Here is a 70,177-nt window from a genome sequence, read left to right on the forward strand (position 1 = left end):
ATCTCAGTGTGTGGGACAGCTTTGGGTTCTGCCCTAGCGCCCCCCGCTGCCCTTTGTTGTGCTTGGCCCTCTTCCACCATTGGGTGTCTCGCTGGGGAATGGTGAGAGCGCTGGATCAAGAGCTTGGAAAGCGACCGTCTGTGTAACTTTAGATACTTGAACCCTGGCTGATCCGAGTAGCTGGCACATACCCAGTAGCTGTCGTCATGATGAGCTTTGGTCAGCACAATGTGCCCGCTTAACCTCAGGGTCTCTGTTCATGTGATGGAAGGATCATGACCACGGTTAAACCAGAGTAACAGCTTTTGGAGGCTGAAGCAATGTAAAGCCGTGATGTAGTCCTCTCTGTTCTCATCCCTGTGCCTCCACGGAAGAAACTCTGCAGCCAAAAGATGGTGGAGCCACCATAAATGCTCCCAAACAAGACCGAGATAAGAGCATTGCTGAGAGAACTTGTCTGCAGCCATCCACGGAGTGCAGCGATGTACTGAAACACGTTTTGTCAGGGATGTGTAGCAGTACTCTTGGCTTCCCCACATATGGAAAGATGGACCAGATCTATGACTCCCTCACCTGGAGCCTCCCTGGTTCCCCAGACAGACAGGGGTGTTTCTGTCCCTTTACACCTCTGTGCTTTGTACACACAGTGTCGGGGCGGCCATCGGATTTCACATCTTTCCCAGTTGGTATAACTCTCTTCCCACAACCCTTTCATCTCCTTAGAGTCAGGCTTGTGGTAAGTTCAGCTCTCCCCAGCTCCTAATCTTTTGCTTGGTTGTCCATAAATGAGTATAGTATTAATAAATGAATGAATAAAATAGAAATGAAAACAAATGCGTGTATGTGTTTGAAACCATGTTCACTGGATAATGCTGTATCATTTATGCAATAGGTATAAAACACAAATATGAAGCATGCTTCCAATTATGGCCACCTCTCCCTCAAGGAAAAGCTGCTCCAAACTGTGATCTCCTCTTTCCCAAGTGAACTGAGTTTCTAAAAGGACCCGAGCTTATCCTTTGGCAAAAACTGTTGAGACAATTAAATTGCCATGTCTCTCTTTTCTTGAATTCAGTATTTATGAGCCACTTTTTAAAATACCATCTCAATTAAAAATGGACCTGCAACCTGAGAGGGAAGTCAGTTTATGTTCGTGGTAGGGGAACAACTCATAAAACGGGGGCTGGGGTGAGAGCGCTTGCACAATTTGAAGGCCATAATCACTGCCACCGAGTTGTACAGAGAGAAACTGTTGAATTGGTGTACGTTTGTTGTGCATCTCAATAAATAAATGAGAATAAATGTACATAATAATCTCTCTACACAAGAGTTACAAGCTGGAAAATATTGACAATAGCTCTCCCAGTTTTGTCTCCTATCTTATAAATTTAGCCATTTGTGCTTCAAAGGGGTGGTGATACATAAACTACTTTGGAAGTTTCACTTTGGAAGTTCCAGTCATATTTCTATAAAACCAAACTCACTGCCATGGTGTGAATTCTGACTCAGAGTAAACCTACAGAACAGAGTGGAATTGCTCTTGTGTGTATCCAAGACTTTAACTCTTTACTGGAGTAGAAAGCATCCTCATTCTCCCAGGGAGTGGTTGGTGGGTTCCACCTTTGGACTTTTCAGTTAGCAGCCCGATGCTTAACCCACTATGCCACTAGAGCTCAGCATTTCCCCCTGGCTCTGCTCCCCTTGGCACTGAAATACCACCGTATGTGGTTCTCTAAAGGTTCAATATATGCTGGGTTTGTCTCCTGTAAGCTCCTTGGGGTTGGTTTACATTTTTGTGTGTTAATAGAATCTTATCTTTTTCAAGCACTTAGTCCATATTTCACAAAGTTATTTAATAGAAATTTGTTTAATTAATGACTAATACCGCAGGTTTGTTTCCCGTCCCAGTCCCACCCCCACTCCCAACATTTACATTTATCTCACAGTCCAGATTGTCTAGGTCTTTCAGATTTCAAATCTTGTCCAACTGTCCCCATAAGTACAGCTGCCCATGCCATACCATAAACCAGACATAAGGCTCTCTGGAGCAATACCATGAAGCTATATCTATTGCTATAAATCTCAGACATCTATTCTTTTTTGTTCACCAATGATTTGATCATGATTTCAAATACAGTTCTCTTTCTTTCATTTAGCTGTATCCTCAATTTTTAATATTATAAAAACATACCTGTAGAAAGTTTGAAAATTCAAAACCACATCGGAAAAATTCCTTCACTAGATGTGATCAATTTCCCCCTGTTGTTTCCACCTTGAAGACAGCTCAGGGCTTCTAGGACAGGTGTGCCTAAAGAACAGCTAGCCCTCCCAGGAAGGAGCGGTGCGGTCCAAGTGGCACTGAGCCTCGAACGGAGACCTGTGCACTTGCCGCAGACCTGCCACTCAGTACCGGTGACCTCGGGCAAGCCACTCAGACTTCCGAGTCTGAGGGTCTCCCACACAACGCTATTCATTTCACTGGTTGGGTCAAGTGAGGCGTGTCAGGAGAGAAAGACCCTTGGACTGACAGGGCGGCTGCAACAACAGGCTCCAACTGCGGAAGGTGCAGGCTCGGGCAGGGTGCGGTTCTGCAGTACATAGGGCACTTTGAGCTGGATCCCACAGCACCGAAGAACAAGAAAGGGCTAGGCAGAGGTCCTGAGAGGCGGGAACAGCGAAGTGCTCCCCTTATCCACGTGGCGCAGCTCGAGCCCATTCAGAGACCTGGCAACCTGCTCCCCGAAGGTCACAGCCCTTAACTGCCCAGCAAACGACTTCACAAACAAGGGTGGTCATGAGTGAGAATCCACTGGGACGCGACTAACGACCAGGCGCTCGGTAGACTTAGAGGCCGGCTGTGGGGTCCTGCTCGATGACTGGCTTTTCTGTACACCGCCCCGGCTTTAAAGACGTCCCCACCTCTAGCCACACGAGAACCGCAAATTTAGTTACTCCTGCAGGTCAGTGGCTGCCTCTCGAGCCGGCCGCCCCGCTTCCCCCGGGGATGGAGCAACAAGCCTGAGGGGAGCCCCTGAGCGCCTGGCCCGGGCTCCGAGATGGCTACGCCGCCAGAGACACTGCCTCCTGGAGAAAGGACCCGACTCCCATCGGCTTGAACGTGTGCTCTGGCCAGGGCCGCCCTGGGTCTTAAATGTATGCAGCCGACCTTGGCCTCAGTCACGCATGGATTTGCAAACTAACGCTCCTCTCTCGCAGGCCGCTCCGCCAGCCAGTTATTTTGCAGCCACGCCCCACCCGGCAAAAGCTAGGTCCTCGCCACGCCCCCTGCCGCATTTTGATTGCGACGCGCGCGAAGCCCGAGGGCCGCTTTGATTGGTTGTCGGTAAGGGACGCTGCCCAGCTGATTGGCTGATAGCGGCTAAGGCGGGGACTAAGGCCACGAGAGGTGAATTGTGGGGGCAAAGGCTTGCTGATTGGTTCCCGAGGGAGGACGGCGTAAAAGGCGGAAGTCGAGGGCGGGACTTCGTGGAAAAGCGAGTGATGGAAGTAGTGAAGTGTCCCGAGCACGGTAAAGGGTCGCCCCCCTGGGTTCCCCTGGGCCTGCCGACCCAGCGGCAGTGTAATCGGTGTTGACCCTCTCTCCTCAGGCACCTTGTGCTTTCTGAAGACTGGCGTCCGCGACGGACCAAATAAAGGGAAGAGTTTCTACGTGTGCACGGCGAAGGCGTGCGGCTTCGTGCAGGCCACCAGGTGGGTCTGGAGCTGGGCACGCTGTCCTCACGCCACTGAGGGCTCCCCGGAGGAGCTCCGGCACCTCTGTGCCCAGCCCGCAGGCACTACGAGTGGCGGGGCTCCAGGTGCGTGGAGCCAGGGTCTTCACGGGGCTGTGCGCGTGGTCATGACAGCTGGACTGCGCGGGCGTTCGACTGCTGGTCACGTCACTTCTTGGGCCATCAATGGAAGCTCTTGGGACACCTGGGTCCCTCCATTTCTTCTCAGCACACCTGTCAGCTTTTTCACTGATTTTCATTTTTAGAAGGCTGAGGTGTTTGAGGTTAAAACACCAGTGGTGTTTGATGATCAGCCGCTTCCCGCTTCTTTTTAAAATTACTGTGAATCTAAATGATGAGATTGATGATTCAAAGAAGCATGTTACTTTTAGGGATTAGAACGGAAAGACACATCGGGGAGTTATATTTACCAATTGAAAGTCACGTTCAGAAAGCTTACATGTCTCCAAAGTAATAAAGCTAATACTAGTATTACTAAGTGGTTCCCCCACCACTACCACCTCCACCTTGCCCCAGAACAGTGATAGGTATTACACTATACGGCCCATGTGAATTTAAAAATCACGACATTAAACACTTTTCCTGCTGGCTGTTCACCTAAGCTTCATTCAGAAAAGGTGTTTTTCTTCTTCATATGTAAGGCAGAATATGGATAGCTATACTAGAAAATAAAGTGCTTTCAATATGTACATGTATCGATTACTTAAGTTTCTTCTAGACTTAGATGATGTGTGCCCTTTTTATGCTTCGAAACTAAAAGACTTGGTATCCTTTTTCAGATTTAAGCTATCGATTTTAGAGAAAATATTTTGTTAGCTCTCCAATGTGTTGTTTTTCTTATTTGAAAAATAAAAAAACTCTGGGGATCCATAATCATGAAACACAAAATGATTTTAGGTAAAAATCTTTTGCAGGAACCAAGCACAAACCTCTAGCTCTGGGTCAACATGTCATATCAAGTCTTACTATTTATTTCCGACTTCTAAATACACTGAGCTTCATGTACACAGAACCCAGCTCAAGTTTCCTAAGACACAAAAGTTTGTGGCATAAGACTCAGTTGTACATTAAAATAAACATTCCTTTATGGAGTGCTAATTACAGAAATGTATTTCTATTCAAACAGAATAGCAATACTTGTCTCAAGTATTATTTGATAAATATGACCTATTTGGAATATAGGTGGTAACAAAATTATAATTATAAGCAAAATAAAAACCCCAGCTCATATGAGAGTACCTGTGTTAGATTGGGTAGACTAGAGAAACAAACTTAGGGGGACTCGTGTATAAGAGAGAGTTTTATATCAAAGAGCAATTGTACATTAAGAAAACAGCCCAGTCCAGATCAAGTCCATAAGTCTGATACCATATGTCTAATACCAGTCTATAATTTTCTCTTTAGACTCACACACACATTCTTTAATGCCAAATGCAGGAAGATTGCAGACCAGTGGGTGAAAAGTCTTATGGGCCCAGGGGCAGTGGAAGCATCTCAGTACTGGCGTGGGTCTCCATCAGTGGGTAGCTCCATGTGGCTTGTCAATAGGAATGTCAGGGAGACAAGCAGAGAGAGAGTGTGTCTGACCTCCATTGAGCTATTTTTCCTTAGGGCCTCCAAATGAGGTCATCAAGCTGCAACCTGATTGACAGGCCAAACTCCACCCCTTCACTCTTAATAGTCTCTAGTTGGCACCAGATTATGTAACTACCACAGTACTTAAGACTTCACCCAAACGTATTTATTCTCAAATATATTTACTATAGATATTCTCCAATATCTTTAAATTTAATAATAAGATGGAAATGAGATGTTTAGAAACTTCTTTATGTGAGGCCTGGAGCACATTATTACAGTGTATTGTTAGGGGCCTTTGAACATCAGTAAGTGATAGTTAATAGGCTATTATTATAGGAAAAAGGATGATGGGAGAGATGGGGGATTTATACTGGTCTTCACAGTGGGTCTTCGATGTTTCTAATCATCTTGGCAGCATCACAGTGTAGTGGTCCTGCAGCACCGTATGGTTTTAAGCCTTTGAGTTTAAGGAAAAGATATATTTGTTTTCATGCTCTGTTTAGTGGTGGGGGATTTTTTCTGTCAAGGGCTATTTGGATATGTATAATGTCACTCACAGGCCGAGCAGGGCAGACATTTAATGAACTCACCCCTCATGTGATGGCTGGAACTGCTTCTCTTGGGTGAGGTGTGTGATGTCAGCTGGCATTGAACATTCCACGGGCCTTCTATGCCCTGAAGGCCGGAAGTTCCCCATCCTGCTCTATTGAAAGAAGTGGAGGAGGAAGTTTCTCCGAGGAAAGTACACAGACAATAAAAATGTGTGGCGTTTACAAACCCCACGGCCACAGACTGAATTTTAAAGCCCATAGTTTGCTTTTTGATTCTAGATTGTTGCTCTCTATTCCTTGCCTCCTCATATGAAGACCTTTTTCTGCCTCTTCCACTAGCATTCCTGTTTCTTATTGCTTGTTGCATGAAGACTTTGTGGTGGAACTGCAGGGTTTGCTTCTCCCACCGGGCAAGAAAGAATACAGGTGAGTGTCCCCTAAAAAGGATTTGATTTTAGTTTCTGAAGGAGTTTCAGCCAGATATGTTTTTGTAGAAATGACTGTGAAATTCTGGGGAGCAGGGGAGGGGTTAGGTTCTTCTGGGCTTTGACTCCCTGACTAGTTTCTGAGCAGCTGGTTAGCCTAATGGAAAGCTGACCTCTGGTTAGCTTCAGGCTTCATAGCACCATTGTTGCCCCTCTCCAACTCTCACCCAGCCAGTGCTGTCAAACCACTAACAGTTGCTAACTTGCCCTGTCAACTTTCTTATTCCAACAGTAGAGGGGAGGGAATGTGCAGAAATGTGTAACATACGTTAAATACTCAGTAAATGCTGGTTTCCTTTCCTTTTATGGCAACTCAGGAGGAACACGGATACAGGATGTCTAGATAGAGTGTCAAAAGAATAAGTAGGTGCTGCCCAGGTGTAAGAAAGGGGATCGCTCTCACTGGATTAGGGTACAGAGGTATGAAGGAGCATGGCATCTTCAAGGAGTTGCCACTGTTTCAATTGGTAATGAGGAGCCTTGCTGGTGCTGTGGGTTAGGTATTGGGCCGACCACAGGAACAGGAGGTCCAAACCATAAAAGGCTGTCTGCGGGGAGGGAGGGGAAAAATGAGGAGCTGATACCAGGGTCTTAGGTGGAGAACAAATGTTTTGAGATTGATGGGGGCAATGAATGTAAAGATGCGCTTTACACAATGGATGGATGTATGGATTGTGATAAGAGTTGTATGATTTAAAAAAAAAGTCACCCGGGCGTGGCCTCTGCCTCCCCTCCCGCGCGCCACTGTCGGCCCTGCCAGAGCGAGCTCCGAGAACCCATGCCACGTGCCCGCTTCTGTCCACGTGCTGGGGCTGGCACTCGGGTGAAGCTGGCAGGCGGACTGAGGGGTATCACCCCAGGCCGGCCAACCAGAGCAGCCTCCGAGCCCCTGGTCCTTGCAGACCCGGAGCCGTGGTCGCCCAGCGCTTCTTCAGAGCCATTGAGAGCAGCCGCGACCTGCTCCACCGGATCAAGGGTGAGGTGAGCGCACCGGGCGCAGGGGTTGGAGTTTCTGTGGATGGTCAGGCGTAGGGTGTGCTGATGCTGAGAACCGTGTACCGTGATGCCAGAGGCAGTTAGGAGAATTGCCAGCATCAGCAAAAGTCTGACCATGGCCGCTCTTGCCAAACTGTGGGACACCGGAAAACGGAATCTTGATATTCCCGTGCTGTATTATGTTCCTGAATTTCCAGAAGAGGAATTCGTCACTAGGAAAAAGGACGTGAAAAAGGTGAAAGAAGAGAAATACTTATAAAGCCTTGAAGATGACGAAAAACCAATGGGATCCGACCAAGAAAAGCAGCTGAAAGAAAGAGGTGGCAGCGCTCGCTTCGGCAGCACATGTACTAAAATTGGAACGATACAGAGAGGACTAGCATGGCCCCTGCACAAGGATGACACGCAGATTCGTGGATCGTTCCATATTAAAAAAAAAAAAGGACAAAAGTCTCAGGGACCTTGCTGGGGTGAAGACAGAGCAGGCTAATGAAGCCAAAGGCGAGAATTGGAAACCTGGCAAGAATGATTTTGAACAAGGAGAATTATAGTTGAAAGAGAAGTTTGAAAATTCCATTGAATCCTTGAGATGATTTCAAAATCCCTTGTTCTTTAAACCTGATAGTCAGTTTTTGTATTCAGCTTTTGGTTGTACCTTCCTGGCAGCCATAGTAGAAGGAGCTGCAGAAAGCAGCTATTTGTACTGTGTGCAGAAAAATACTCCATGACTCGGATGTGCTGCCCACTGTGCAGGAGGAAAATGAGCTGGTGATTTCCATTAGAGCCAGATTTTATGTTTACAATAAAAAGAGTTGTCAACACACCTTACATGGATAACTCCTAGATGTGAGCTGGTGGTGGATTTCTGTCTACGGTGGGCATCTTCCTGAAGTTTGGGAATGCAATGCTGAATGGTTACCAAGTCGGGCTGTTTAAGAACTCAGTGAAAATCTCCCCGCTGGTATCTCAAACCAGAAACACCAGTCCCTAACACAGAGCTGTCTTGGGATGGAGAGGGTGATGTGCAATGCACGGGTATTACTGAAAGAAGCAGACTTGCAGTTCTTGTAGGGAGCAGGGCCATTATGCTTCCCATACTGGAGGTACGGTGGGGACCAGTGGTGTCCTGCTGGTTCTTCCTGAATTGCTGGATGGAGAAATGACAAATAACAAGGTTCCCCCAAGAGGAATAATTGTTTCTATCACATGTAACATGCAGTCTGTCGGCCTCAATAGCACCACTTTAAAGATTGCTCTGGATTTTGATAGACTGATCTGATTGATAACTTAAGATCACAAGTACAAAATGAGCTGATCCGGGTTATTTTTTTAACATTGAAGTTTCTAAAAACATGAATATTTTAAGAATACATTTTTAATAGAGTATAACTGAATGATTTATGTACCTCTAATATTTAATTTTATACATGTCTTTTATTGTAGGATTAGTTCTTTATACTCAGGGAAGTAACTATATTGTTTTTACCTTTTGAAAAAGAGTTAACACTTAAAATAAACTATCTGATTTTTTTAAAAGATGAGTTACCCTGATGGGCGGTAAAGAATGGAAATTTAAACAGAACCAGATACGATTCATGGAGGGCAGCGTCCTTCCCAGATAGTGACGGCACTTAGCAACATCTCTGCTCCAGAGAATGACTCCTGTCCTGCCCATTGGCTTTCAGAAAGGACTAGGTTTAAAGCTTACCATAGCCATCCATGAGACAGGCACAGACACGCATGAAGGCCAAGCAAGGTGCCCGACTTTGGAGACTGTCCCGTTTTTGGGGATACTGTCCTGTGGAGTTGCCTCTGTGTGCGGTTCTGTGACTCTAACACCAGGTGGCACTAGGCACCAGCGTTTGGCTGGTGCTTCAGCCCTAAGTTGGGGAATAAAGAGCTAGGACAGTCACTGAATAGGGCCAGGGCAAAGAGATCTCCTCCTGTCATAAATTATTTGGCATGCCCCCAGTATATTCAGCTTCTGCATTTATATTCATTCCAAGTCTCTCAACTTTTCTTTCTTCTCTGAGTTTTTCTTGAGAATATAGGCTCAAAGTAGAAGCAAATACTGATGTTCAGAATATTTTATTTTTCATAATGCTCGAATTCTCGCACATCTAATAGATACCGTGTGTAGTGGGTGATTGGATAAATTGTTGTTCAAATCTGGCCCCAGTATAACAGGCAGGCTGTTAATAAAGAACATTTGAAGATAAGCCAAACTCAGGCAGGAGAACCTCGGGCCCACCACTCAATAAAGCCAGTACCAAATAGCTACTAGAGAGTGTCACACTGGAGACAGATGAGGCTGTCTTCTCCTGGAAAGACATACAAAATTCAAAACTCACTGCCATTGAGGCAATTGTGGCCAACGGTGACCCTATAGGACAAGGGTAGAACTGCCTCTCTGGGTTTCTGAGACTAACTATAGGAATAGAAAGCCCTGTCTTTCTCCAGTGGAGCAGATGGTGGTTTCAAACTGCTTACCTTGGGGTTAGTAGCCCAACGCATCACCACTGCACCCCCTAGAGAACCCTAGAGAGCAGCAGTTCTACTCTGTCCTGTAGAGTCACTGAGTCAGAATAGACTGGGTGGCTGTCGGTTTGGCTTCTCCCCCCTCAGATTATAGGATGTCATGGCACTGCACTGTACAATGGAGAGAATTCTTACATGTTATAGCGTTGTGTATATGCTTATCTATAAACCTCTGGGAATGTGTATGCCGATTCCTTTTTCCCACTTTGCCTTTTGAATTACAATTTTACTTATGGTATTTTTGCCATGTGGAATTTGAAAACGTTTATATGCTCAAAATTATTAAATCCTTTATTTCTCAGCTTCAAGATTTTATGGCTTGCTTAGAAAAGTCTATTTCAATTTAGAATTAGAGAAACATTCATATCTCATTTTTGTTTTCTTTTGTCCTTTTCCTCTTCCCTGGAACATTTGCAGTTTTGTTTTTTACATCATATCTTTGTCCCATCTGTAACGTAAGTTGTAAAAGAGCGTGGTCAGAATCCAGCTGCATGTTTTCCAGTGCTGGAGACCATAAGAAGGGAGCCCATACTCCTGAGGGCCGACACCACCACTGGGATAAGCATTCAATGTACTAATGTTGGGGAACCGTCCAGTCTGCCCGTGTCTGATGCGAGACTCAGTGTGCTCGAGTGCTCGTGGTTTGGTGGCTTATAAGGCCTTTCTCAGACGCAAACCCAAACTCACTGCCACGGAGTTGAGGCTGACTCAGAGCGACCCAGCGGACAATGTTGAACTGCCCCTGTGGCTTCTGAGACCAATTCTTTCTGGAGAGTAGAAAGCCTCCTTTTTCTCCCCCTTAGAGGCTGGTGGTTTCAAACTGTTGGCCTTGAATTTAGCAGCCTGGCGTGTAGCAGCCATGCCCCAGGGCTCCTAGGATGGCTTACAGTGAGTGATTAAACTGACCAGAGTTCCTGAGAAAAATGGAGAAATTGAGGCTTGAAGGGTTCAGTGCAGCAACAATGAAACTCAGAACCTTCCTCTAGTTCTTGAATGCTTCCTCCCCCCAATTATCATGATCCCAATTCTACCTTGCGGACCTGGTTAGACCAGAGGATGCACAGCGGTACAGTTGGGATCTGGAAACACAGGGAATCTAGGACAGATGAACCCCTCAACACCAGCAGTAGGAGTGGCAACACCGGGAGGGAAGCGGGTGTAGAAAGGGGGAACCGATCTTGGGGATCTACGTGTAACCTCCTCTCTGGGGGATGGGCAACGGGAAGGTGGGTGAGGGGAGACACCGGGCAGTGTAAGATAAGATAAAATAATAATTTATAAACTATTAAGGGTTCATGGGGCAGGGGGGAGCAGGGGGAGAGGGCGAGGTGGGGGGAAGGAAAACAAGCTGATTCCAGGAACCCAAGTGGAAGGTGAATTTTGAGAATGACGAGGGTAACGAATGTATAAGGGTGCTTTACTCAAGTGATGTATGTATGGATTATGATAAGAGTTGTATGAGCCCCAATAAAATGATTTATTTTTTAAAAAAAGGCAGGCAGGGCTCTGGGAAGAAAGATGTAAACATGAGTCTGCAATCGGGAGAAACCAAGTGATTGATGAGAGTGAGCCCATGGGGCTGATATTTTTGAGCACCGTACTGTGGGCCATCCAGCCCCGGTGGCGCAGGGGTTACCTGCTTGACTGCTAACCGTAAGGTCAGCAGTCAAATCACCAGCCACACTGCGGGAGAAAGGTGAAGCTTTCTATCCATGAAGCAGGGCAGTTTCCTGTGTCCCCCAGGGGGCGCCATGAGCTGGAATGAACCCCTTGGCAGTGAGTGAGCAGAGTTGCTGAGTGCTCTGTAGAGGTAAGGGGGATGGGCCGTCAGCTTGCTTGCTGCCTTTGAGCATTGGCCTCAAGAAAGATCAGTTGCTAGAAAGGATGTCAAGTTGGTAAAAGTCAGGGAAAATGAGAGAAACGGAGAGAACAGCCTAGACAATGGACGATAGCACTCATGAAGATGGCAGAGGACTCTTGTACATCAGGCTGCCTCATGGCAGCACCAACCCCACAGCACTGGAGCCACAGATGTCAGCATGTGCCAGTGTAATACAACTCAAACAGGCAACACAGGTACCGAGATGGTACCCGTGGTGAGTGATGAGGGGATGTGGAAGAACCCTGCATAGGAGATAAGACCTGAGCAGAACCAGGAAGGACAGAGCAGAAATTCATTCTATAGATTAGACTGCGGGCCAGGGTCAGATCAAGGTACTAACCATGTCAATTCCTTCTGAGACTGAGAGAGAGAATCTATTTCACACCTCTGTCTTCTCCTGGGGAAGATCCTTGTCTTTCCCAGCTTCTGGGAAGCCCTGGCTTCTTGGCATTCCTTGGCATGAATAGGCATCTTTACACAGATGGCTCCTGCTGTGTGTCTGGGTCTGGTCTCGAAGGGCAGCACTCACATTCCATGTGACCCACACTACTCTGGTATACCATTGTGCTAACCGATAACGTTTGCAGAGGCGCTATTTCCAAACCAGGCCATGCTCACAGATGCCAGGGGCTATGTTTGGGGAACACCGTTCAGTCCATACCAGACAAGTGGGATTTCAGTAGTTGGTGAGGATGGAGGCGATGGTAGACAACTAGGGGTAAAGAGGGCTGGAGAAGTAGCACATGTGAAGGCTGGCAGGCCCAGAGTGCCTGGCTTAGCTCAGGGAGTCATCTCAGGAAGGCCTGGCATGTGGGCTGTGCTTGTTTGCATGGGGACCGTCCTGCGCAGGCATGTACGCGGGGTTTCCGAAAGTTCACGCAAGGATGCAATTAAGAGATAATGACATTTTTCACGAACTCTGAAGGCCCCTTGTACATCTGTATTAAGTCTAGTCAGGTTTTTTTTTTAATGAACGATTTCAAATACATACAGAAGTAGACAGGAAAGGAGAATATACCCCTGAGCTTTAATAATTAACAACCCTTGGTCAATCTTGTTTCCGTATATACCCAACTCACTCTCCACTCCCAACTCCTGCCGTGTTATTTTGAAGCAAATTCTAGATAACGTATTTAATGTATAAGTGTTTCAGTATGTCATTCTGAAAGATGAGCATTTTCTGTTTCTAAGCATGCTCACATATCAATTCCACAATACACCTCAAAATTGCCAATTCCTTACTGTCTTCAGAAATACAGCTGTTATACAAACTCCCAGTGGACTCATGAATGTCATAGACATCGTAATTGATTTTATAGTTTTTATACGCTTAAGTCAGGATTCGAATATGGCTCACCAGCGGTGGTTGAGTGATAGGTCTTTTCTGCCTTGTTTCTTCTTGTTGGAAACCAGAGTGTCTGCCCTGCAGCATGCCCGTTGTCGAGACCTTGCTGATTGCACACCCATGCTCTAGTTCTACACATTCCTGATAGTTTTGTGTTTCCTCTAAGTTGGTAATGGGGTCTAGAGTTTTAGCCCCAATCAGGCTCATTTCTGTTATTTTTGACCGGTTTTCTTGGTTTAGTTTCATTGTTTTGCTCCATCGCTTTGTAGACGGTAGGGTGGCCTCCCCTCAGGCACCCACAATGTCTGGTTATCCCTCTTCGTAGTCATTGGAGACCATTGTCTCTATCTCCGTCCAGCTGTGCCCTGAGTAACCAGAAATAAACCTGCACATCCGCTCTGGTTACCGGGCCGGCTCCCCTCTTTCACGTACCAGCCAGCCCCTTGTGGTGGCCCCTTGTGTGTCAGAGGGGAACTGTGCTACGTGTGGTGTCCAGAGGCGGGCTTTTGATAAGTAGATCGCCAGGCCTTTCTTCTGAGGTTCTTCTGGACTTGAACAGCTGGCCTCCGGTGGACAGCGAGCATGCTAATTGCTCACCCACCCATGGTCTTCCCTTTCCTTCCTAGCCCTTTCTGAAGGTCTCGTGCAGCACAGAACTGCTTCAGGTACACATAGGACTGCTTGGTTGCAGGTGACCTTTCAGTGCCAGTGTCAAATGTTTGCTAGATGTTTTTTTAGACTAACTATATTTTGCCTCATGTTTCAGTGGATTTCCACAGCCTCACTACTTGTGTTTTGTGCTCCGTTAGGTTGTTCTTCAGATGCGTTGAAAGTAAGGTAGAGGGGAAGCACTGGTGTGGAAGTGTCCCGTGGCAGGTATGAATCATTCCTCTGTTTTCAAGCCTGCTCTGCTAAGCGTCTTTAATATCCAGCAGAACCCGAAATGAATGACCTTGGGGTCCCAGTATAAAATGGTGGGCGGGGCATCAAATGGCCTTTGAAAGACAGCTCTTTTCTTTAAGCGAGGTAGGCCCTCACTGAGACTTTTACTCTCAGATACTACTTGGTGACATTCAAGATGTAACACGTGCCCCTTCTCTCCCTTACATTCCCAAGTATTGTTCAAGGTCTTGAGTGTAGCCAGTACTCTATTGAGGAAAATTTTGACCAACCTCAGCATTTTTTTTATAGATGGACAGATACCTTACTTGATATCGACATGGTTTGAGTGTAAACCTTAAGCTTCTAGAACAGCGGTTCTCAACCTGTGGGTTGTGACCCCTTTGGGGGATTGAACAACCTTTCACAGGGTCGCCTGATTCATAACAGTAGCAAAATGACAGTGATGAGGTAGCAATGAAAATAAGTCTATGGTTGGGGGCGGCATAAGGAAGGTTGAGAAGCGCTGCTCTAGAATGTTGCAGCTAGAAGAGGCCCGCTAGGTGCGTCCAGCACAAGGATCTCATCTGGGAGGTTAGGACTTGCCTTAGGCTTACAGAGGCGGCCTGCCTTCTTGTGGCTGAGGTTCCAGATTCCCGCGGTGAGACCTTCCTAAAGCCAAAGTCAAAGCCAGCCTAGTAGGATGCTGTCCAAGTTCCTCGGGAAAGAATAATGTTCCTGAAAAGTGTGCTTTGTGACCGTCGTAGTTACAAAAGTAATGCTGCTCAAGCTAAGGGGCTGGGGCAGTTTGTAGATTGAAGGCCTTGGTCCTCAACTCATGTGATTTCACCCTCCAGAGGACATTTAGCAATGTCCAGAGCTGCAAGGTCAGCAGTTTGAAACCACCAGCCACTCTGCAGTAGAATGATGAGGCTTTCTAGTCACATAAAGATTTACAGTCTCAGAAACCTGCAGGGCCAGTTCTACCTGGTTCTATAGGGTGGCCATGACTGATTGCACTAGAAGGCAGTGTGTTTAAAAGATGTTTTGGGTTGTCACAAGCTGAAGAGGAGGCAAGGCCACAGGTATCCAGCTTGGAGAGCCAGGAGTGCTGCCAAACATCCTATTATGTGCAGGACAGCCCCCCAATAAAAAATGATGTGACCCAAAATTAGAGTGATGAGGGAGAGACCCCCTGGATTAGCTGGAGAAGTGGACGTATGGCCAACATTTTAATGATAACTCTATAACCTTTTCACTTGAATGATTCTTTTGGTCGCTTGTTCACTGCTTTTCTGAAAGCCCAAAGAAGCTATAATCATTGACAGAGAAGGGACCAAACAAAAGCACTGCTCAGAAAATATTAACTTGACATTTGCTACATGGTCCTTTCTAGAGGCAGATTGCTGCCCCTGGACTGTTTATAAACAAGGGGTGGTTTGCTGTGTTTCCACATCCTCTGGAAAAGGCTTTCGAGATGTAAGCATTGCATCAGTGTTTTATATTAAGATTCATCGTCTCCTTTACCCTCTAGGATCCTCGTTCCCAAGAACATTCTGTCACCAGCAAGGGTCAGGATGCCTCCGAACTATTTCATACTCTTCCCGACCAGCAGAGAAACCCATTCAGGGTTCTTGACAGGAATCAAGAACCGTCTCTCTGGAAGCAGCTCATCAAAGATGAAGATGAGGAGGAGGGGACTGGGGGTGGAAAGCAAAGAGAAAAGGAAGATCAGAAGCTGGCTCAAAAGCTGGAACAGAGGCCTGAATCTAAAGGCTCGATGGAGAGCGCTCTGTCAGCCGGCACGGGGCTGAAGAAAGACCCGTCTGCAGTTCCAGAGAAGCAGCACGAGGACAGCGCAAAGTTCCCGTGTGAAGCCAAGGAGTCCGAAGATCCACACCAAAGAGAACCTGCTGATGGTAGACCCCCCCGGTGCTTGGGGAATGGCCCACGCAAACCAGCGGCGTCTTCTCAGGAGCAATCAAGTGGGCCGAGTGGCGATGCCCCAACAGAACCAGCAGCCTGGAGAGAAAAGGAAGCCAGACTTTTGCCTGTAAATGGCCACAGTCAGAATCCAATCCACAAGCCCCAGAAAGGGGGGCACCTCATCAAGGAGCAGCCCACGCCTCGAGAGGCTACAGAGACAAAGGCAAAGGATGACTCAAAAACGCAGACGGTCCCCAGGAGGCCCCCCGACGGGAGGTCCTGGGCCCCGCGGGAACCCACTGCAGTGCCTGCTGCACCAGGACCAGCTGCCCGCTCTGTGCCCGCAGCAGCAGCAGCAGCAGGCCTCTCCCTGAGGGAGGGCTGGAAAGCCGACACAAGCAGCGATGACAGTCAGGGGGAAGATGTTATCTTTGTTTCCTCTAGGCCAGGGAAGCCCCTGCGTGACTTGACTTTGGATTCACAGAAGAAGGACAGTCTCAAGCTACCTCATCAAACTGAGCAAAGAAAAATCTCTCCCAACTCAGGTGTTTTAAACAAGGCGGAGTCATCAGACCCAGCGGCCCAGCGGGTGTATCTCACAACGCAGCTGAGACAAAAGCAGGTACGTGCCGTGCTGGCTGGCGTTCTGTGCTAAGGCCAGACCATGCCTGGTTGCTGCAGATAGGGGGACCCCCAGAAGGGGCCATATATTCATGTGGAAAGGGTCTTGTCCGCGGAGATGTTCATAAAACCTTTTCCTCCATTACTTGTGTTTCGTTTCAGATTTGGGAAATCAGCTAGGCTTTTTTAAAAAAGCTTTTTTTCACATATGTGGTGAAAAGACTAATTTTAGCGTTTTAGGATCCAGGTATCCATTGCTTAGTGTCCACAATATGCTTAGTGTGTGATTTGGACATTGTGTGAATACATTAAAACCCTGTTGGAGTCACTTCTAGCTGTCCGTGTTGTTGCTACAGCTGCTGGCAGAGGCCAGAGGAGGGGCTTCTGGGAGCTGGCAGCAGCCGCAGTGGCTCCTGAGAGTGATGGAGCAAGAGGTGGCTAGCTGGGAAGGAGCAGAGCGCACCCAGTCCTGCTTGAGACTGCCGGCCTGCTGGACAAAGCCTGAGAGCTCATGGCCAGAGCATGTCCTCGGCCTCACCCACCGTGTCCCACCCATGGGCCAGCGCTGCGGAGTCTGGGTGTAGGGTCTTTACAACTTCTCAAACCTCAAAGCCCAAATTGGTTGCCATAGAGCTAATTCTGACTATAGCAACCGTATGTGACAGAGTAGATGTGCCTCTTCGGGCTCCAAGACTTTAGAAACCCTTCAGGAGCAGATAGCTGCCCCCTCTCTCACAGAGTGGCTGGTGGTTTCGAACCACTGGCCTTGCGGGTAGCAGCTTAGTGTGTAGCCCACTGTACCATGAGGGCTCCCTTATATCACTATGGGAAAATAAAAGAAGGGAGTGGTGGTGGGTTAAAAAACAGTAAAAAGGAAACCCCCACAGATGTACGATACTTCAAAAAGTTTGTGGAAATAATAGACTTTTTCAATGAACTTTTGAAGCCCCTCCTTGTGTATGTAGACAGCTGTTATCCAAGTGGATATCAAAGACACACACCCGTATGTTAATCGGCAGTGATCCCTCTAATGGCCTTAGGGGAGAAAAGTCCGTTTCATGAGGTCTGTTTTCCAGAGCACGGTGGCTTCAGTGAACCTCCAGGCTCTTCCAGACAAGGGGCAGAAGCTGTTCGAGCAAATCCGGGCGTTGGAGGAGGCACTCGGCACGCTCTCCCTCTCCCCAGATCCAGGTAACGGGGTCCAAGCGAACTGTCAGAGAGGTCTCTGGGAGCCCTTTTGCTAGAAGAGAAGAGATTCCCTCACCTTCCCATTGTATTTTCCTTCGGACTTCTAAAAAAACAAAACCTTAAAGGAAACAAAGGGGCTTCCTCCTCCCCTGGGCCTCCGCTCCCTGTCCCACGGTGTAGTCCACTGTTAGCATCTCCTATCTCTAGGAGAGCTTCTCTGGCTTGTTGGAGCTTCGATGACCCTGCCATCCCAGTGGCCTCACCTCCACCCAGAATGGTCCCTTCACTGACTTTCCTCAACTCTGACTTCTTCTTTTGTTTTCGGGCAGGGACTAATGAGAAGAGTAACACTCAAGTCCCCCAACAAAGACAGAGTAGCTGCATCCAAACAACCACGGGCCCTGGCCACTTAGTGCCTCCCGAGCCCTTGAAGAGTCAGGCTCCCCGGCCTTCCGCATCTCTAGAGCTAAAGGCTGGAGGATCCAGTCAGTCCTGTGGAGGTAAGACTAGAGGTCCTGGGCCTGGTGTGAACAGTTACACCTACGAACCCCTCAAAACTCACGGCCATCGAGTCCGTTCTGACTGAGCACGACACAGTAGGACAGGGTGGAGCGGACCCTGCGAGGCTCTGAAACCGTGACCCATAACAATGGGAATAGAAAGCCTGCTTTCCTCTCAAGGAGCGGCGAGTGGTTTCCAACGACCGACCCTGTGGATAGCAGCCCGTTGCATACCACTGTGCCACCAGGGCCCCTGTGACACCGGCAGGCACCTGATCCATGGCTTTATGTCATTGTGGGAGAAGCTCATCTTGAGTGTCAGTGTCCGAGGAATGAAATGCTGGTGTCCTCTCGAGTTTCGAACTGTGTAGTTTGTCTCTCAGCGAGGCCAGAGACTGTGCACCTGTTCACCACTGTCCTGACCAGCTAGCCTAGTGCCTACAGTGTTCTAGTCAGTGTTTGAATGAACACTTACCTCACATTATTAGGCGAGCTTAAGAGAACAGGACATGATGTTATTCCTTCTTGAGTGTGTGCACGCACGCGTGCACTGAGAGCACAGGGTTGACGTGAGTGAAGACCAGTGGGCGGTAAGCCCAGAGAGAGCAGCAACACCTATTCAGCCAACGGTTTCCCTCCGGGCCCTTCCAGAAGAGCGTCGCATTCAGAAGTCACTGCAGGATGACATCCCCAGTGAAGTCTCAAGTTGAAAGATGATCGTTTGGTTTGCTGATCAGAAGACAGGTGCTCAAGTTGACAGGCAGGGACCATAAACGCTAAAGCCAGTTTTTCTCCCAACTGTTAAGTGCTAGAGCTATAGAAAGGGAACAAGGGAGAAGAAAGATAAAAGGAAAGTAAGAAAGAGTTGAACAGCTGCATGTAACAAGGAGTAAGAAGTGGACACAGTGCCAGTGGAAGCCAGGGCCACTCTGCCCGGGAAAGGAGAGAACAGACTTGCTAAAGCAGCATCGCAGCGTGGACTGCTCAGACGCCTTTGGAGAACACTGTGCTGTGACAGCATCGCTCAGTAACACAGTGATGGCCGAGCCACCGACCATTTCTGGTCAGTGCACGGTTCTTCACATGGCACATAATCACCTGCTTTGCACCTCTAACCAGGACTTGGCGGTTTAGTGATTTGTGCATTGGGCTGCTAACTGCAAGGTCAGCCTTCAAAGCCACCAGCCTCTCAGAGGGAGGCAGCTGAGGCTTTCTACTCCTCGGAACCCACAGGGGCAGTTCCACCCTGCCCCGGAGGGTTGCTGTGAGTCAGAACCGACTCGATGGCAGTGAGTGGTGGTGGAGGTTAGCCAGGACCTAATATTTGTTGTTTTAGGGACCATCCATGTGAACTCGAGCCACGCAAGCCAGGATCACCTTCACTCAGTGTGGAAAATCACAAGTGAAGCCATTGATGAGCTGCATCGATCATTTGGGTCGTGTCCTGGTGAGACGGCGGTGGCAGAAGATCCTCCTGGGTTGAAGGTGAGCCAGGGACACCTCCCTGGGCTGTTGGCCCTGGAGCAGCAGGGCAGCACCCAGCCAGACAATCAGCTCAAGACTGACAGCCGAGTGCCATTCTGTGTAAAGGACTCCTTTAGGGAGTCTCAGTAGGTGCCACAAGGACCCAAAAGAATTGCCGATCTTATGGGACTAGTTGAGGCAAAGTGCACCTACAGTAAACCTGAAACAATCAAAAAATGTCTTAAAGATAGGAAAGGTAAAAATGTGTGTCTTAATGACCCATAGATTGCGTACAAGGTGCAAAGAGGATTTTCTCTGTTAGCAAAAAAGGTGCGGTCACTCAAGGTCAGTAGCTATCACCTGCCTACTTTACTCCTTCAAGACGTTGCTAACCCAGTAACATCAGAGAAGACAGAAGCCCGGCCCTGCCATGAGTAGGAGTGGTGGGAGGTGGGTGCAGAGATTGACCTTGCTAGATGATAGGGGATGGTCAGCACCAGAGCCAGGGAGTAGCAGCTGCATCACGGAGCAGATGGACTGGGAACCTGGCATCCAGACAGCAACTGAGTGTGAATAGCTTAAGAGTCACTGTACAGTTTTGAGAGAGGATGTATTATTTTTTTGGTCACAGAGTGCAAGATACACTAAGAAAGGGCTCCAAAGGAAGACTTTGTGTGTGGCTGGCATTATGGGCCAGCTGGGGGCTGTAGCGAAGAGATTCACATTTATGAGATAAGGAGAAAATGCCAACGGAATGGCTGGTGCAAGTCTGGTGACCAGACAATGGTCATAACTGGGAGCCGTAGGATGGGCTTCAGCTGCTTAAGCAGACAAACCAGGACCGTCTTCATTGTACGGCTGGACCGTAAGCCGACATCAGGACGCCCCCCCCCCAGTTCTATCGGCATCTAATTCACATGTCATACAATTCAATAGTTCAATCACATCAAGAGTTGTACAATCATCACCACCATTGGTTGTAGACCATTTTCCTCGGCCTTGTGAGATCAGGGTGTGTGATTAGCCACAGTGAAAGAGAAGGCCGAGTCAAGAACTTCTGGGAGAAGTGGGCAGCTTCTAGGACGGCCACTAGACTACTGGGATCGCTTCTGCAGGAAGAGCGGTAAGCAGAGGGAGCTGGGGCACAGCCTGGCTTTATCAGACAGTGTGTATGTAACACGTGGCTGTTACCATTGTTAGGTCCCTTTGCTTCTGCATCAGAAGCAGGCATTAGCCTGGCTGCTGTGGCGAGAACGTCAGAAGCCACAAGGAGGCATTCTGGGTAAGTTTGGCATTAAAATAAGAGCCAGCGTTTATTGAATGCTTAGACATTATGCTAAATGTTTTCTTTATATTGTCTTAACTAATTCTCACAACAAACTTACGGGGGAGATTCTCTAATTCCCGTTTTCCAGAAGAGGAAGCAGGTGGAGAAAGCACCTTCAGCAGCTTGCCTAAGAGTACACAGCTAGTGGATCCATCAGAAGTTCGGGTTGTAGCAGGGGAGGCTGCCTCATCTAGCAGATGAACCAGAAACGCAAACTCCCTGCCATCGAGTAGCTGGAGACTCATGGCGACCAGGGTAGAACAGCCCCTGTGTCTTCCAAAGCTGTAGTGCTGTATGGGAGTAGACAACCTTGTCTCTCTCCTGAGGAGCGGCTGGTGGTTTCAAACTGCTGACCTTGCGATCATAGCCCAACCCCTAACCATTGTGCCACCAGGGCTCATTTTAGTGCAGTGGTTCTCAATCTTCCTGACGCCGCCACCCTTTCAGACAGTTCCTTATGTTGTGGTGACCGCCCCTCCCCCGCAACCATAAAGTTATTTTCATTGCAGTTTACAACTCATTTTGCTACTGTTATGTATTGGGCAACCCCTATGAAAGGGTCGTTTGACCCCCAAAGTGTTTGCGACCCACAGGTTGAGAACCTCGGTTTTCGATGATGCAGAATTTATTCTATGGTGGCCCATAGACTCTAGATGTGGAGGGCCAGGGCAGAGACCAAACTCCTCCAGCCAGTGACCAAGCCGAGACCTAAATGGCGTGTGGAACTGTCCCCCGTGCTTTGCTCCACCTTGCGCTAGAGAAAACCACTGCCCCGCATAGCCAGAAGCTTCTGTCTGCGCCTCTCACTGCTGCAGGAAAGGTCCCACAGGGAGCCTCTTTTCTCCAGTTGCGTACATCTGAATTGCAGTGTGACTCCGTCTGGGCTGTGGAGAGGTCAGGCCGCCAGTGCCTTAGCAGCCCAGGAGGCTGGACAGGCAGTTTTCCATGCTTTGCCTCTGGACCCCACAAGATACTGTCCAAGGTCCTTAACTGCCCTGACAAGTGCCCACTGCGGCCTGTCTCATTAACTCTTTTTTGGCCCAGCACCCCCCACCCCCAGAGTATCCCCAGGCTTGACGATTCACCAGCAGCATTCTCAGAGTATGGCCATCTTTATGGCTGTACCATATTTATGATCATGAGAGATACGAAGGGAAGACGCACATGAAGCAAGGTTCAGGGGAAACCGGTACGAGCTTCCAGGGACCTTTCCCCGTGGACTCACCCAGGACACTTCACTTTCCTACTGCTGGTTTACCAGGTGGAGTGTTACCAACCAGGGAAGCGCATTACAGACTCACCACCGTGGGGAGCTGGTCACATAGGCAGCCTTAACTCGACCTATCCCAAAATTCCAGCAGGAACCCTATGCTTTCTACAGTTTCTGCACAGCAAGCCACTGCTAGCCGCTCTTGGGATGGTGACAGCCGCCCCCAAATCCAGGTTTCCTTGGCCTTTGGAGGCTAGCCCTCAGGCCTGCTGCAGTCGCTCGTCGGCCCAAGTGTGCACCGCAACCCTGCGCTGTCATTTTCTGTCTGGTATGCCGGAGTGACTATTTTAAGTTCTTCCGGTGGCCAGGCGGGACATTGGTGCCTCCATCTATTGAAATGAGAATAATAGTGAGTAGATGCGCCTCGGTGGTGGCCAGCACAGTGACAGCACCCAAGAAGTGCTCATTTACACCCTGCTTTGTGAATCGGTGCAAGGACTCTTTGGGGCTGTGAAGGCAGGAGAGGGCTGTTTGAGAAAAGCCATCTCCAGAAATGTGGCCGTCCCTGTATAGTCGGTAGTAGGAGGTACCTACTAGATCTTTCTTTTGTTTGGGGCTTGATAAAAAGATGAGACACCATCATCAAATCTAACTGCCCCCGTTGGTTTCTAAGACTGTAACTCTTTATAAAAGTAGAAAGCCAAGTCAGTGTTTCCCAAAGTGGGCAGTAGTGCCCCCTGGGGGGCACAGGAAGAATCCAAAACCAAACCAAATTCACCGCCATCAAGTTGATGCTGATGCAAAGCAACTCTACAGGACAGGGGAGAACTGCCTCTGTGAATTTCTGAGACTGTAACTCTTTCTGGGAGTAGAAAGCCCTGTCTTTTCCCCATGGACAAGCCAGTGGTTTTGAACTGCTGTCCTTAGGGTTAGCAGCCCAATACATAACCACTATGCCACCAGGGCTCCTTTGGAATGATCCAGTAGCACAGTAAAAGCAGATGCCTACACTTTATTCTGGTTTATGGGCTTGCTGTACAATAATTTAAAATTTCCTGGGGTGGGGTGGGGAGTGGAACGACACTGAGCAAATTTTTTTTTATTGTAAAGGGGGTGGTAGGCCAAATAAGTTTGGGAACCTATCGTATAAATGCGTACACTAGATAGGTAGCAATATAGCAAGGACACTAAAATAAGATCCCAAGAAATGTTTCCGTTCCACAAGAGTTGTAGGTAATGTCTCTGACCCAGATCTCAACATAAACAGCCATCACTACGTGTCATTTTAAAAGGGAGATGAAGGGTTAACTAGCTTTGATGACAGTGACTGGAATTGCACTGACACCAGAGAGAAGACTCTATGTGCTTACCAGTGGTTATTGTTTCTTAAATCTGAAGTAATTAACTCTCCTATTTTTCCCAACCCCAGCTGATGATATGGGCTTAGGAAAAACCCTGACAATGATCGCGCTTATCCTGACCCAGAAGAATCAAGGGACTAACAAAGAGAAGGACAAGAACTCCATTACATGGCTTTCTAAAAATGGTAAATGAAAGTGCCTTAGTAGCTTGTCATTTTCTAAGTCATTGAAGCCACATGGAGGGAAATGTTCTAAACCTGAGGATGCCCTTGGTCGTGCTTACTTAACCTAGAAAACCCGTGTTAGACTACTTTCTAGTGCTATCATTTCTGATGCTGCGTGCTAATTATATGTTCTCTGATATAAACTTACCTTGCCATGCAATTGGGGTAACATTTTTATGAAAAAAGCGAAGGCTCTGAAAGGCCTAATTTAAGCGTAGTATTTATTTTATTGTTTTTGTTAATGGTGAGGCTAGAACTAGAAATTTATGTGTTGTTTTTCAGAAAGGTCTATTGTACATTCCCATGGGCACCACCAGAGAGTAAACCAGTTTCCACGTTAACTACAAATAGAAATGACCAGGAAGATCACAGATAAGTTCTACCTTATCTCCACCTATGTCTTCGTATTTCAATGTCACAGTAATTTCATAAAAGATCTTATGTGTTGACACACCACATATAAGTTGCCATGTCCACAAATAGAAAACTCAGCTGGTTAGAGAGCTAAATTATCTGTGGCTGTCTACCCTCAGGGCCTCTAATGAACCTCGCTGCTGCTGGGTCACATGGCTGCACAGAGTAGCAACACACACACACACATACACACACACACACACTCTGTATTAGCAGAGGCACCATGGTACTAGTGATTGCTAACATTCCAAACGTGTGCTTGTGTACCATGAGAGGGTTTTTGTATTTACATTCTAGTGTGGACGTACATCAAGTCAGGCTTCTCGGAAAAAACTCGAGATGCTACCTCGCATCAAGTCTGGCAGCGTTAGTGAGGAAGCAGTCCAGCTCTCCCCTCTGGCTGCTCTGTGGGATTGCACTGCCTTTTCAGACCGCGTCTGTGTACTTCTCCCTCAGCAGTCTGGTGGCCCTTTGACATTTTTATGGGAGAAAGTAAATCACTAAGTGCTTGGGCTTAAGAGCAGCAGTTGTTTAAAATATTGATTGGAAGAATAATGCAATCAGGGAAGAGAAAGCAGCAGTGCCGTGCACAAGTTCAAGTTCATGAATCTAACTAGGTGCCGATTTATTTTTCTCGCTCCAGAGTCCTCTCACTTTCCTTCTCATGGAACACTCATTATCTGCCCAGCGTCCCTGATCCACCACTGGAAAAATGAGATAGAGAAACGTGTGGGCCACAGCAAACTGAGAATCTACCTCTATCACGGGCCAAACCGGGATCAGCGTGCAAGAGTGTAAGTGCAGGAAGACCATGGTGCAAGGACCCACATTGACCTGGACTGATGGGGATGGGCAGGAGAGACTGCGGTTTATTTAATGAAGCCCAGTGATATTTGTAGGAGGCTGTTGTGGTCCAGAGGGAGACTTCTTGCCTTCATTCATGTGAGCTAATGTGTCTCATGTTCAGCCTTCCCCGGCCTCTTAGTGTAGCCTTCAGTGTTGCTACGATGCTGAATGGTTTCAGCAGTTTCCCAAAGTGGGTGACTCCGCCCCCTGCAGGGCACTTGGCCCATCTTGAGGGGCTGCAAAGCAGACACCTACCTTTGTCCTGCATTATGGGCTGTCGTACAAATGTTTTCAATTGCCAGGGGAACACTGAGGGTTTTGTTTGCTTGTTTTCTGAAAGGGGGTGTGGTTGGCCAAATAAGTTTGGGAGTCTATATCTAGACTAAGACAAACTAAGCAGAAAGGCCTGGAGATAGACCTGTGAAAAATCCGCCAACATCTCCATGGATGTGTTAGTCTGGGTTGACTAGAGAAATAAATCCAGAGACATATGTTTGTGAGAGAACTTTATATCAAAGAGCAATTGTATATTAAGAAACATCCCAGCCCAGATCTAGCCCATAAGTCCAATATTAGCCCATGTCCGATACTAGTTCATAAATTCCTCTTTAAACGCACACAGTCATGCGATAGTGCTGAATGCGGGAAGATCACAGGCCAGTGGGTGGAAAGTCTTGTGGATCCGGTGGCAGTGGAAGCATCTCAGCACTGCTGTTGGTCTCCGCGTGGCTCCTCCAGCTACAAGGTTCTGGCTGCCGTCAGTGTGCCTCCTCCATATGGCTTGTCAACAGGAATATGTAGTGGAGAGGGTGTGTGTCCCGCCTCCTGGGAGGGAGGAAGATAAGAGTTCCCAGAGTCCTCCGGAGAAGGCCATGCCCACACAGAGGCCTCAATGGCTGTGATCTGATTGACAGGCTAGATTCCACCCCTTTGCTAGTGGACAGATTACGTAACTGCCACAAGGGATCACTGATCCAATCCCATTGTGCCGGGGGTGGGGCTGGGGGTAGTACAAGGTGGGGACCAGCACACAGCTGTGTTTCATAAAGGCCGCAGGCATAGTTCCATTCTTCAGACTGTGCTAAGAAGTGCCTCGTGAGAGAATGTGTTCTTCTGATGTTCCTTTGTCACCGACTCCAACAAAGCTCGCCATGTAAGGAGCGCTGGTGGCATTGCTGGGTAACCATTGCACTGCTGACCCGAAATTAGGTTCAAACCCACCAGCCGCTCAGAGAGAGAGAGGAGGCTGCTTGCTTCACCTCCCTTGGAAACCGTCCACAAGAGCACTGAGTCAGACGTGACTTGATGGTAGTGGGTGTGGTTTTGTGGCGTAAGGGAGCCCAAAGATACCTTGGTCGTCAGTCAAGCGGCAACAAAAGTCCCCCTGGTAAAAGGCTTGTCATGAGTATTTCACAGCTGCTGGATTTCTGAGTCCAACTCTGCATCTTTCTTCCAGTTTGAATGGAATCGACCTAGTCTTACTCGTTATTGATAGCGTGCCGTTCATCTGGTTACTTTTCCCGTGGGTCATCAAGTCAAGCCCAACTCACAATTCTACAAATGTCACAGTAACACCACAGGCTCTGCGATCACTGTGCTCGTTCACGCTTTTCTTCTGAGCCACCCAGGGGTGGATCTGAACCGCCAGCCTCTCAGTGTGTCCCACCCAGAGGAACTTACTGTTGATAGTGGCTCCATTTTTTCATCTGTGTTCTTCATATATGAAACAGGTTGGAGTTTTATCCTCAAGGGAATGAGTCTCGCGCAAAAAATGTTTCTTCAGACATAATATCAAAGTCTTAAGTCTTTGTCTTTTGGTTCTAAAGGAATTGTTTTCTGTTTCTAATCGTGATATGTGGATTTGGGTGGAATTACTTGCTGCTCTCTTCAAGTTGTTCCTAGTTCTAGGTAATCTTTCTCCCCAGCCTCCAATACTGGATATTTTGTCTCCTAAATTAAGGGGTAGCAGTCTTTTAGGGGTGACTTGTCAAATTTGTGCCTCTCCGTCCTATAACACACCAACTCTCATGACTGGTAGTGACTTCCGCAGGGCAGTGGTGGCTACCTCTGGGACTCCTTTGTCATAGAATACTGTGAGTCACCCGCATGCATTCTAGAATGTTATTCAAAAGTAGGTCTTCCTTGATGTGCACCTTGATCATACTTTGGTGGGAGTCACAGTGTGGTTGGTAGCCTGATTGAAATTGTTCTCCATTATACCTAGAGTTGGGCTGCTAACTGCATGGTCAGCAGTTCAAAACCACCAGCTTCTCCACAGGAGAGAGATGAGGCTTTCTACCTCGGGTAAAGAGTTACAGTTACCCACAGGGCAGTTCTACCCTGTTCCAAAGAGTCACATGAGTCAGGGTCGACTTGAGGACCGTGAGTTAAGTTTGGGGGATGTATTAGGCAACATGTAGACATCGCTTCCTTTCTAAGTTGTCCATACCATTTTTTATCACAAGTATTTACTGGAATTTTATAGGATACACAATACCAGGGGACGTCAAAAAGTTTATGGGAAAATGAAATAAAAGATAAAAATATATAAACTTTGTTCCTCAGCATGAGTTAGTGAAAATCAAGACACATAAGTTATGATACCAACTATTTAGTCCATCCCTAAAAGAGAGGGTCCTGGGAGTTTAACCATGTCAACCCAACCCGTGCATATTAACTGAAGGAAAGCAAGTGCGCTTTAAAGATTTTTTAAAGATCAGGATACAAAAAGTCAGAAGACGCCAAATCAGAGCTGTCAGGTGAATGCCTAATGGTTTCCCATGAAAGCTTCCATCTGATGGGAGAAGCGAGCAAACGCATTGTCTGGTCAAGGGTTCCCAGTGGTTTGTCCGCTGAAGCTCTGACTAACTTTCATAAAATGTTCTCACAGTAAGCAGATGCTGTCATCCGCCAGCCTTCCAGAAAATCAATAAGCAAGATGCTTTAAGCGTCCCAAAGCACTGTTGCCATGGCCTTTGCCCCTGACTGGTCGACTGTTGCATTGATTGGACTAATATTCCCTCTTGGTAGCCTTTGCAATCCCCTAATGCACCAGCACTTAGTCCCACCTCCTTCCTGTTTCATCTTTCCATTCTTCCTTCTTTCCTAACACTGGTGATTCCGTTCTAGACCTGAATGGTAACTAAGGGCCATAGTTCTGGGGGTCCCACCAATCTCTTACCCAACTAGTAAGCCTGGTCTCTTATGATCTTGTTCCATATTTTTCTCCCAGTCTATCCAGGACCTTCAAGTGTGATAGTTTTCAAGGAAGTTGGTAGTGGTAGTTGGGCACCATCCAGTTCTTCTGGTCTCAGGATTGTAGAGACTAACATTTGCATGATCTATTCGATTTTTGTCATTCTTTCTTCCGGGAGGGAAAGACCAAAAGTTGCACTTTGGATGGCTTATCATGAGCTATTAAGGGTCTAGTGGTCACTCACCGAAGTAGGATTTAGAACAATATCTCGGTGAATGATGTTAGGCCAAGTGACCTTGGTGCCCCTGAGACTATAGTCCCGGTTCCTTACACCCAGTGACTCATTCCCTCCAGGAGTTTGGCTATGTCTAAGAAGTTTTCATAACTTTGCTAGGGGCTTTTTAACTGGTGCCATATTCTTCTTAGTGCCTCAGATTAGATCCCGTTCAGGCAAAGTTAGTACAAATTTATTTTAGTGCAAAAGTGTTTTAAATTCATGCTTAGTATTTCTGTATTATGCATTCTTCATGAACTTTTCTGAAGATTCCCCACATATGAATCCCCACATAAAGATTCATAGGGAAAACATTTGTGCTTTTCATTATAAATCTTTATGTAAAAAGTACAAGCAAGATAACTGAAGGATGAAAGCACATATACGTGTGCCTACACATCAGCAACATCCTTGGGTTTGTACTTACACATTATGAACGGTAAGGAGAAAGGCGTGCTGATTTAAGGGTAGCTGATTGAGGGTTTATACTATCCTGGGACCTTAGCATCCTTTCATTTTGAATCCCTGTTTATTAAGCTGAACATGCATCACAGCCAGAAATTTTCCCTTTGGGCTCAATGGTTGGGAAGAGAGGCTGCTCTAGCTATAGTGAGCAGACTCTGAAAATGACCAGAGGTCAAACAAAGCCAAGGAAGCCAAGTGGGTGGGTCAGGCTTGCCTCTCCAAAACTGTAGCTGTGGATAAAGACACAAGTTAATGAATTCTCCTGTCTGCCCTTCCACCCGTGGGCATGTGTCCAAGAGGGTTAGCGCTACATTGCCAGAGTTCAGAGGAAGGCCTTTTACCATTTTCTGTGTCTTGTTTGTGTGCAGCCTCGCCTCCTATGACATCGTGATCACGACCTACAGCCTTCTGGCCAAGGAGGTTCCCACAAAGAAGCAGGAGGCAGAGGTCCCAGGTGCCAACCTCAGTGTGCAGGTGAGGCTGGAGGGCTGTCAGAGTTTGTAAAGCCACCTTCTGGTGAGGTCAGAGCTGTCCTGCATGCTCTGCCCCTGAGCAGAGCCCCCGACCCGTCTCTCAGTGATGAAGAGTTGGGTTTGGCAGACCCGTCTCAGTGATGAAGAGTGGAGTTTGGCAGACCCGTCTCAGTGATGAAGAGTGGGGTTTGGCACAGCCTCTAGTTTCTCAATGTGAAAGGTATCACACAGTCACTGTAGGAATAGCACACGACTATGTGACATGTGGAAAATTTTACTTCAGAATATTTGGGGGTGTATCCCTTGGTAGATTTTTTTCATTCATTCAAAATGACGGCTAGTTTTAAAATACTGCTGTTTGGGCCTTAATCCATCATTCCTTGCCTCCTTTTCTGGCAAACCACCCCTTCATTCCCACCCCCAGAAAAAGAGACTGACTGCAAGTCATGACGCTACAAGTGGAGCAGATGCTCAGTGGCAACCACAGGCCAAACCTGAATGTGTGCAGGAGGGTTCCGGCCGAGAGTGGAGGGGTTGTTGCATAATCACTGAAAGCCCCTCTCCCCAGAATAAGTCCTACCCAAAAGAGTAGTTTTAGTACGATAGAATATTCACAGAGGAGCAACTCTGACTTCCTACAGATGAGTAACCTTTTTTGATTCCTCACTTCCCCCATTCATTTGGGGATAAATTGCAGGCCCCTTTGATCTTTCCCTACCACCACATCCCGCAATTCTCGCTGCACCCATTCTGCCTGTGGGTACCTCACTGGTGCTCCGGCACACCAAGGAGGTGTGGTTCTGCCCGACAGTTGCACTGTGGGACTTTGTGCTTCGTTTGTTGGAAATGCTAATTGTGCCCCTCCAGCCTCAGCCCCTTCACCAGGGCTAATTGTTTTTTCTCTGCTCTGAAAGCCCTTTCTGGGCCAGCAGCCCCTCTTTTGGTTGAACGCCTTCCACAGAACCTTGCGCTTCAGTGCATCATAACAACCCACCCACTCCCCTTCCCCCACAAAGAAAGCAACAGACAAACAGTGCCCACTGAGTCGATTCTGATCGCTAGCAACTGTATGGATCGTGTTTCCAAGGCGGGCAGTCAGCCTCCTCTTTGTCCCGAGTGGTGGCTGGTGGTTTCTAACTGCTGACCTTACAATTACCAGGCCGATCCATAACCCACGGTATCACCAGAGCTCCCTGTGTGTGTCATAGGCCTCCATTTATTCCGCAAGTATCTCTTCCGAGCCAAGAAGCCAAGTGGCGCACCTGGCTGCTAACCCAAGAGGTTGATACCACTCCAGGAATGAAAGACGTGGGGATCTACTGTGAAGATCGCAGCCAGGAAGACCCGTGGGCTGTCCTGCTCTCTCACAGATGGCTCCTGCAATTTGCAAATGGACTCAGAGGCCCCTAACAGCAGTGCTCTGAGCCAGGCGTTTTTCAAGTATTGGGGTGAACACAGCAGTGAACAAACTCCTGTCGAGTACTAAATCATGCATGAATTTATTACGTACATACCATATTCACCTTGCCTTTACGCTTCCTTTTCTCCCCCACTAGATTGAACTCTTGACATTCGCAACGGTCCTTTATGTCTGGCTGCATGTAACAGTGGGCTCTTCGTGAATGTTTAGGGAATTTTAGTAAGTGCAGGCACTATCTGGTTGAATAGGTGGCTCTGCAGACTGAACACCTAGTGTCCTTCTGGCCCAGGCTTGAAAGGTATGGAAAGAATGGACGAAAATAAACTTGAGAAAATGCTTTACTGTGAGGCACCTTAAGCTCAGGCACTTAGGCTTGCCAGTGACGTGTGTCTCAGTGCCTGTGGGAGTTTCTACTCCTGGTTTCTCAAACTTCATGCTTGCTCAGGGTGCCTGTCATAAGCCCTCGCTTTGGGACGCACGACTCGACCCTCCACACGTGCTGGTCTCCCCCTCAGTGTGAGCCCACATGCGTGGTTCCCATGCTGCTGTTGGAGTCTGCTTGTCTTTCTCAGGGCGGCTCAGTACCTTTGCTTCAAGTCGAGTGGGCCCGGATCATCTTGGATGAAGCTCACAATATCAAGAACCCCCGAGTGCAGACGTCCATAGCAGTGTGTAAACTCCAAGCCCATGCCCGCTGGGCTGTCACTGGGACCCCCATTCAGAACAACCTGTTGGACATGTACTCGTTGCTGAAGTGAGTAAACTCTGCAGACCCTGTCGGTCATCCTTCATAATTATGTCGTGTCTCGTGGGATCGCTACTGGGCCAGCCACCTTTTCTCACGGAGCAGAAGGCAAGCCTTTCAAGGACGGAAGCGTTGCTGTGGATGAGCAAACCTCTGTTGACCGAGTGGCTGCCCCAAGCGTTTGCTTAGGCTCCGCCCTGTGCATACAAACAGGACAGTTTGAATAAAAGGGAACAGCTTTCTGTTTTGGGCAAATTTTGCCTTTAAACCATATGGCTTGGGTGTCAGAGCTATATTTTATTTGAAGCAAACAGAAAAGAATACTGATTTTTAAAATCCATCCTTTTATTCTAGTCAGCCCAGAAGAGTATTTGGAGGGGGGGGGGGTTGCTAGCCTTTGAAGCTTCAGGAGTAAATTCTAGCCATTGTAGTAAGTTCTGTTGTGATGGATGCTGTGGCCATTGCTAATAGGAAAACTCATGGTTTTGTAATGTTGTTTTGTTACTGACTTCCAGAGAGCTCTGCTATGAAAATCATTTTCAAAGATGATTGGCTGAGAGCTGTAACAGAAAGTCTGTTTGGGTTTTCATTTCATGTCTTTGAATCTTCGCTTTATCCTCCCCTATCTCTCCCTCCCTACTCTGCCCTCTTCCCTTGATGGGGGAAAAAAGATTTCTCCGTTGTTCCCCGTTTGATGACTTCAATCTGTGGAAGAGTCAGGTTGACAATGGCTCAAAGAAAGGAGGAGAGCGGCTAAGTATTTTAACGAAAAGCCTTTTGCTGAGGAGGACAAAGGACCAGCTGGACGCCACTGGCAAACCTTTGGTAAAATCTCACTCACACCTGGCCTGGGGGTGGGGGGAGGGGGGGGCGTCGAAGAAGACGGCCATGTCTGGGTCTTGGGTTGAAAGTCCTGCTGCTGTGCTTGAGGAGCCTCTGAATCTCCCAATTTTCTGAGAAAGAGGCTGTTGGTTGATTGTCCCGGGCCTCGCGTTACAGCGGGCGGCTTTTTATGGACGCCTAGAGGCTGCTGTCTTGGGTAGAGGTGGAGCAGTCCCGATCCTAGTGAGGTCATGTGTGGCGTCATGCCCGCCTCCGTGATGAGGAGAAGGATGGTTGTCTTCTCTTCTAGGTGCTGCTACCCCAGCGTCAATGCCAGTTGCACCGCTTAAGGCTCTCCGAAGACGAGGAGGCTGTGTACAATGTCTTCTTTGCTAAGTCCAGGTGCGTGCGGGGGAAGCCCCTCGCCCACGGGCTGCTCTTTCTTCCCGTTTGTACTTGGTGGTGAGGTGAGGGTCACAGTTCCTCTAACTCTGTTGATGATATTGTTGGTTCCTTAGGTATTGCTGTATCACCGCCTCCCCTGCCTTTTTCTTCTTTTGTGGCTTTTATCTGTCCTTACATACTTGTTGAAGGCTTTTGAACCTGTTCTCTCAATGGTTTCCTGCCATAGAAGCCCTAGGTTGGGGGTGGGCACTATGTCCCCATCTCGCTGGGCCTTGTGGGCTGTACTGGGAAGTTACCTCTCTTAATCGGCTGCTGGTTGGCAGCATCTCGCTGGGAGCTTAGGAAGCAGAAGTAAGCAAACAAGCTGACACTGCGCTGTCAGCCTGCATGTGGCGACTCATTGCGCTCTCTCTAGGACTCCTGTCCTTTCCTGATTGGCAGTCACTCTTTCAGTTGGGCCTCATCACGCCAGTGTGAACACATTTTCTCTCTGTAGGCCTTGTGTGTATTATTAGCATATATGTTTAGAAATGCCTTGATTTAATCAATGATTCCTTTTTTATGGTCTTTGACGAAGGCTTGCTTTGATAAGTACACATGTCGGTAGTTTTCCCGAGCTCTACTGCAGGCACCGTGAGTAGCGACTGTAAGGCAGTTTAATCTTCTGTGCGTTTTCTCTTTTGATCTGAGGCAGGTCCGCTCTGCAGTCCTATCTAAAAAGACATGAAAATGGGGACAAACCATGTGGAAGGAGCCTTGAAAATCCCTTCAGTAGAGGTAAGCAGTGGGGCACTGCGAATGCAAGTGGACTCAGATTTAATAATAGAACAGCTATATGAGATTATGAATTCTTGTTACCAGAGACTTGACCTTAGCCAAGAACGCGAAGCCAGATTTGTTAGGCACAGCATTTGGTGATCTAAGCTAACTTTTCGTTATTGTCTAAGTCTCTGTGATTAAACGCAGGTATAGAAACCACAGGAGCCTGCTGGTGTGGTGGGCCGTGGGTTGGGCGGTTAACCCCAAGACCAGCCGCTCTACCAGCTCTTCTGAGGGAAGCGACGACGCTTTCAGTTCCAGCCTCAGAAACCTCACAGGGCAGTCCTGCTCTGTCCTGTGACGTCACTGTGAGGGAGAACCGACTCAGTGGAAGTGGGTGGGGCTATAGACCAAAGTTTATTAGTTATTACCAGGGGCACGAGCTCGGGTAGTAGGGAATGGGCTAAACGTGATGGAAAAATTACATTGATTAAGGGTAGGGTTGCAGAACCAATTATGATCCTTGCTATCAAGTTGTATACCTGGAAACTCTGAGTTGACAAAAGTTGTGTGATAGATGTTAGTGGCTGCTAAGGCTACTTATGTACACCCAAACCCCTCATAGAATTTGGGTCCTTGGATTGGAGGTTGTGGTTTCGTGGGTCATCACAGTTAATTGGCCTAGTAATGTGCTTAGGGCTCTGGTTCTACCTCCTAGTTGGTTGTGCAGTGCCTGGAGTCCTAACAGCCTGCAAAGGGCCTCCCAGGATACATACCACACTTAGTCTCGATTGACCTAGAGCCACGAAGGAAGACAGCAAGTCAGGGACAGGAGGAGGATACAGACTCTGTGTGGCTAATTACCTTCCATGAACAGCTGCCTCCTTTGCCATGAGACCAGAAACGCTGGATGTTGCCCAGTAACTATGAACAATTTGATCAATGATTCCAATAAATGAATTCTGGTCAAAAGAGAAATGTAGAATGGAATTTCAAATTCTCAGAGATTCCAGATTTTCTGAAGCCATGAAGATCAGATGAACCCTTGAAACTATTGCCCTGAGATCATCTGTCAACCTTAAACCAAAAATATCCTCTGAGATCTTCTTAAAACCAAGTAATATTTTAACGTGACGAGCAGCATTATGCCCTTTCAAGTACTACATCGGATCAAGTTGACGACAGTAACACCAAAGAGTCACTAGGAGCCTTAGGAGGCATGAGTTTATGTTATCAGGGAGGAGCAACTCAGGGGGAGTAAGAATCCACAGCTAGAACAATGTCATATACGTCACTAGATTGGTGATTGTTCTGCTCTGTCTACGCTCAACAAGAAGACGATAAAACAAAAGCCTAGTTAGGTCTCTAAAGAGGGGCCTGGTGGGTGATGATTAAGCTCTTGGCTGTCAGTGGAGTAGGAGCACCCCCAGGAACTACGCAGGAGGAAGACCTGCACTCTGCTTCTAGAATAAGGTGACCAGATTTTAACATTGGTAAAGCGGGACACCATTGATGGGGGGTCGGGGGAGTCTTGATTAAAAATTTGGTCTATATGGAACAACAAAAATTTTCATAGAACACAAAAATAGTATTGTAAATAGTATTGTAATATGTTTTTTTAAATTTCAACATAAGCACAATTTACAAATATACATTAAAAATTGTGTATAGTATTATTTTTATTTTATTCTTTGGCATATTTCTCATTTGAGTGAATTTTTTTAGTAAGATTGCTGTCGTTTAAAAGGTCGTGAAATTTTTCACAAGAATTTGTTAAATTATATTTCACGCATGAAATGGCTTTCAAAGTCTCAACACTTAATTGCGATTTTTCTAATGTCCACACTTTATTTACCATTGAAAAAACGCGTTCAGTCGCAGCACTAGTTCCTGGTAAGGACAGCGCGTATTCCACAATTTTTAGTGCATTATTGTATGGAACATTGTTTGTTTCAAAATGATGAAATATTTCTAACCATTTGTTCTCTATTGTGATTTTTGCTGATGCCCAAGATTTAACCTTTTCCTTATCAATATATATTTAATAATAATACCTAATTAAAAAGATCCTTTTCAGAAATATTAGTATAATATTACTATATGGGAAATTTTGAGTTATATGATCGAATGCTTTTTGCACATCATTCCAATTAAGTTCTTGTTTTAATGTAACCCAATGAAAATGTTCAATATCATTGTAATGTACCGTCCACTCTTCTAAGTAATCTATGCAGTTACTATAGAACTTTTTAACGTGATTCATGATATCTGCATGATTTTTTACACCTTGTTCTTCTAGCTGGCTTGTACTATTACGGATAGTTAACGGAAGAAAATTATTTTCTAACCGCTCTTGACACTGAAATTTTAAATTAGTAACTTCATTTGCTACTTCGATTACCGAAATTTTGTCACCTTCAATAAGTTTTATAGCATTTTGAAAAAGAGCTGCTTGATTGTGTACAAACTCTAGCCAAATTTTTGAAGATTCTTTTTCAAAAAACTCTTCTAAAATTCTAGGACATTTATCCCGTGATGGAAAGTAGGATTTCAAAGGATCGTATATTTTAAAAATTCTTTTGACAGCTGGCAAAATTGCTAACCAGCGTGTTTTATTGTATCCAAGTGTTTTCTGATACTCGACTTCCCGCGGTTTCACAAAATTCTTTAAGCATTTCAACGCGCACAGTGTATATACAGAAATAAAATATTTTAATAACAATATTTTCCACATCTACGGGCAACAAATCGGCAGCTGTTTGAATGGCGTTTTGTATTATGTGTGCGCTGCACAACCAACACCAGTAATGTTTTGATTAAGGTTTTTGTTTAATTTATAAAAATATTATTTGTACTTCCTCTTGCTTTTCCTCCAAAATTTGCGTTCGTGTTGTCTGCACAATATCAATATGCAATCATTTCATGTTTTAAATTGTTGTTTTTTTCAAAATATTAATAATGGAACTGAAAATTATTTCAGAAGTTTCGTCGGGCACAGAAACGAAATCTAAAATTCTAATTTTTATTCCAGTTTCCGAATCAAAAAATCTAATAATGGTTGGAAATAACTTTATATCTTTATGATTAGATGCGTCAGAATATATGGATATAAAATTAATTTTTTCCAGATTTTTAAAAAAATTCTGAAAATGCATATGGGAAAGCACATTACACACAATTGCCTCGGATTTTGTTCTAATCCAGGCAAATTTTTTGTTGATTAACTTTTTGACAACTTGTGATGTACAGTCCATAGGTCTGAAGGAATGATTATGATTAATAGCATGAAAAGACATAAGTCCTTCTGCTAATGCTAATTTCTTTTCTTCATCTCCGTAAGTTGTTTTCTGAAAAAATTCCTGTATTTTTGAGGAAGATGCAACAGTATTTAAATATCTTTTATGTTCCTGTGTCTCCAAGTGCTTTGAAATATCATTCTTAAAAAAAATTAAAAAAAACAAACAAGAACAACAAAAAGAAATATCATTCTTCCCGCTGTGTGACATAGAAAATTCACGATTATATTTCTTACATTTTACCATGTAATCGCTTTTGGTTTTTCTTAATAAAAGGAAATTCATTTCTTGGATCATCGTTGAGTTTGCATCCTCTTTTCTTACTCATTATGTTAAAAATCTTTTAAAAATAATTTAAAATTATATAAATTATTATATACATATTACTTAAAAACACAGCAAGTAGGTACATAATTACATGAACATATTTTATTGTTAGTTTATAAATTAAATTAATTTGATTGTTATAAAGTAACTATATTTAAAATTTTTTCATTTTAATCCTATATTTCTTTCTAAATAATAACAATACTAATTTGTATTAATTTTTTCTCTGAATTTGCTGTAACGTAAGCCGTAAGTGTCACTTTCAAGGCTGACGCTAAACTTTTTTGCCTCCACTATAAAATATAAATAATATGAGTACTGTCTGCTAAATTCAAGAATATTTATGTACTTAGGAAATAAATAAATAAATTACTTACCTAAATGATCTGAATAGCTGATTTGTTGGCATCACTTGTGCTGTAGTTTATTGTGCCAACCTGGCCGATAAACACAAGTAAGATTAACCAAAGGGCAGAGGGATAAATGGCTCGGTGAGCTTCACCTTGCTTGTTCTGTGCCTCAGTTTAAAGGGGTACACTACCTGTGGGATGCCTAGCCTGTGGACTGTGTCGCTGTAAGTTGAGGTCCCTTTAAGCCCACATGATTGGCATGTTCATCTCTGGAGCTGGGGACTGACAGTTGGGGACCTGCCTTGCTGTTTGCTGCCTGGGTATATATAGCCCAGCTCTCTCTACAGAAGGGGGACTGGCAACTGGCAGCTCTCAAGCCTTGAAGAACTGCTAGTGTCTCACTGCTTTATAATTTAACTGTTAATTTCTTGTATTATCTATCTGTATATAATGTAACGGTTTATTTCTTGAATTATATATCTATCTTTATAAATATATTGATATATAATGACTAGCAATCTGGTTTGTCTCTCTAGAGAACCCTGTCCAATACAACTTGTTTAACTAGCACTAGCACGCAGTACGATGTGTATCGTCCGAGAGACCGTTACTAAATGTTTTCATCGTTGCCAATGCCCAAAAATGCCATTGTCCATTAAGTCCAAACAATAGTAGTCGAATTCTAACTGATCAACAATGCGAACTTTGATAAGCAGTTCTCGATAATCAGTTCTCAACAATTATTTGTTATTATTAACGTTTAACATTATAAAATTAACAAAAATAATATAAAACTCATATCCTGGCAAAATAGCCACATGGCAGCTGAAAACCCTATATTCCCTTCCCGTTCTCCCACCGTTCCCTAGCTTGTCGTGCATTCGTTCCAAAAATCGGATCTTCTTTAAAACGCCATGGGACGTGGGACAAATTGTTAAAATTCGGGACTCTCCTGCCAAAAGCGGGACGTCTGGTCACCTCATTCTAGAAGGATGACCGCCTCTCTGGTGGCCATCCTATTATGGCGAACTCCTCTGTCACATGGGGCTGTGGAGAGTCAAATTTGCCTGAAGAGTATCATATAACAAGTCTATAATGAAATTTTTCATTTAGCCTAATTCTTGGTTGGTACAGAGCGACTTATAACTATTGTTGAATCTCTGACCTAAGTATAAAACATGATGGTTCAGCCCCATGCTTTTCTTTATCAACCCTGGACTATTTCTTATGGTTTGTTTTCTCTCTTGGAAGTAGCCCAGGAGTTTGGATCGATTGGGCCTGGACATTCCATGGTGGCAAACTCTCAGGGATCCAGCACCGTCCACATATTGTCACAGTTGCTGAGACTCCGCCAGTGTTGCTGCCATCTGTCTTTACTGAAGTCGGTAAGAAAGCCCCTAGCATACTGCCTTGTGGCGTAGTGCTGATGTGCTGGTCTGCTAGCTGCAAGGCCAGCGGTTTGAAACCACCAGCTGCTCTGTGGGAGATAGATGGGCTTCGTACTCCCATAAAGAGTGGCAGTCTGGGAAACCCACAGAGGCAGTTCTACCCTGTCCTGTAGAGTTGCTATGAGTCTGCGCTATCGAGTAAGTGTATTGTCGTCGTGTGGGGCCTCAAAGAGGCCCCAGAACAGGTACTGTCTAGCAACTGTGATCTGGTGTGCTAGATCAAGGATCATTGTGTTTGAGGATTTGGGGGGTCGGAAGAGGGAGGGGTGGGGAAGAGGGACAAGGCCCTGCTGGCACAGTGGTTAAAGTTCTCCCCTGCTACCTGGAAGGCCAGCAGTTGGAACACGCCAGCTGCTCTGCCGGAAAAGGATGTGGTCATCTGCCTCTGTGACAGTTTACAGCCTGGGAAACCCTATGGGACATTTTGAGTCAGACCTGGGTGACGCCATCGAGTTTGTGTTTAGGGTGAGAGGGACCTTGCGTATTTGCTCTTAATAATTCCATAGGGTCGTAGGACAGTGGGTTGGTTGGTTGGTTGGTTGGTTAGTTGGTCATTTCACTAATAATCTAAGTTTCAGATAAGTATTGGGACTTTTTATTGTTAAGAATATACTTAGCACAACATATACCAAATCAACAATTTTTATGTGTACCATTCTTTTTATTTCTCTGTAACATTGATAACATTCTGCCACTGTGCAATCGTTCTCACGAGGTTTTTCTGAGTTTTTGTTTCCTCAACATAAACTCACTGCCTCATAAGGTTCCCATCTACTCTTTAAACTTACTGTTTGAGGGGGGAGAATAGTTAGATAGATAGATAGATAGATAGATAGATAGATAGATAGATAGATGGAGTAATGCATGTAAGTTACTGTTGTCTGGTCCCACATAGACAGTTCTTAAAAGAACATAATGCTCAAGGTAGAATTTTTACTTGCTAAGCTAAACTATTGTTTGATTTAAAGAAGACTTTAGGAGGTATTTCTGATTTAAGGTTTAAACATGATCTCAGGGCAGTAGTTTCATGTTCATCCCGTCTTCATAGGACCCAAAAGTTTGGAGTCCATGAGAATTTGAAATTCTACTCTACATTTCTCCTCTTGTGATCAGGAACCATTGATCTATGGAATCATTGATCAAAATGGTCAGTAGTGGTTGCGGGGCACCATCCAGCTTTTCTGGTCTCCTGGCACAGGCAGCAGATGTTCGTGGAAGGAAATGAACCACACGTGTGCTCTTCCTCTTCCTGACTCTCCTGCTTCCTGGTTGCTCTGGGTCAGTAGAGACCCACTGTGGTGTCTCGGTTGGCCACTTGCAAGCGGTTGAGACCCCAGGTGCTTACCTCACAACAAAGTAGGAGGTAGACTAGCTCTAAACACAATAGGAGGCCAATTAACTGTCATATCACCGTAAACCTCCGGACCGAGAAACCAAATCCCATGAGCTGTGTGCTTATACATAAAGAGGATTAGCAGCTACTGGAGGTTTTTTGGGGGGGATTTTTTTGTCACTGTTTATAAAATATCTATCACAATTTTTGCCATTTCAACTTTTCTTAATGACCATAATTACAATAATTGTCTAAACCTACACTTAATCAGTAAAATGTTTCCATCACTGTTAGCCCCTCCTTTTTCTTCTGCTCACCTCCCCTAAAAACCATTAATAAACGTTGAACATTTCTTGACTTTTGGGGGAAATGAAGTCGTGCACTACTTGTCTTATTCCAGTCAGCTTAATGACTTCAAGCTTCATCCATACTCTAGCATGGATAAGAGCTCATTTCTCCTACTGGCTGAGTAGGAGGCTATTGAATGTATTGTGTGTGGCCTCATTCTGTTTATTCACGCATCTATTGATTCCAAGTCTCTGCTTTCTCATCTTTTGGATGTATACCTAGGAGTGGAATTTCTCGTTTGTGAGGACCAGCCACACTGCTTTCCATAACAACTATAGATACGAGTTCCAGTTTCCACACATCCTAACCAGCATTGGTTATATTTTCTGCTTTGGGGATTTTTTTAGATCTTAGCCTTTGCTCCAGCTCTTCTCAGTGGGAGTGATTTGTGGACTAATGGTTAATGATGCAGCGCATCTTTTCATGTGTTTGATACTCATTTGAAACTCATCTAGGATGAAATTCTTTTCAGCTCTTTGCCAGCTTTATGACTGGGGTATTTATCTCTGTTCTGTGACCAAGAAATATATATTTTTTGACTATTCAATTCTCGCCAAATATGTTTTGTATCAGTAGCTTGTCTTTTTACTTTTTGGTGAAGGCTTTTGATCAATAATAGGCTTTGTTGTTTGTTTTTTTTTGTAATGAGATTTATTTTGTCTTTTGTTTGTGGTTTTGTGAAGATTGGTTTTTCTGTTTCTGTAAAGAGTGTTGTTGGAATTTTGGCTGGGATTACACTGAACCTCTAGATGTGCTTTGGATAGTATTAACATCTTAACGGTCTTGTCTTTCAATCTATGAACCTGGAACATCTTTCCATTTATTTGTCTTTAATATTTCTCAGCAGTGTATTACTTTCAATTGCATAAATCTTTCACATTCCTGGCTAGATTTATTCCTAGGTATTTACTTCTCTAAATGCTAGTATAAATGCAATTGTTTCTTTAATTTAACCTTTCAGATTTCTCATTGTTGGTATAGAGAAACCCAGCTGTTTTTTATTTATTGACCTTACAACTCAGCTAAATTCTTTGGTTAGAATCTAGAAACTTTTGTGTTGACTGTTTGGGGTTGATTTATTTATATAGCAGTGGTTCTCAACCTTCCTAATGCCGTGGCCCTTTAATGCAGTTCCTTGTGTTTTGGTGACCCCCAACCCTAAATTGTTTTCCTTGTTACTTCATAATTGTAATTTTGTTACTGTTATGAATTGGGTGACCCCTGTGAAAGGGTCATTCAACACCCCACCCCCCCAAAAAGGGTCGTGACCCACAGGTTGAGAACCGTTGTTATATAGGCTCATTATCTACAAATAAAGATAATTTTTTTCTTTCTAATCTGGATTCTTGATTTTTCTTTTTTTCATGTCTTAACTGCTTTGGCTACAGCTTCTAATACAATATTGATCAGAAGTGGTAGAGTGAGCCCCCGTCTTCCTCCAGATTTCAAGAAAAAGACTCTGCCTTTCTCCATCTAGGCCCAGAATCATGCTGAGGACTTTTCCTTTTATTGCAGTCTTCTTTAGGGCTTTCATCAAGGAGTGTTGTTGGATTTTATCAAATGCTTTCTGTCCGTCTGTACAGATAATCAAGCGGTTTTTTTCCTTTGGTCTTTGGATATGGTGTATCATGTGGGTTAGTTTCTAATGTGCCACCATCCTTGCATTCCTGGAATAAATTCCATGTGGTCGTGGCGTCTGGCTTTTTAAATCTGCTGTAGGGTTGTTTCCTATGATGTTGGGAGTTTGTCCATCTCTATTCACTAGAGGCCTAGTGGTATAGTGAGCTATGGACTGTGCTGCTAACTGCAGGGTCAGCAGTTTGAACCCACTGGTCACTTAAAGGCAGAAAGATGACGCTAGCTGCCCCATAAAGTTCAGAAACCTAGAGAGGCAGTTCTTGTCTCTTGCAGGGTTGCTCTGAGTCAAATCTGACTGGATGGCGGTGAGTTTGGGGTGGGTGTGTTCTGTTCACTTTTATCTTGTAGAGCACTTTTGCATCTACAGTCACAGGAGATACTGGCCTATAGGGTTTGGGGTTTTTCTGGTGTCTTTACCTGGTTTGGGTGTCAGTGTTAAGAATTTGCCCATTTCTGATAGGTTACACAGTTGTTATAAGTCTATTGTAATTCTCCTTTTTCATTGTACCAGTGGCATCGTCACCGCTTTCATTTTGTTATTTACATTGTTTCTTCATTTGTCCAGCCAAAGAATGATCAGTTTTCAAAATATCTTTTCAAAGAACCAATTGTTGGTTTTATTGTTTGATTGTTTTCTGTTTCTGATTTTTTTCTGCTCAAATCTTTGTTATTTCCTTCCTTTTACTAGGTGTAGGCCGAGGTTAGGAGCCTGGCAGCATCATGGGTTACATGTCCAGCTGCTAATGCAAGGTCCACAGTGCAAAACCACCAGTAACTCCGAGGGAGAGAGATGAGATGTTCTACTTCCATGAAGATGGGAGTCTTGGACACCCACACGGCAGTTCTACTCTGTCCTGTATGGTTGCGACTTAATGGAGCCTGTGTGACGGCACTGGGTTTGAGTTTTCTGTGAGGCTTATGTTCTTTCATAGTTCCATTTATTTCTGTAAGTTCACCTTTGAGCACTGCCTTCCCTCAATCCCATTGTGTGTGTGTGTGTGTGTGTGTGTGTGTGTGTGTGTGTGTGTGTGTGTGTGTATAAAACCGCCTTGGCCTTTGGCCTTGACAACTGCTTGCCTTTGTGTTGCTTTGGTCTATGGGACTGCGCCTGTCGGGCTTTCTTCTTTTCTGTATGTTGCTGTATATTTTTCTTATTAATTACCATGGACGTTTAAGAGCTTGTCCTCATTACATTCTCAGTTACACCAGGACCACCTTAACTTCAGCGATTTATAGGACACGCTCCAGCAATATCATCCCTCTCCTCCCCTTCTTGTGACTATTGCTAATTATTTCTATGCGGGGGGTGGGGCTTCAAAACGTCCATTATCTTTTCATCCCCCTTTCCACGAATTTTTATCGTTCACTTGCCCCCTTGCATTTCCTTTGCCCCGTAACACACTCTTATTCTGACCTTTAGTGCTGGGACTTCTAAGTGTAGGTGTGGCGACGCCAGTGTTTACACGAGTTGAAAGGGGCCTGACACTGGAGAGAAGCCCATCTCCATGGCTCAGGAAGTGGCTTCTTCTGAGAAGCTGGGATAAAGCTGAACAGCTGAACTGTCTGGTTCCAGGTGGGAACAATACAATCAGCTTGGTGAGTCTGCCTGGAAAATCTGTTTTAAAAACCTATCACTGTTTATCTTTAGTGTGGTTAGGAAAAAAATAAACAAAAACCTTACAGATTTACCCTTCAATCTGGTTTCTCTGCAGAGTTCCTGATGAGGAGTTACAACTTGTTTTGCTGTTTAAAGTGTTAAGCAATCAGCACTTTGTCAGCAAGCCATATGACTTCGAACTTCCCGGTGGCTGCCATCCCCTTTCTTTCTCCTGCCCAGGCCCTGGATCCGACAGAGCTGCAGGGTGATGGCCTCGTCCTCTCCCTGGAAGAGCAGCTCAGTGCACTGACCCTGTCAGAACTCCGCAACCCGGAACCATCGTCCACGGTCTGCCTGCATGGCATCTCCTTCAAAGTGGAGCTCTTCAAAGACACCAGAGAGAGCACTAAGGTACTTTGGTCACCCCTGGCCCAGTAGAGACTTGGATTTTGTGCCTGTGTTCCTGTGTGAGGAGCTTCATGTTCTGGGGAAGAGCCAGAACTGTTAGTTTCAGCTGGTCAGACTCTCCCTCTAGTCTTACAGCCTCATTTGATCTCATGAAGAAACCGAAGCCTTAGGGTCAGGTGAGCTTTCAGAGAGTGATGTGGCACAGCCCCAGCACAAGGCAGAGGTGCTGTCATGGATTGCCGGGAAGGGAGCCCAGCAGGTGTATGTTAAGGACAGGGGTTACGTGAGTGAGCTGTCTGTTTGGGAAAGCTCTGAAGGAGAGCAACAAGGGGTAGAGAGGATGTCATACTTTGAGTGAGGGGTTTGGGTAAGTACTTGTTTGGTAAGAGCTTGTTTGGAAGTTTTAGCGAGTGTTCTTCCATCTAGAAGGATCATCTTCAACAGCATTTGGAGTAGGGCCTTAAAATGGGCAAAGGGCTTGTACTTGAACCTTTTGCAAATGGTGATGCCTACCAAGGGTACAGTTCTCAGTGAGCCTGACCCTGTCCCTGCCTCCTTGGATGGCGCCCCTCCAGTAGTGAGAGCAAGAGGTGAATAGTGTGGGGGGGGGGCTTCAGGAAGTTTGTGGGAGCTGTCATTTCCTTCTCATCCCAGTTTCCCGTGTGGTAAGGACCAGGCTAGTGGAAACAAAGGTTCTGCGGTAGCACGTGGGCAGTGGAGGCGGGCCTCACCCCTGCTTCGGAGGCTAGGGAGGACCTCCGGGAAGAAGTGACAGCAAGCTGTGGTGTCGTGGCACTCCAGGCCGAGGGCAGAGGTTGGAGGAAGATGAGGGAACGCCTGTGGCTACCATCAGAGCATCAAGTGTGAGGGGGCGGCCCAGGGCACCAGGCCCGGGCAGGTCATTGTGAGGAGTTTGGAGTTTATCCTCAGTGGAAAGCCACTGAAGGGCTTCAGCCCAGAAATAAATGGCCAAACGTGCATTTTAGAAACAGCCCTGGGGCTGCAGAGAGAGTGGACTTGAGCGAGAGGGGCGGTGCCAGAAGCAGAGGGGTCGTCTAGGAGACTAAGCAGTGATGCACGTAGGAGAAGATGGGAAAGTGAATTTGCTTCAACTTACATGCGTTGCGTCACCTTTTCCCAGATCTCATCGTTGCTGGCAGAATTGGAGACAATCCGAAGAAATTCAGAGTCACAGAAGAGGTGAATGTGTTGTTTCATTTTCTGAGAATTGATTGTAATTAAGAATTTGTTGCTGTTTGTTATGGACTGACTTCAGTCCCTCAAAAACACGCAGGGGCTGTAAACCCAGAGCTCTAGGCCTGTGGTTATAATCCCAGGGAATGGGTTGTCTGCGTTGAGACCAGGTGGGTAGAGGGTGTGGCTTACGTCCATCTCTTTTGAGATATACAAGAGATTAAACAGGCCAGTGAGCAAGCAAGGGTTTGGGAAGAGAGATGCCAAGCCACAGGAAGAAAGCCCTTCCCTAGAGCTGACACCTGGATGTGAACTGGTACCCCTGATCGCTGCACCAGATGACTAGCCTGCCGCCACCGCTGCTGCTGCTGCGGGTCACTAACCTCAGCCGTTTGTGGAGAGGACTCTGAGTCCTGCTCAGGTGACAGCACAGATGCCCCTGGATTGCTAACAAATGCATTCCTTCCTACAGACCAGGAAGGAATCTCTGAGGTTCTGAGTAAGCTAGGCATCTGAAGAAACGTTGAAAAGTAGAGACCCGGGCAAAGAAAGGCAGAGGAATGGCAAATGCTCAAGGATGGGAGAGGGGCGATCAGATGAGGCTTCAGAAGTTCTGTTGATGGTACACACACAGACACACACACACACACACACACACACACACACACGCAGTTATACATCTGCATGTAGATGTATGGAACGTTTCCATCTAAAATGAAACAAAAGTTAAAACCTGGCAGGGGATAGGGTGAGTCAAGGAGCCTGGCAGCTTGGGGTTGTCTGCAACGGGGTTGTCTGCTTGGGGTTGTCCTGTGTCCCTTGATCACATGGCCACAGGTCCCTGGATGAGCACGAGGCCCCACGTAATAGGCTGCAGTGGCTGTTTGAGTTTGACCCCACTCTACTCTGGCTTGATGTAGTCCACTCAAAGGGCAAGTGTAGGCTGGATCTAGACATAGCCGGTCGCTTTTTAATCTAATATACCAAAGTGTGTATCATGTGCCCTGAGGTCATAGAAGGCCTCTTTCCTCCATCCCATTTGACGACTGAAAAGTCTTAGGACTGAGAGAGCCATCAAAGCCCCGCAGATGGCTAATTTGCTCTGTTTTGGCTTTTCTTGCTTCCAGTGTCATTGTTTCTCAGTGGGCCAGCATGCTAAAAGTGGTAGCGTCGCACCTCAAGCGGCACGGACTGACTTACGCTACCATCGATGGCTCTGTCAACCCCAAGCAGAGGATGGACCTGGTCGAGGCGTTCAACAGTAGCTCCAGCGGTCCGCAGGTGCGAGCTGGTCAGCAGAACTATGCGATTACGAACCTGTTGTTCTCGTATCTCTGTATAGCGAGAGTCGGAATCTAGCGACTCAATTTGAAAAGATTTACAGCCTCGACAGCTTATTGCGACACATGTCAAAGTCTGCCAACCATCTAAGGAGAATCCAAAGAGAACAAAAGAGGACCAAAGGGAGAATGAGATCAGAACTGGTCAGATTAAGGGCCTTAGTGAAGGACAGAGGCACCATTTGAGATGAGCCGTGGAGGTGGGTTTGGGAACTATGGGAAGACCATATAGCCGTTGGGTTATGCAGCTGTCGACAGCAAGAATTGGGAAAGCGCTAGTTGAGCGGTAGCCAGATGGATCAGCATCACAGCGAAGGAAAGACTGGGGAAAGCGACGTGATCTGGTGAATGGACAGTGTATCGAGCTACCCACCCCGGTGCTCCGGATTGCAGCATCTGTTTATGTTGGCAGACACACACTTAGTCTTCAGAGATTGACTCCAAAAAATCAAGTCCACATTTTCTCCTCAGAGGGTGATACATGAGAGGTAGCATGTTAAAGTAGAAAATAACCCAACCCCAAAACAGTGTGTTATGACAGCCAGAAGGACATTCAATAGGAAGTTATGGCTTCCTATCAGTGTGTATTGACCTTGGGCTTGAACCTGAGTTGGGAGAAGAAAGGTTGTGTGAGATCAAATGTGTATCAGTTTACGGCGTGCTTCCTTTTGCAGGTTATGCTGATCTCCCTCTTGGCTGGAGGTGTGGGTCTGAATTTGACTGGAGGAAACCATCTTTTTCTTCTTGACATGCACTGGTAAGTCCTCTGGGCCTTTCGTGTGCTCTCCTGGCATAGGAGGAAGAGCGGGGCACAGGAACGGTAGGAGGTACTTATGGTGAATGTGCTCTGTTCTTATTGCATGCACGTATGTCTATATGTGCTTAACTACACATCCAAGCAGGGTGGGGAGCTAGCTGACGTCCCTGAATCCCTGAGCAAGCAAGACTTCAAATGACTACTTAAAATAGCCCACTCATTTCATGGTTAATCTAACATCTGTTTCCATGGAAACTAGAAGCAGAGCTTTTCCTCATGGGAAGGAGCTAACATCTCTCAGTTTTACCTCTCCTCTGGAATATGACATCAGAGACATACTTGTTGAGATCCAAGAGAATGTCAACCCTGGAGACCAAGGGGAAGCCTTAACTCGTAAAGAAAAAGGCCAGTCAATGTTCTGATTATGTTAGAAGTGAACTTCACAGCGAACCCCTGACTCACTGCATCATCAACTCAGGAGCTTGGCAGCATTGTGCCTGGACGTGAGAAGAATGTGTGTGTGTGTGTGTGTGTGTGTGTTGCTAGGAGAAGTCTGGTTTTCCATTCATGCCAACCAGGATGGCACTGTTGCTGGGGATTGCCAGGAGCCTAGGTCTCCAGGCAGCTCAGGGTGGTTCTAACTGGCCAACCCACCATCGTCTCTGGAGAGACTGTTTCTGTTCTGGGGACTCCCTTGGGTGTGTGAGTGAGCACAGCGTACTGGGACTGTATCGTGAGAAGCATGCTATTTTCTGAAATGGAGAAAGATCATCTAGGAGTTTTCAGAGGTAAACCGGGACAGGCGTTTGGAGTTGGTAAGGAGAGTTTATGATGAAGGTCACAAATTGGGTCTACTTGGCTGAATTGTAGAGAAGCTGAAGAATGCATTTGAGGTTCTGTAGCCAGTTTCCAAGTAGGACAGGACTCTGAAGCTTAAAGGGTTGAAGGGAGATGGCCGCCAGGGTCACCCAGCTGTTTAGTGCCTGGATTTGGGTGTGTTACCTAAGTTACTTACAAGCAGTAAGTGGCAACTGAGCCAAGAGTTACCTTTAGCCATCTGAACCCATTTTCTCCTGAAAAGTCTCACTAGAAGGTGTTTGGCACTAACCTTTTTCAGGCCAGTATAGTGTTTGGCAAAGATTTTCTATAAATATTTCCAGCCAGCTGGTAAATCTTTCAGGTTTGCAGGCAATCTAGGTAGGTCTCTGTCACTTGAAAACCGTAACCATTTTCAGCTGAAAAGGCATTACAAAGACAGGATGCAGGTTAGGTTTGATCTCCGGTCTCCGAAAGAAGTAACCTTTGAGCCTTACTCTCTTGTAATAGGAATCCTTCACTTGAAGATCAGGCCTGTGACCGAATTTACCGAGTAGGACAGCAGAAAGATGTTGTCATACACAGGTAAGGTCTCGCAGGCCCTTTCCCAACTTCTGCCTCACAAAGTCTGCCTTGAATAGTATTGGAATGCAGTGGAAAGTCTCTGGTGGTCACTGTTCTAATGACGCGCTGACAAAGCAGGCTCTCCTTGGGCACAGGATGGAAGAGAAAGTAATTTGGGGCTAACCTTGTGGTGGTTCCTTTCAAACAAAGAACGAGGTTGAGTATGACATTAAGCTGTATCTCAGAGGAACTTGGAAAAAGACATTCTTTTCTCAGTACTATCAAAATTGGGAGTGTTAACTGATCTATATAAATTATTCTACAATTTACCCAATGGTGATCCTTCATAGCAAAATAAAATGCCAAATTCTTTATAGCTTCCTATTTTCATGATTCTGTCATCTCCTCTAATATCTGGAACAGTGCATTTGCTTTTCTTGTTTTATGACATTGATTTCTTTAAAGAGTCCAGGCTGGATATTGTGTAGAATGTTCTTCTATTTAGAACCATCCTGCTTTCAAAAACAAAACCTGCCTTAATGTTTTACTTCCCTCTAGCCATCGCTATATTTTTCTCCTTCCTTTCCATGGTTGTTTCCTGAATAATTAGACACCACTGTCTGCCTGTACTTGCTAAACGAGAATTCCTCTTGTTAGGGTACACCAGCAGCTTCCAAAATCTGCGAAGCATAGTGCTTACGTTAGGTTCGGTGGTGTAGTGACTACGCTTTGGGCGGCCAACTGCAGAGTTGCAGTTTGAAAACGCCAGCCGCTCCAAGGGAGAAAGACCCCCAGGCTTTCTGCTCCCACAAAAAGTGAGTCTGAGGAACCCACAACGGCGGGTCTGCCCTGCCTTAGAGGCCACTGTGAGTCGGAGTCAACTTGACGTGGGGTGTGCGGCGCTGTTGTTTTGCCCACTGTCTTTGGCACTCTTCTCAGTCGGCGCTGTGTGCCCCTCCCTCAATCAGCCTGTCCCTCCATAACCCAAAATGTGCGCCTGCTGTCACGGTTTCAAGCATTTCAGACAAAGACCTCCTAACCCCTGCTGGCTGGCTGGCTGAATGAGTGTCCACCTGCTCATGCACTGTTGGTTCTCGTCAGTCGCACTCCGCAAATGCCGCCGAGCACCCACTGGGCAGCAAGCCCGTGTATGATCCAGGAACCCAGAATGTCACGCCTTGAATGTGATGGGTCAACACCTCAAATCTGCCTTTTCTCTCTATTCTCTGTTTATGATTAGTATGAAGGTTCATCGAATCACATAGCCAGAATCTAGACCTCTCCCTCCTCCTCACTTCCCGCACACCAAGTCCGTTCATGTTCACAGGTGACGGATCTCAGACCTGTGGCTTCTCTCGCCCCAGGCCTAGGAATTCTCAACAGTGCACACCTTGGCCCCTTAGGGAACCAAGCCTCTTGCCCTTCTCCACCAGAGGGCTCTCTTAACTAATAAATCTGCCTTTCCACTCTTCAAATTTCTCAGCAGTCTGGCTGATTTTTATGGCATAAAAATCTCACCGTCTTAGCATGACGTCCAGACTCACTGCTGATCCATCCCCTGCCAGCCTCTTGAGCTCTTGAACATGATCGTCTTCTTGTGACCGCTGGACAGCATGATCGAAAGCTCCTCTGTGGTCCACATGGTTCGGAATGCCCTTCCTAGTCCATGGGCAAACCTGGCTTATCCAAAAACTGCACGTATGAGAGCTAATTAATTAACTCTTAATCTCACTACTCCAGACAGATATCTCTTTCTCCCTCTCCTTCAATTCCCTCCTCCCCCGAACCCTCCTGTTTCTCCTCCTCTCCTCTCTTTCATTATATAACTGTCAGGCCTCGTCATCATCCAAACAGCATCAATATGTAACTGCCGCAAACCCCGCGCTTCAGAATGTGTTTCTTCCCAGGGTACATAAGTAATGCATGCACAGAATCATCAGATCAATTTTTGACTATGATTGTAAATGCAAAATGTCAGATAACGAGATGGTTGGTAGTGAGGTTGTCTGTACTCTGGATACAAACTTTTGACTGTTTTGGCCTCTGTTAGCTTTGGAGAGACAAATTGAATCCCATCCCTTTAAACGGACATAGATTTAGTCAAAGCCGTTTGGGTCCCTTAAACACAGGGCTGTTGACTGACGCTGAGGAAATCCGATACCGGAAGGAGTCCCGCCGGAGCCGACGCCCGGTGAGAGTTGGGCTCTGCTGTGAGAGGCACTGGCTTGGGTGCTCACCGTCTGTCGTTATGCAGGTTCGTGTGTGAGAGGACGGTGGAGGAGAAGATACTGCAGCTCCAGGAAAAGAAGAAGAACCTAGCCAGGCAGGTCTTATCGGGATCTGGAGAATCCGTCACCAAGCTCACTTTGGCTGACCTCAAAGTCCTTTTTGGCATCTAGCCACCTGCTTCTGGGCGCAGAGGCGTGCCCCCTTTGGTGGGGTAAGGGTGAGGGGACAACCGAACGGCGGCCCTGCAGCTTGGCACCCTCCTTCACTGACGCCCTCCACAGAGCAGCCTGACCTCGCCCCCGGAACTGAGCGTCTGCCAGCCTGTGGGCTAGTTAGCAAGTGGCAAGCAGCTGAAAGCAAGCACTTTGGAGTGGGCTGCTTTGACAACAAGTCTGGCAGAGTCGCACGTAAGCTGCAGTCCCGCTGGAAAGGCCCGGGCTGGCCTGTCTCGTCAGCGAAGAGGAGGACCGGCGCTGGCCCCTTTCCAGCACAGTCTCCATTCTGCTCTCCATCTCTCCTTGCCAAAGCTACTCCTGTGGGCCGGGCACAATGGGCTCCTGCAGCCTTCCCTCGGAGGTGGCCTCAGATCACTGCCGATCACAGAGGCGCCTGATCCATTGAGTATTAAGGTCACTCAGAGTTTGCTTCACCGTGTGGGTTTACATTTAAATCATTGTATCACTTACGATTTGGATTTATCCAGTTTACAGTTGTTATTTTCTAATATCACTGCCTCATTTAGGATTAGACCACTGTGCCATTTGCTGTTTGTAGCACTGAACATCATCACCTTCTCTAGGATGTGTGTGCTCAGTGCTCTCTAATAAATGTCTGCTTACCAACCTAACAGGGTCAGTGCTGTATGTTCCTCAAACCCCATTTCCTTTTCTCCTGGGCACCCAGAGAGATCCTATTTCCCAGGCTTCACTGAATTTATACTGGGCCGTAGTTGTTACTTTAGGAGCCCTGGTGGCATTGTGGATACGTGTCGGGCTCCTAACCACAAGGTCAGCCGTTCGAAACCACCAGCCCCTCCGCAGGAGAAAGATGGAGCTTTCTGCTCCCTTATAGCGTTAGTCTCAGGCACTCACAGGGGCAGCTCTACCCTGTCCGATAGGTCGACTCGATGGCAGTGAGTTTGGTGTGTTTTTCCCTGAGCTTGGTGTTAATAAAGTCTGGAGAAAAGTAATGACAATCATTTCTATGCTGTCCTCCAAAACTTTTCCTTCGTGCCTTTCTTCCTTCGTCGCCCTGCTGGATGTAGGTTCCACACTGTGGAGCAGGGTCCTCCAACCTTTTAAGCAGGGGGTCAGTTCACTGTCCCTCAGACCTGTAGGAGGGCCGGACTGCAGTTTAAAATAAAACCGTGAACAAGTTCCTATGCACGCTGCACATAATCTTATTTTGAAGTAAAAAAACAAACGGGGCAAAAACACCCGGCGGGCCAGATAAATGTTCTTGGCGGGCGGCCCGGGCAGTAGTTTGAGGACGCCTGCTGTAGAGGAACCAACCAAGGGAGGAGCACAGGCCCAGGGAATGGTAATGCCATCGCACCACAGGCTTTGGCAGCTCATCGATCCCTGAATGACTGCCTGGAACAAAGCCTGCCCCAGGTATGCCTCCCTCTCACCCCAGCCCACCTACATTCAGCTGTGACATCAGTGAGGCATAAACTTCTTTTCCTAAACCTAAGATTGTTCAGGTTCTTTAGCAGTTATTATAATATCTAAATACAAATGCTGGGGAGTTGTATACATCTGGAAACTATTCTGGCTTCCTTCCAGTTTTCTTCTCTAAAGTGCTAGTTGCTAATTTATGCTAGAAAGAATCATAGTTATTTCTAGATAGAAATAGTTTCCTCCTCAGATTGAGAATCAGAAGACAGGACCCAGTGTTGGCCTCGTCACAATTTTGGCCTGCTTGAGCAGAAGGGCTCTCTCTCCCAGACAAGGGGTAAAAGGCCTTCGGGCAGTGTGGCCTGGTGGGAAGAGTTCTGTGCTAAAACAGGGTTATCTCTAGCCCAAGTTCACCTGAGCTGGGGATAACCCTGAAAGAATCGCCAGTGCCTCTGCCCTTTGGTTTCTCCATCTGCAAGGCAGCCATTGTTTGTGGAACGCCGCAGGTACGGTGAAGTCTCTGACTAAACCCAGGAAATGAAGATGTGCAGATTACTTTTTTGGAAGTTACACTGTATAAGCAACAGGTCAAGACAGAGTGGGTCGCTGGAGAAGCAGTGACTCTAGGATATCAAGAATATACAGACCTCTGCCATTTGCTGGCTGCCCGGTGGTAGACTCCTCACAGAGTCCCTGAGTATCCTAGCCTGTATCTCAGAGGCGCCACCAGGAATCCAATGAGAAATATACAAAGGGAGACAATGGAATTTCTTTTTTCAATGCTATGTATTTAAGCTTTTTAACAAAACCACCTTATCTCCTTCAAAGTAGTCTCCATTACAATTAATAATACATTTGTCAAATATGTGATTCCACTCATGGGAACGTTTTCCAAACTCAACTGTTTGGATGGCTGACAGCACCTCCCCTGTTTTTTAATTCACCTCTTTTCATCAAATTGCTATCCTTTCATGTCCCTCTGCCATTCTCGGAAACAAAAAGAAGCCAAGGAGCGCGGTCAGGTGAGTATGGCAAGAGAGGCATGCTGGGTTGTTTTTTTTTTTTGCCAGAAACTGGCACACTGAGAGGACTGCGTAAGCAGGTGCATTGTGGTGGTACAACCAGTCCCCCGCCTGCCACAAATCAGGCCTTTTTTGTCATACACTGTTACACTATCTTTTCAGAACATTTACATAGAAAGCTTGATGAACTGTCTGACCTGGTAGAACGAACTCCAAATGCACCATTTAACATTTCCGTTTAACATTTAATGGACATCTGGAATGAGGTTTGTCATCAATTGACATTTCACCTTTTTTGAAATGAGAAAACCACTCATACACTTGAGTATTTCCCACAGCACTATCCTTGTAAGCTGTGTTCAACATCACAACAGTTTCTGTGGCATTTTTCCTGAGCAGAAAACAAAATTTCCTGTGATGACTCTTAAATCGGCAATCACAAAACAAGGTTGAACACAATCGCTCTCATGAAAAAACTCACTGTGACCACAGAGAACCTTCCCAAGTGACGCCACCGCCACAGGTGCAGTCACTCAGTGAGCTGCTCGATGCTCACCAGCAGGAAAATGCATTTTATGAAAGCTTTCGCCTGGCGGAGCTTTTTCCTGTTTTGGGGGGGTTCCCCCTCGTACTTGCGATAACTTACTTGATTGGGTAGAGAGACCAGTGATGGCTCGTTAGCTCAGTCATGTTGGTCAAAAGGCTATAGGAGGAACATGGTCAGCATCCGCTCCAAGCACTGTTTGGGGAGAAGAGTGTCTTGACCTCCAGGCTTCCAGCATTCTGGCTTTTAGGTGGCAATTACAACCTAGTCTTGTTACTCAAAACCCCTGGATCAATGTATTCTGTTAACGTGTCCGGTGTTTGACACAGTTGAGCTAGTTGGTTTTTTTATTCTAAACTTTTACAGAGCCACCTAAGTATGGCTTCGGTCAGTGTTCCTATAATCCAGAAAATGAAACCGACTGCCATCAAGTTGATTCTGACTCAGTGACCCTGAAGGGCAGAGTAGAACGACCCGAGTTTGCCAGGTTGTAAATCTTTCTGCCTGATCTTTCTCCCATGGAGTGGTTGGTGGGTTCGAAACGCAACTTTTGGGTTGGCGGCAGAACACTTTGCCCACTGCGCCCTGAGGGGGGTGCTGGTAATGGGGTGCCCGATGTCGACAGTGGCAAGAATGGAATAAAGCATACAGTCCTAAGGTACCCTAGGCCCAGATAGAATTTTCTTATTGCATTGGGTTAAATTGTGTCCCCCTAAATGTCTCAGCGTTGTTGGCTTAGGCGTCTCAGTTATGTGATCAGTTGTTTACAGTAGGGCATGGCCCTGATGGAATGTAAGGGAGTTTCCTTGGGCTGTGGCCTGCATTCCTCTCTGTCTTACGAAAGCTAACAGCAGAAAGAAGAGTGGGGAAGAAGAACCTCGGTACCCGAGAGAGAAGCGCTGGAACTGGAATGCTCCATTGGAATGCTCCATTTGGATCTGGTCCTAGACCCAGGAGGAAAATGATGACAAGCCCTGGGGAGACCGCCAAGGCCAGTGCCCTGAATTCAGACTTTTCTAGCCTCCTGAACTGAGAGCCCTCTACTGGTGCATTTCTGATATCGCAGCCCTGGATAACCGGGACCCTCACCGAAAGTTAATATCCTTAGCGTTGTGGTTTGACTGTCTCAGGCTCATGTACAGTTTACTCGGTGAGTCAAGATGGTCTTTTGGATCCTGACGCATTGAGCTGCGTGCCCAGCGTGATGATCTAATTGAGGTGCTGCCCTAAGAGTGCGCCGAGGCCACCTGCCTGTTTTTGTATGCCGCCGCTGCTCCTGCCAGATGTTCTTTACGTCTGCCTGCACGCCTTACCAGACTCGGGCAAGGATGAGATGAGGTAGTGAATGCTTTCTAAGCCATGAAGCCCTGTACAAATGTTAGCGCTCATGCTGTGGGACCAGTTCTGGGGACATGAAAGTAAAACATCAGCATCGGTGCAGCTAGCTGAGAGCCAGATGGGAACATCTGGTGGCAAAGCTCAGCATTGCTTAGCTAGTGCCTAATTCACATGGCGTTCCTTGCATGGCGGAATTGCCGTCACGGAAGGATGACAGCCTGATTTACCTTCAGTAGTTTTGATCAAACAAACGACAAGCATGCTATAGATAGGATTCTGGGCTGTTCCAGGACTCCCTGCCACAGTCATCAACAGCAATGGGTAGAATTTGACCTTCATGGACATGACCTTTCTCTAGCGATCCTGTGTGGTGATTTAGTGTGGGTTTGGGTTTTTCCCCAACCTTGGGTTGTTTCCTCTGGCTGGCTGCTCTTGCCCAGAGAAGGGGCTGAAAGGAGGTGGGGAAGCCAGGTTTACCTCATCATCATGGTGGAACCAATGGCCAAATGAGGGCTCTCTGCTGTTGGCAATCAACCCTTGATGTCTACGTCATAGGAATGAGGCTCAGGTACTGTGCTTTGTCATGTAGCATCTTATTAGTGGCCATCAAGTCAATCCCACCCGTGACGGCCCGATGCTCCTGAGGGTTCTCAAGGCTGCCGGCTGTCTACTTGGGTGCCTCTCGGGTCGTGGTCCTCCACCTTCCTAATGTCACGACCCTTTAATACTGTTCCTCATGCTGTGGTGACCCGTAACCAGAACATTATTTTCATTGCTACTTCATCACTGTAATTTTACTACTGTGCTGAATCAGGCGACCCCTGGAAAGGGTGGTTCGATCCCCCAAAGGGGTCGGTCACGACCCACAGGTTGAGAACCGCTGTTCTAGGTGGTCTTGAACAGCCAGTCTTTCAGCTAGTAGGTAAGCACCTAACTGGTTTTGATCCTCAGGGGATCCATCTAGTGTCTAGTTTTAAAAAAAGGCAAGAAGAGAACTTTTAAAAAACATACCTGCAGGCACAAAGGTGATTTTAATAGGAATTTGGAATACCTCGCTATATAACCTAGTTTAAAAAAAGTTTTTTTAGAATGAATATGAAATCATACAAAATGCCAGAGGAAGAAGATAGCTAGGAAGCGGAGATGGAAATGAAGGGGGGGGGCAGTCTAACCCCTAAAAGGGGAACGGAGAGACAGACATGCAGCTATGGTATTTCTTACTATCTTAATTCCTTCTTCCCCAGATTCCTTAGCTAAATCTCAGTGTGGGTAGAGATGATATATCAAAGGGAGGGGAGAAAACTATTGCTTAATTATTTTTGCATTGGTTCAAAATTCTCTTTAGAGCACCTACTATGTGCCTGGTGCCCCTGGGCACTGAGATGTTAGCAGTAAGTCAAACCGTCCTAAGGCTGATATTCTTGGAGGGAAGGCAAGCATTCAATCACATGATCACAGCAGATAAGCGACGTGGTGGGGATGAGTGCTACCTGGAGGTACTTGTAACCAATAGGACTTCTGAATTAGAGAAGACTTTGTGACAAAACAACTGACATGGACATGCCCGCGTCAGCAGGGTCAATAATTAAATACCAGCTGCCATGATGTCGATTGACGCTGCGCAGCCCCAAGTGTGCGTGTCAGAGGAGAGCCGTGCTCCGCTGGGTTTTCAACTGCAGATCGTGTGGGAAGTGGACTTCCAGGCCTCTCTGCTGAGGACCCTCTGAGTGGACTAAACCTTTAACCTTTCAGGTAGCAGCCCTGCGTGCACGCGCGTGCTCTTGCACCACCCCGGAACGTCCCAGGACTTACGTGGTTCTTCCTCTAATCGTTTAGTTCCCATCTCAGAATTTGAAACAAACGTATGGCTTCTGCACACATCCTCTGGATTTCAGAGCTTAGAGAATGGCTGGGATGAGAGGTGTATGTGCATGTTTGTTATCCAAGGCTGCCAAGGTGCTTATCCAATTTCAGCCTCCCCAAGGACTGACGCTCCAATTTGTAACTCTTTTCATGGCCTGTAACACCAGCGGTATAACTTACATCATCATGCTGTATCTGATGGATGCTCCGGTGCTCACAAATCAAACGGTGATTTCTGAAGAACTCTGTTATCCTGGAAACCACTCTGAGCCCTCAAACCCCCATTCAGTCTCCCTCAACCTTGGAGTCTTGGGCACTGCAGATCAGTCTTACCTTGCCCGTTCTTCAGATAGGGCAAGTGAATTAAATTGAGCTTACAATTCAATTTACGCTTATACGCCAAAGAACAACCTAATATCCTACCCCAATCTCCCCATGCACATTTTCAATATTTTAACAGATCTGTTATCATTAATATTGTTTAAAAGATAAAGGCATTGGCTAGAACCTAGGTGTCTTATAGACATCCTTTGTTGCAATATAGCTTTATCTGTATCGAGCAAAGGTGTCCAATTACCAATACCCTTTTCAACAGAAATAAATGATAAGCTTTTTATCCTCGGGTCTGAAGTCTGATTCATTAAAAGCCACGTTGGGAGAAAGCATGATGTAATGCAACAGGCTTCTTCATGGCGAGCAATTCCCTAGATGGCTGAGGTAATTGGAAAATTCAAGGCTAGTCCCTAAGGTGTATGTAATTTATTCAATAGGCTTGAGAGAAAGCTGAGATTTTTCTAAGTGGCATTTGGTTAAAAAATATTGGGAGTCAGAGGGAAGGAAAATCTGCTTTGTAGAATTGGCCACTGAGGAGATTCAAACTACACATTCTATCAATCGGCTCATTAGTCATTTAATTCCTTCAATAACATATGCTAACGATGCTCTTCCACGTGCCCGTGGCTGCGGCAATGGCCGCAAGAATGCGGACAACCGTGAAGGTGGAGCAGCACCAGCGGGTTTAACTGTTGAAGGTAGGGCCGCTCTGAATCGGAACCGACTCGGTGGCAGCTACCAACAACATCGGCTAGGATCTGTCAGACGGTGGCACCGAGAGCATGGACGATTTCATAAATGTCAAGGCCCTGCTCTCAAAGAACACGTTCTAACAGGAACACAGGCAGTCGCACCACAAATGAGTTAGATGGCGATGCCTGCTACAGAGAAAAAGGAAACTAGGTGAATGGGTGAGTTGGTTTATTGTGCCAACCTGGCTGATAAACACATGTGGGGTTAATTGAAGGGTGGAGGGGTAAATGGCTCAGTAAGCCGTGCCTTTTTAGTTCTTGGGTCGCTTGTTTTCTGACGGTCAGACCAGGGTACAGCTGCCTTAGCCACTTTCCTGCTTCAACTGGCAAGGCTCACTTCCTGCAAGACATCCCTGAGAAGTCATGTGAACCTACCCCGATGTAGCCCTGGGTGCTGGAGCAGCTGCGTGGAGACCCCTGCCAGTGCTGAGATGCTTACATGCTCCCTGATTCGGCTTTCCTCCTGCAGTTGGTGTAGTAGTGTGTGTTTTGTGAGATGGAAGAGGACTTTGTGGATTGGTGTTGGACATATGAGTTAATGGGTTAATGTTGGACTTGTGGGCTTGGGCAGCACTGGGTTGGGATGTTTTCTTGATGCGCGCTTACCCTTTATATAAAACTCTCTCTTAAACACGAGTTTCTGTGGATTTGTTTCTCTAAAGTACTCAGACTAACAGTGAGGCAGGAGTGTTGGGCTCAGGAGCTGCTCTTTTACATGGGGTTGTTTGGGTGCAGAAACCTGAAGAAACCTGGCAAGGGAAGCGCGGAGTGTCCACAAGAAGAGCACTCCAGGTGAAAGGTTGGGCTTGAGAAGAACCCGAAGCAGAGAGGGCCTGGGGAGTTGGAGGAGCAAAAGGCAGGCCAGCGTGGCTGGCACAGGGAGGTGATGGGGGGAAATGAGAGGAGAGTCTCACACACTCACACAAAGACTGACCTTTACTCCAAATAAGATGGGAAGCTCCTGGAGGATGGCGAGTCGACGAGAGATGTCATCTGAAAGGTCTTCAAAAGACCCTTCTGGCTGCTAGGTAGAGGACAGACTCTAAGGGACTACAGCAGAAGCAGAAAGACTAGCAGCTGGAATACTACCGCAAACCCGTAGAATTCCGTGTGATCCTAGACCGGGATGGTACAGTGGCGATGGGGGGGGGGGGGGTAATGGCCCGCCGATGGATTTTGAAACGACCACTGCTAGGATGAGATGACCAAGGTTAGTGGACTGAACTACAGTAAGGATGCCTTTGAACCTGCTGTAGAAGATATGAAGAAGATGGCAGAGAACGAAAGCAGTTGGGAGTGGTAGGTGTGAAAGAGTTCTGGCTTGGATCTCTTAAATGTGAGGTACCTGCCCCGATCCAAGTGGAGACGCTACCTAAGACGCTGCATCTAATTGTATGGTGTTTGGAGCTGGAGCTGTCTGGGACTCATCAGTGCATAGCTGGCACTGAAAATCACAAGAGGATGTGCTCTTCCACAGAGTGGGTGTGGTGGAATTTCAAAATGTGGCTTTTCTACTCCAGGCTCTTAACACCCACTAAGTAAGTGGGTGGGCCTATATAAATGGTGTGTGTCACACTAATAGAGGGGCTGGCCAGTTTTCTTGACCCCTTGGCTTTCAGGATGACCCCTTTGTGAAGCACTGACTGACACGAGAGAAACCAGGGGACCTTGGCCGAGCATGTCCACGCTCTCTGTGAAGCTTCAGAGGCCCCTGAGACCATGACACACAGACTCAGAGCTCATAGACACCTTCTCCTCTGGCTGGAGACGCTGGTTCTGTGGAACAGAGCAACAGGTGGGCTGGCTTCCTGGCTCATGGAGGCAAAGGCCCAGGGACAGTGTGGCTGAGAGGCTGAGAACTGGAGAAAGAGACTTGGCCGCTGGCTGAGGAGACCCATGACTGCACCCTTACTGTTCGCTAATCCTGACTTGTGGTGACCTCCCAATCACCCCCTCCCCTTAATCGTGAGTGTGGCCTGTGAGTCCTGGGTGGCCACTGCACCGGATTAGGGAGCCCAGCCCGGATGGAGCCTGGTGTGGGAGCCAGTGTGGTGTCAGAATAGGTGCAGAAGGACGGTGCGTGGAGGCAGGTCTGATTCTTGCCTGGTGGCCATGGGGAAGCCAGAGGAGGTCAGACAGAGTCACCCTCTCTTGCCCTTTATTATATGGGTGCAGACAGAAATGCCAGAACTGATCCTAGAGGCTCCTCCAGGTAAGACGACTAACAAAGAATCGGGATCTGGGAGCAGTGGGGGGTCCACATGGTACAAAGAGGGTGAGTCCCAACCCTAAATGGCAAGATTACATTATGATGTCACCGAACACATAGGGGTCGACCTGTTTAAAAGTGCGCTACCGAAAAAAAAAGTGGCTAGGCTAAAAGGAGGTCTTCATGTTCTGAGGAAAGTATTTCAAAATATGGCTCAGGGAAAACTTTAAAAGGTCGTAATGCAATCCGAAAGTCAGGAACTAAGTCACCTCCACGGTCCCTCATTCCAGCGGCACAGCTCTGCCTGCACCTGTGCGGCCTCCCTGAGCTCAGGATGTCACCTGCCCACTCTGGAGAAATGCATGTCGGCCTCGCACAGAACCACCCACAGACCGAGAACCAGGCTCGAAAGAAAGCACTTAGTGCTGGCGTCAGATAAGGCACTTTGTTTTTAATTCTGTCCGTGTCTCCAGAATTCACCCAGCTCTGGGTCCCTCCGGGGAGCTGCCACCACGCGGGCTGCCGCCCGCACAGGCTGGCCTGGTATCCGCTGCCACCACGTGGGTTACTGTCTACACAGGCTGGCCCGGCGTCGGGGAAGCAGTCAGAGTGCCACGGTCCTGAGGAGACTCCTGGGTGCGCTCTGCCCGCCCGTCCACGTGCATTCAGACTTCTCAGTAAACTTCCCACAGCACGACCAGTGGGGACGGCCCGGGTGGCCCTTATGTCCATGGCCACAGCCTAGGTACCCACCTGCGTAGCACAAAGGGGAGGGGGGACTAAGAGTGTAGTCCAGCAGTCCCTGGGGAAAGCTCCTGACTCAGGGAAGTGAGAAGGCCTGAGGAAATCTGCTGAGAGGGCCACGCTCCCAGACTGATCGCCGCCCAGCAGCTAGTGTTAGGGGAGTTTCTACGAATAATGTTCAAACCTGCTGCTGGAGGAGACAACTGGCTAGGATTCTAACTGCAAAGTGCTCAGAACAAACAAGGAGGGCCGACGGTTCACCAAAGGAAGGCGACCCTGGCGTGTGGGAGAAGTGGTGCACAAGCCCACATCACGGCTCCCCAGGGAGGGTGCCGTTGGTACCCACCACTGCCGCCAGTGGCTTCTGACTCATGGCACCTGGCATGGGGTTCTGGAGGTTCTAGATCTTTACAGGAGCAGACAGCTTCGTCTTTCTCCCAAGGATTGGCTGGTGGGTTTGAGCTACTGACCTTGCGGTTAGCAGCTCAACGCCTCATCCAGCGCACCACCAAGGCTCCTTAAGGACACAATGTAATTTTTCTTTTCCATAGTAATTCTCTTGTCTACGCTGACCAAAGAAAGAGGCAGAGCTGGTTCAGCGGCTTAAGCAGCCACTCTCCCACCTGCCTCTTGGACATTCTTGAAGGTCCAAGGAGGAGGGGTTTCCTTTGGTTGCAGTGCTCAGGCGGCCAGGGCAGGAGAGGGCTCCTGGGACTGCCCAGCTGTGTGAAATCTAACAGGGCACACAACACTGAAGCCTGCTATTTCCACCTTTAGAACAAAGCCGCTTTTCCATACGGATTTTATTTCCTAGAAACAACGCCAGAGTCGGAGTGCCCTGAGCCTGTGGCTGTGTGGAAGTGGAGGGGCTGTCACTGGCACCCCCCTGGACAGGCCCCGAGGGTAGAACTTGCCCCCCTGTACCTGGCATTGTGCCTCCACAGGCACAGCGGGCAGTTTTCTGGCCTCCGCTGGAGCAGAACGCGCAGCAGTGAAACACCCCTTGGTGTGGGCGGTTCTTCTTCCTGACGGTCACCGTGAATGGCGAGCCCTTCAGAGTTCACAAGAGCAAAGAACATGACGTTATGGGTTGACAGGGATGTGCTGAGCATGGCTACGTGCTAAACCAAGGGTCCGTCCTGGTGTCTGCTCTTAGAGATAGAGACAGCAGGGGTGGGGGGTGGGGGGTTGTGATACATGGAAGCAAGCCCATGCTCAGCTGGGTGGGAGCAGATACAGCTGCCGTGAAACCAGGCTGCCCTGCTGCCCTTCACAGATGCTAAGTACTCCATGTAAGCGCTGGTCTGCCCCATGTGGCTGCACCCTCTGGACACTGCGAGAGCCACAAAGAGCAGCTCCCCCTGTAAGAGCGACAGGTATGAGCCGGAGTTTGTTCTAGCAAACGTGGAAAAGCAGAAGCCCATGACCACAAGCAACATAGAGTCTTCCTGGTGGATTCTGTCTCAGCCTGGCCCACCCTTGGAGTGCAAGACTGTGGTCAGCTGATACACTGTTGTTCTGTCCAGTCCATTCTGACTCAGCAATCCCACAGAACAGTGGAACTGTCCCATGGTGTTTCCAAGGGTGTAACCCTTATGGAAGTGGCTGGTGAGTTGATTATTCTTGTGATCTCAGCCTGTGGTCTTATGTGATTGACGGTGTCTCTCTAGTCTCCATTTCTGAGGCCTCTCAGAAGTCATTAGTCAAGTGCCATGACCACTAGGCTAGGACAGCTCTCCCTCTCCTCCCATGCCCCACTAGCCCTTTTCCTTCCATCTCCACCCACTGATGTTGGGCTGTGCAGACAGATGGGGAGAGAGGTAAGTAAGTATAAGTAAGTGGATGTGGACAGTAAATCCCAAATTATTCACAAGTCAGCTGCCCCCTTTCCCAGATGCTTTTCATTCGCCCGTGTCGATGCTCCAGCACACAGGAAGTACTTCGTGAACACGGCCATGGGCCTGGCCCAGTGTGAGGACCCTATGAGCTGAGAAAGCATAGAGTTGGGAGGCTGGCAGCTTAGAATGCTTCCAGTTGTGAAGTTCCCCTTCCTGCAAAGAGGTCATAATCCAGGGACAACCCAGGCTGGGGTTCAAAGAAGTAGGTTCAAATTTCAACCCGTGGCGGGTGGCAAGATTGGTTTCTTAAGGCTAACTGATAAAATGCCCCAAGGGGCTGAGTGACCATAGGAAAAATGAAAGGCCCTGTGCAAATTACCCATCCGGTTCCTGGCATCCTTTTAGAGAAGCAAGAAGTGCCTGCTGGATCTGGACCTTGGGAGTGCACAGCTGACCAGCCTAACGTCGTGACGCTGCGTGCAGGATTTCAGAGTCCCAGTCGGTGCTGACTGCGGGCCAAGGGGGACCTCTGGCGGCTGCGACTACAGCAGAGAAATCCTGCTGTGCACCTACTGCCCCGTTTTTAAAACCTCACCGCCGCTAAGCCAGCGAGTGTTCTACCTGGTTAGTGGAAGTGGTATAGGAACCATGGTGGCGCGCAGGCATATATTTAACACAGAACAGGGAGGCCACACCCTGGCAGATGGCTGGCCAGATGACTGGTCAGCAGAGGATGAGGCAGAACCCTCCCAACTGTGTTCCACATCAGGTCACAATATGAACAGAGCTGAGAAAACCGGAGCCGTGGTATGTTTCTGGATGGTGTGTGTTTGTCTGCTGGTGGACTGCCTCCTGTGATCGAGGCATCTTCCCTAAATTAAGAGTGCCAATCAACTATCCGGAAGAGTGAAAAATACAATCACAACTGCCTAGAGGCATGACCGGGAGGGAGCGAGAGTCCTCATGGTCACCAGTATTCTCAGGTGAGACTGAGGGAGGGTAGCAACGTGTAGGCCACTTCTAAAGTGAAGCGAAATAAGGAAGAGGACAAGCAGAGTCTCAGTTAGGCCCTCCTTGCAGCTGGTCCCCGGAGAAATGCCCATGTGTCCTGTGAAGATAAGTCCCAGGGCAGGAGGAGTGGGGACACCAGAGGGAGTGCAGAAAAGGGGCTTTGAGGAGCCTGGGCCCAGAGCTTACCTGGACATGCTGCTCTTTGACGCAGACCCACACGGAATAGACCCCAGGCTCCTTGGGGGTGTAGGAGACAGAGTATGTCCCATCTTTGTTATCTTGGACAATCGTCTTGACGGGACTGGATGGAGATAAGAATTTAAAGAGCATTCACTTTCACAAGTCTGCTTCCATTACCTATTATTTTAGGATATGCCGTCTACGCCATTCCATTCGAGATGAATGTCAAAGGGCTCCCAAGCACAATGCCACTCCTGGTCCATCAGAAGTTGCCTTTACCTGAATAGGTAAGCACCATACATCCTAACTATCTTGATACTCGGATGCATTCCCTGAACCTGTATAGGAGGCTCTTCAAGGGCCTTCTGTTGCATCCCGGGCTCTCTGTCTTCCTACCTTCCTATTCCAATTCTCGAGAAATAGAAAGCGTGTCCCCAGCACCATCTGGTCACCGTGGGGCGGAATCTGAGAAGGGCCCGTCAGGCTACTCACAGCTTGGAGGAACGCTAATCTGAGGGACACACACTTCAGACTAGAGGGACCTGAATACAGGTGTAAATCCCACCTCTGGCCGCAAGCTTAGGTCGCGTTTGTTTAGTGGCCTCCCTGGGAGGGAAGCTGTCGCTACTGCAGCTACATCTCCCAAACTGCAAGACCCTCGAGGGCTCGGTTTCCTCCCTGCTTATTCACCATGGCCTCCCATGGTGCAATACGAACCAATCTTTCTTGTCTTTGGGGACCACAGCAACTTGAATGTTGTCTCCTCCCCTGTCCATGCTCTCTCCGGCTGCATCCTTACAGAACAGGGTGAATGAGGCTTTCTGTTTCTCCCGGGCCCTGTGGAGATCTGCAAAACACAAATGCTCAATAGCCAACGTCCACCTCAAACGCCGGCTGCAGTGTGGCTGCCTCCAAACCAGACACCAGCTGTCCGTTTCCCTCCCGACAAATGGGCTGTGACTGCTCCTCCTTAGTCATTGAGCCCCTTTCTCTTCTCTTCCACCGTTACCTCCCCGAGGGCACCCCTTGGGAGCCTCGACTGGAGAGCCTGGTTATCTTTCAACCAGTAGAGATTCTGGGGCCCCATAAGGCCCCGACTTTAACTACAGCCCTAAGGAAGCTTTGAAAATCCTCAGGGTTGACCTAATTATTCGGAAAAGGGAACTTCCAGACCCCATGGGAGAAGCTGCTAACCCCTAAACTACCCGTGCTAAACTCCAGATCCTGCTGGATGAGGCAGCAGGTACAGCTGACCACTTGGCCCCATCTAGTTCTCATGCCAACGTCCTGCTGGTGGTGACTGGTGGGAGTAATGCAGCAGCTACAGCCCCTCGGTTTCCTTAACCGGGGATGCAGGAACCACCGAGGAGCTTCTGAAGGGACTAGAAACCTCCTGAAAGTGCATGTCCGTGAGCATCACACGGGGTGAAGTCCTGCTCAAAGGGATATATGTGATCTCCGCACGGTGAAGCCATCCTGGTGCCTGCGTGAGGATGCGTCCAGGACCCCAGCCTCCTGTCCACACTGAGCTACGCAAGGCCTGAGGAGCATGCCTCCTTTGGGAATACAACACCGTAGTCCAAACTCACCCCTTCCCTCCCCTACAGAACGGAGCATCTGCCGCATCCCTTCGCCTGAATGCCCTTGCCAAAGCGGTTCATTCAGAGCCTCATGCCAGCACTCCGGGGCCTGCTGCCAGGCCCCTCCCTGACCAAGCAGGACTTGGTCCTGCCAGGAAGGGAGTGCTGTTCTCTCTACCCTTCCCTCCCAACCCCCGGGTGCTGTCATCTGGTAGAAACAAGGCATACATCCCTGACTACTGCGGGGGACCAAGAACCAGATGTTGCCTACACCCCTTAGTCTGACCAGAACGCGTGAGAAATAAAAGGACCCGCTGAGGTCACTGTCACCTGGCCAATGAGGGCGTGTGTAGGGGGTCTGCCTAGCTGCGGGAAGGCCCCCTCTCTCAGTGCCCAAGGGAAATGCCTTCCTACCTTCTCCGTGAAGGACACACTTGGCAGGGTCGACCTCTTTGGTACTGATGGCCCCAAACACTTCATAGCCCCGGCACCGGCCGGCTTTCTCCTGGGGAGAGAAGCTTATCTTATCGCTCACCCCAGGCCGGGCACTATACTCGATCTTGTTCAGCTGCGTGAGCCGCTCTACCACTACCCCCTTGGTGACGAGGATCTCCAGGTCCGAGCCGCTGGTCAGCAAGTGCTCGGTGAACTCCACGCCAGTCCGCATGTCAGCCAGCAGCTGCTCCAGCTGTGCCTTCTGCAGCTGCAGCGTGTTCTCCTTCTGGACCCGGATGTCTTCCAGCTGTGCTAGCAACTTGTCCCGGTGCTCCTCGATAGCCTTGATGTAGCCGGCGGAGAAGGAGTTCACGTCGGCCGCCACAGCGTCCACACGCTCCTGGAGGGCACTGTTGAGCCCTTTGATCTGAGCCAGGGCTTCCTCCAGGGCCTCCACGTGGGGCTGGGTGCCTTTGAGGAGCTCCCGCATGGAGTCCCCGTGCTTGTGGATGACGTTGCTGGTGAAGTCGCAGGGGTGCTCCCGGTGCTCCCCCACCACACAGTCCCGGCACACCGGCCGGTCACAGAGCTCACAGAACAGCCTCAGCTCCTCCGCAGGGTGAGTGGGGCACAAGATGGGCTTCCCGATCCGGCTGTAGCCTTTCAGGTCTTTGAGGTCCACCATGGTGTGGTACATTGTTTTCTTCTGCCGCCTAGGGGCAAACAGAGTCGGGGACAGGAAATGAGGGAGCAACTGTCGCTGGGAAACCAGTTCTAGCTGGCAAAGAGGTTTTAAGAGCAAGGAACTGGAAACCAAACAAGGGTGGTTCAAATCCTTGGTGGGCCCTTTTGCTAGCCTCACCATCTCTCGTTCTTGTCTGCACAGTGGGGATAATGCCTACCTGAAAAGGTGGGAGAGTGGAGGAGGGCTTGGGACAAAGGCTGTAATGCTTAAGCCACATCGGGGGTTCTCTCCAAAGGGCTGGTGTAGCAAGATTAGACATGCAACACAGCTGGCTCCAACAGCAAGCCCTAGGTGAGGCAGCAAAATGGAAACCCAGCACCCCAAGGCAGAAACTGCCAGGTGGCCACCAAAGTAATTCCCAGGGGATTCTCATGCAGCTGGCCCTGATCAAGAGCCTCAGCCAGGCTTCCTCTGACTGTGGCCAGGCATTTCCTTTAGCCAGGTCCCCCAGCACCCAACTCAACAGGCTAGGCTCTCCCTCAGCAAGGAGCAGCAGCATTGTCAGAATGCGAGATCAAGTGCCAACAGACTCAAAGCTCTCCTTTAATTTCCCTTCTCTGTGGTCCTCAGAGATCCTGGGAAACCCCCAGGAAACCTCAGGGAGCGCTGAGCATTCCCCCTTTAGCACTCCATCAATTTGAAGCTTGCCAGCCTGTTGTGGCTGCAGAAAAAGCAGAGCCAGCTGTTCAGCTGGCAGCAAGACAGCCGTTGGGATTATCGCATCATTCCAGGTTAAAAACAGAAAAGGCTCATGACGCCTCACTGGTCCTATTGCTGGAGGCAAAACCGAACTTAAAAATGAGTTGAGGCTAATCTGAAAACCTGGGCTATGTAATATTCTGATCTCCAGGGGGTGGTGGGTGGGATGTAAAGGAACAGAAGACCACCCATGTGACACTGTTCAGCAAATGCCATCAAAGAGATACCCCAGACTCCCATGAGCACCCACCAATCAGCCTCCCCAAGCTTCAGTGTAATGCTAGGGCGCAAAGCGAAGGCTGAGCAGGGTTAAGCCCTCAGCGGTGCTACTAAGAAGGCAGCTCACATTAGGAGAAAGAGCCGTACGTACAGTCAGGAGACCTAGAATGACAGCGTGGCCTGCTTGGGATCTGGGCAAATCCATGATTATTACTGAGCCTCAGCTTCTCCAATCAACAAACGGGGGTGAAAATGGTGGCTGTTTCTCTCCAAAGGTGGGAAAGGTCAAACGGGGCAAAGCAAGGGCTATGTTATCATACATTCTTTCCCCTCTGTCTCCCCAGCACCCAGGGTGGTTTTCTTTACCCAAGTGATGGACCACTCATCGAAAGGGAGTGTGCTTTGTGGGGCCGGGCACACCTTGGCTGCTGTGAGTACTACACAGTCTGGCTTCCAGGACTGAGTGCTGTGCTAGAGTACCCAGCACCTTCTACGGCACTTTGCCCTGAGCAAGCTTTTCTTTCCAAGCAATCACCAAGAGATTTTCCTCCGACACCTCTTTGTACTTGTCTCTTAGCCACACCAGCTGGGGGTATCCCCATCTTTACCTATGAGCCTGGCAGCAGAAGTGGCAGAGATTGGCTTTGCAGGTCTGACACCTCTTCTCCACCTCCCTGTCGCTGCACAGGTCACACACCAGGCCCTGGCCTTCCCCACGCAGACTCTCCAGCATCACATCATTCATGGCCAGATGGTCAACGGTTAAGGCCTTCACTCCACCCACGGGCAGGTCCACCTGGGCATCACATACCGGGCAGAGGATGCCGATCTGTGGTCGAGGGCTGCGTGGCTTGGGTTCCTGGAATAGTGAGCCCTCAGAGCTGGTGTCAGAGTCGCCCCCTCGGACATCCACCACTGAGAAGGGCTCCAGCTGCTCCAGGCACGTGGTGCACACCGTGTGCAAACAAGGCAAGAGCTTGGGGGCTTTGAAAAGCCCCAAGCACGACGGACAGTGAGTCTTGCCCGAGTTGCTAGGTGCCTTCGCACCGGGGCGTTTGCTCACGAGGCCCAGCAGCGGTTGCTTCTTGTTTTCTGACATACTCCCCACGTTTGTGCCCAGTATCAGAAAAGGGCCCGGGCAGTTCTATAATGAAGTAGTAGGAGGTGATGACGCCCACCCCAAGAGGTTTCCAGAACTTGAGCACAGACCATGAGAACTCTCTTGAGGGTGGATAAGAGAGCAGAAGGGAAGCGGGGAATTCCTCAAACGGACCACGCACCGATCTACTCGAAAAAGTTCCCTCCTGGCCAGGGCATCCCATACCAGACACGCCCACCACCTCCTCGGGCCCCCCAAGGCCTCCTTCCCTGAAGCGCCTCCAGGACTGGGTCCGGAGCTCTTCCTGCTGGCAAGTCCTGCACCCCTGCCTCCCTGCACCTCCCAGACCTTCCACCGTACCTCCCACCCCCTGTCCCACTGGTCGCTCGCCCGACACGCGACAAGTGTCCCTGCGCCACCCCCGCCCCCCGCACGGTGAGGTAGGAGGGGCCTCTTTCTCCTTCGCTCCTCGGGGCGCTCTGCGCGGGTCAGGGTGCGGGGAGCCCCGCCGGCTGCTCGGCTGCCGCCACCGCTGCCACCGCCGCCGCCTGGCAATGCCGCGGCCCAAGGGGCCTGAAAGTACTAGCCTCCGCTCACACCAATCCCCTCCCGCGTCTACTCAGGCGAGTCCAATCACCGTCTGCGAGGGGCGGCCCTTC

General features: G+C 47.8%; 2 protein-coding genes, 1 non-coding gene and 1 pseudogene across 4 annotated transcripts in view; 3 read left to right on the top strand and 1 right to left on the bottom strand.

Annotated features, from left to right (window-relative positions):
• Positions 1-3,447: 3,447 nt before the first annotated feature.
• On the top strand, positions 3,448-52,487 carry TTF2 (transcription termination factor 2). 2 transcript variants are annotated; one of them, XM_075559965.1, is made up of 23 exons: positions 3,448-3,529; positions 3,609-3,711; positions 6,221-6,307; positions 13,937-14,003; positions 15,541-16,554; positions 17,630-17,744; positions 18,071-18,241; positions 19,578-19,726; positions 20,906-20,987; positions 23,672-23,788; positions 24,885-25,035; positions 29,391-29,496; positions 31,488-31,669; positions 32,332-32,485; positions 32,793-32,884; positions 33,582-33,664; positions 38,871-39,004; positions 44,224-44,394; positions 45,533-45,591; positions 46,713-46,866; positions 47,600-47,682; positions 49,009-49,083; positions 51,317-52,487. In XM_075559965.1, the coding sequence occupies exons 1-23, from the start codon at positions 3,502-3,504 to the stop codon at positions 51,459-51,461; spliced, it is 3,522 nt and encodes a 1,173-aa protein (XP_075416080.1). In that variant the 5' UTR covers positions 3,448-3,501; the 3' UTR covers positions 51,462-52,487. The 2 variants fall into 2 exon arrangements, with proteins under 2 accessions (XP_075416080.1, XP_075416089.1); XM_075559974.1 differs by having other exon boundaries at positions 38,874-39,004; positions 51,317-52,486.
• On the top strand, positions 6,378-8,034 carry LOC142429211 (serine beta-lactamase-like protein LACTB, mitochondrial pseudogene; annotated as a pseudogene).
• Positions 7,689-7,795, top strand: LOC142438223 (U6 spliceosomal RNA). The gene has a single exon (XR_012782646.1). It is a non-coding gene; the product is annotated as a U6 spliceosomal RNA (small nuclear RNA).
• Positions 52,488-61,399: 8,912 nt separating the features above from the next.
• TRIM45 (tripartite motif containing 45) overlaps positions 61,400-70,177 on the bottom strand; it is a 9,091-nt gene continuing 313 nt past the window's right edge. The window contains exons 1-6 of the mRNA XM_075559986.1: positions 69,028-70,177; positions 66,736-67,469; positions 65,459-65,588; positions 64,748-64,862; positions 62,637-62,763; positions 61,400-61,721 (exon numbers count right to left, since the gene is read on the bottom strand). The exon at positions 69,028-70,177 is cut by the window's right edge and continues 313 nt beyond it. Coding sequence (XP_075416101.1) covers positions 61,573-61,721; positions 62,637-62,763; positions 64,748-64,862; positions 65,459-65,588; positions 66,736-67,469; positions 69,028-69,518 — 1,746 coding nt within the window. The 5' untranslated portion in view covers positions 69,519-70,177 and the 3' untranslated portion in view covers positions 61,400-61,572. The remainder of the gene's footprint in view (positions 61,722-62,636; positions 62,764-64,747; positions 64,863-65,458; positions 65,589-66,735; positions 67,470-69,027) is intronic.

This window comes from Tenrec ecaudatus, chromosome 1 (assembly GCF_050624435.1).
Source record: "Tenrec ecaudatus isolate mTenEca1 chromosome 1, mTenEca1.hap1, whole genome shotgun sequence".
Classification (NCBI taxonomy): Eukaryota; Metazoa; Chordata; class Mammalia; order Afrosoricida; family Tenrecidae; genus Tenrec; species Tenrec ecaudatus.

Excerpts from the sequence above, each read along its gene's own strand:
- TTF2 (XM_075559965.1), top strand. The coding sequence starts at position 3,502 with ATGGAAGTAGTGAAGTGTCCCGAGCACG. Across the intron at positions 17,745-18,070 it reads CTCCCTCTCCCCAGATCCAG|GGACTAATGAGAAGAGTAAC; the intron begins GTAACGGGGTCC and ends GTTTTCGGGCAG. Across the intron at positions 18,242-19,577 it reads ATCCAGTCAGTCCTGTGGAG|GGACCATCCATGTGAACTCG; the intron begins GTAAGACTAGAG and ends TTGTTGTTTTAG.